The 54,866-nt window shown below is 41.1% G+C and overlaps 3 protein-coding genes across 5 annotated transcripts; 2 read left to right on the forward strand and 1 right to left on the reverse strand.

Moving 5' to 3' along the window:
- Window positions 1-1,390: 1,390 nt before the first annotated feature.
- aox6 (aldehyde oxidase 6) lies at window positions 1,391-29,676 on the forward strand. Its single transcript, XM_049570166.1, has 35 exons — window positions 1,391-1,540; window positions 4,245-4,302; window positions 4,424-4,520; window positions 6,120-6,228; window positions 7,741-7,867; window positions 8,135-8,196; window positions 9,734-9,811; window positions 10,010-10,090; window positions 10,318-10,462; window positions 11,674-11,766; window positions 11,980-12,131; window positions 12,265-12,358; window positions 12,506-12,615; window positions 13,126-13,310; window positions 14,944-15,106; window positions 15,205-15,288; window positions 15,409-15,578; window positions 15,660-15,786; window positions 16,252-16,374; window positions 17,262-17,358; window positions 17,511-17,635; window positions 19,100-19,233; window positions 19,385-19,472; window positions 20,587-20,673; window positions 20,756-20,947; window positions 21,071-21,298; window positions 22,602-22,697; window positions 23,111-23,239; window positions 24,917-24,991; window positions 25,080-25,132; window positions 25,206-25,320; window positions 25,413-25,478; window positions 26,764-26,952; window positions 27,027-27,194; window positions 28,139-29,676. The coding sequence occupies exons 1-35, from the start codon at window positions 1,487-1,489 to the stop codon at window positions 28,187-28,189; spliced, it is 4,005 nt and encodes a 1,334-aa protein (XP_049426123.1). The 5' UTR covers window positions 1,391-1,486; the 3' UTR covers window positions 28,190-29,676.
- A 2,816-nt stretch (window positions 29,677-32,492) lies between these two features.
- Window positions 32,493-42,166, forward strand: bzw1a (basic leucine zipper and W2 domains 1a). 2 transcript variants are annotated; one of them, XM_049569994.1, is made up of 12 exons: window positions 32,493-32,631; window positions 35,237-35,310; window positions 35,439-35,615; window positions 35,895-35,989; window positions 36,136-36,201; window positions 37,529-37,664; window positions 37,770-37,879; window positions 37,967-38,137; window positions 38,546-38,692; window positions 40,946-41,084; window positions 41,177-41,299; window positions 41,448-42,166. In XM_049569994.1, exons 2-12 carry the CDS (start codon window positions 35,247-35,249, stop codon window positions 41,477-41,479), a joined length of 1,260 nt encoding a protein of 419 aa, XP_049425951.1. In that variant the 5' UTR covers window positions 32,493-32,631; window positions 35,237-35,246; the 3' UTR covers window positions 41,480-42,166. The 2 variants fall into 2 exon arrangements, with proteins under 2 accessions (XP_049425951.1, XP_049425952.1); XM_049569995.1 differs by lacking the exons at window positions 32,493-32,631; window positions 35,237-35,310 and having other exon boundaries at window positions 35,538-35,615; window positions 35,895-35,900.
- Window positions 42,167-44,129: 1,963 nt separating this feature from the next.
- On the reverse strand, window positions 44,130-49,842 carry si:ch211-246m6.4 (transcription factor 15). Of its 2 annotated transcripts, XR_007448772.1 has the most exons (3): window positions 49,072-49,842; window positions 47,251-47,356; window positions 44,130-45,975 (listed from the first exon to the last, which is right to left on the reverse strand). XR_007448772.1 is itself a non-coding variant. In XM_049570158.1 (2 exons), the coding sequence occupies exons 1-2, from the start codon at window positions 49,723-49,725 to the stop codon at window positions 47,321-47,323; spliced, it is 690 nt and encodes a 229-aa protein (XP_049426115.1). In that variant the 5' UTR covers window positions 49,726-49,842; the 3' UTR covers window positions 44,130-47,320. The 2 variants fall into 2 exon arrangements, 1 of the variants encoding a protein (XP_049426115.1); XM_049570158.1 differs by having other exon boundaries at window positions 44,130-47,356.
- Window positions 49,843-54,866: the final 5,024 nt, after the last annotated feature.

Here is a 54,866-nt window from a genome sequence, read left to right on the forward strand (position 1 = left end):
AGACAGGTCTGAACCTGAGCAGAGTTCAGGTTAATGATTATAAAACACAACCTGCTGCAGACACACACACATTTCTGTAGAACTGCTTCCTGTTTTCATCTTTAGACATTAAGAACAAAGTTAATTACCACAAAGAGCAGTACTCAGGGCGGGACAGACAGAAGACAACCTCATGTCAAAGTAAGTTACAGGTCAGATAAGGTAAGAGGTGGGCGGTCTGTAGTCCACGCATCAAGCCAGAGAGCTGCAGCAGTGTGGGACAGGAAATGAACTCATATTACAGCTAAAATAAAAGCATGTTTCCATGAACGTATTAAGAGACACAGAGAAAGAAAGAAGACACCAGAGAAGTGACTGAAAAGCTCACACTGTAGCGGGAAATAAATGAAAAATTTCTTTCTGTTATTTTTTTTAAAAGAAAATACGTCACAGTTTGTGATTTGAAAAACCAATGATAATTTCTGTTTTTACATTTTCTGGCATCATTCATTTTTTTCCTCTACAGAATAAATGTTTGATGAAATATCACTATTTTATGTTCAGTTGTTTGGATTTTATTTTATTTTTTCCCCCAACTGATGCATCACGCATGACGTGTCCAGGGACCGTTGAAAATTAACGATAATTTCTGTTTTTACATTTATTGTATGTATAATGTATTTTTTATTTATTTATTTTTCTTTTTTTAAGAAAAAGAACGTTGATTTTGTCTTTTTTTCTTATGGAAGCGTACATGATGTGTTCAAGGACCATTGAAGATTTCAATATCCAACTTTTTTTTAAAGAAAACATTGCTTCCAACGCATGTTACAATTTTGATGAAATATAAATATTTTATGCTCAGATTTTATTATTATTATTATTATTATTATTATTACAGAAGCGCCTCACATGATGTGTCCAAAGACTGTGGGAAATTAGAAAAACTATGATTTTTTTTTTTTACATTTTCTGGCATAAGTTTGGCTGTTTATTCATTTATTTATTTAAAGAAAACATGGCTTAAATACCACTTTTTTATGCTCAGATATTATTATGTCTTTTTTATTTTTTTGCACTTAATGTGTCTAATTTAAAAATAAACAATAAAGTCTGATTTTAGTTTTTTTTTTAAAACAAAACATGCTAAAACTGGCATTAAAATAAATACAAAATACAGCCATATAAAGCTGTATGCGCCTCCCCTGAGCCAAAATTATTAAAAATTATCTTTACATGCCTCACTGTTATTGCACCACCCCCTTTCCTCTCAGAAATAACGAGCAGTCCCTAAAGTATCTACAGTGGTATATGAATACAAAAGCGAAAACTTTAACATTGCTCCTTTAAATGCTTGAGTCAATGACTGTAGTCTGAATCCGACATGTTTTTAAGCCTTCACTGGTTTTATTTTGAAAGTGCTGGCAGGCGGAAGTCCTCCCTGTGATCCAGGCTGACTCGGTCCTGTGTTGATGCCTGAACTGAAGTCGTCTCCTGCACTGGGAAGATGTCTGCAGAGAAAGGAGGAAATACTTTGTGCTTCTTTGTCAACGGGAAAAAGGTACGTCATGCATTTAGTTTATAAACAGTGTGTGGTGCTGGAGCTGCTTTCAGCTGTGAGACAGGAGTTTGTGTTTATTTGTTTATTTTCCTCGCTTTCCTCGAAATGTAATGCTGTTGTTTGTTTTGTTAAAATCTATAATCAAACTAAATCAAACTTAAAACCCTAGGAGGAACTGCAGTGTCATGTTTCATGGTTTTTATTGGTCCCAACACCCTCCTGCGTCACATATGAAAAATTCATGGATGTAGTGGAACATTATGAACTCAAGGTCAAAAGCAAAGTTTCAACATTTTAGTTATACAGTCTGGGTGAGCTGGTGTTAGTATTGGAGGGTCCACGTGCACCTACTCAACATATCTGCTGTTTCTTTACAACAAAACAAATTTAAGATGATACTGTGATGTGATGTGCACCTGTATCTGAGGTGCTGCTACCAAACAGCTTCTCCTATGGGTGCACCTAAACTGGGTATGAATTATTCTGTATGTATTCAGTATCTATGACGTCATCATTTGTTATACAAAAGGCCTTAAGTTAAGATTTTTCTTAAAGTCCTATTTAAGGTTTCCTCAGAATAAAATCTGTTGCACAAAACGCCCTTAGGTTTCCTTCAAATGCTCACTTAAGTATTTATGGATTTCTCCCTGTCTTGGTCTTATACTTAAGGAATCCCTTAGACCGTTGCACAAAAGGCCTTAAGTTAAGATTTTTCTTAAAGTCCTATATAAGGTTTCCTCAGAATAAAATCTGTTGCACAAAACACCCTTCAGTTTCCTTCAAATGCTCACTTAAGTATTTATGGATTTCTCCCTGTCTTGGTCTTATGCTTAAAGAATCCCTCAGACCGTTGCACAATACACTTCAAGTTAAGATTTTTCTTAAAGTCCTAGTTAAGGTTTCCTTAAGATGAAATAGGTTGCACAAAACACCTTCAGTCTTCACCTTGAGGTTTCCTTCAAATGCTCACTTAAGTATTTATGGTTTGCTCCCTGTCTTGGTCTAATATTTGAGGAATCCCTTAGACCATTGCGCAAAACACTTCAGCTTAAGATTTTTCCTGAAGTCCTATTAAAGGTTTCCTCAGAATAAACTCTGTTGCACAAAACACCCTTCAGTCTTCTCCTTCAGGTTTCCTCAAAATACTCACTTAAGTATTTATGGATTTCTCCCTGTCTTGGTCTTATACTTAAGGAATCCCTTAGACCGTTGCGCAAAACACTTCAAGTTAAGATTTTCCTTAAACTCCCATAGGTTTCCTCAGAATAAAATCTGTTGCACAAAACACCCTTTGATCTTCTCATTTAGGTTTCTTTCAAAGGCTCACTTAAGTATTTATGGTTTTCTCCCTGTCTTGGTCTTATACTTAAGGAATCCCTTAGACTGTTGCGCAAAACTCTTCAAGTTAAGATTTTTCTTAACATCCTATTTAAGGTTTCCTCAAAATAAAATCTGTTGCACAAAACACCCTTCAGTCTTCTCCTTAAGGTTTCTTTCAAAGGCTCACTTAAGTATTTATGGTTTTCTCCTTGTCTTGTTCTTACACTTAAGGAATTCCTTAGAGCATTGCACAAAAGGCCTCAAGTTAAGATTTTTTTTCTTAACGTCCTAGTTATGGTTTCGTTAAAATAAAATTGATTGCACAAAACAGCCTTCAGTCTTCTCCTTAAGGTTTCCTTCAAAGGCTCACTTAGGTATTTATGGTTTTCTCCTTGTCTTGGTCTTACACTTAAGGAATCCCATAGACTGTTGCACAAAAGACCTTAGCAACCAAAACAAGGTAAAAACAAAACTTAACTTAACTTAACTCATTAACTAAGGAAACTTTTTAAGGATTCTGTGCAACTGTGTAAGTCCCTCACCTGAGGAGAATTTAAGCCTTAGGTGTCATACTTAAGGTGTTTTGTGCAACCGGTCCCTGGATCTAGAATTATCAGAGAAAAAAACATTAGCACATGTTAGCAGGTCCCAGACGGTGTTGGAGAAACACTGATTTTTAACAGGAAGCTGTTTTATTCAGTGTTCCTACTGGTTTAAATTAAGCTGGTCTGTTTTGGCGAGGAAGAGACCTCTGTGGATAATTCAGCTCCTGGTAAAAACCTCCTGAACAATGAAAACTGAAGGAATTTTAACCAGGAGAAGTTTCAGCTGGTTGTAATATGCAATCCTCACCACTAGATGTCACTAAATCCCCCTAAATCGTGCACATGTCACCTTTTTAAGGAGTAGGTTCATCTTAAGGTTGGGACAGCAGGTCAGCAGTAAATGCCACATTATCTGAAAGCTGAGAACCTGAAGATTTATTGTGTATATATACTGTATATTGTCAGTGTACCAAGGAATGCCATCCCCGGAATACTCTCGGTCTGTAGTTTGTGTCTGTAACGTTTCACGAGGCTGTGATTATCCAAGAGGTCACGATAGGTCATTTTATACAGCGAGGTCATGTTTCAAAAAAATATCTCACTACAGTAAAAGGCTACTGTGGGGGCTAATATCATTACACATGAGTAGAACAACTGGGCTCATTGGATCCACGGGAGTCTAACTTCCTGCTTGTTCCCGAGCTGAGGTCATATTTGAATATTTTGGATCTGATGTGTTTGGAAAACGCCGGGCAAGTGGGGCAAGAAAGAAATGTTATCATGGGTCCTGGAAAAGTCTTTGAAAAGGTGGTGAAATGTTTCTCCTTCTGTTGGAACAGGTCACAGAGAACCATGCAGACCCTGAAACCATGCTGCTGCCCTTCCTCAGAGAGAAACATATCCTTAAGATCAACTTCAACAATCCACTGTCATAAATATGATTGAATTGTATGATGCTGTGAGCGCCACCTACAGGTTTAACAGCTCAGACTGGCTTCTTCCTTGACTTTGACTTCAGTGAGGTTAACTGGAACCAAGTATGGCTGCGGCGGTGGAGGCTGCGGGGCGTGCACGGTCATGTTGTCGCGCTACCAACCTGCCACCAAAACCATCATGTATCCTTTATGGTACAGGTGGTAATCACCTGGTTTGTTTGCCTTGGAGAGGAAGAGGTAAAAACCTCCTGAACAATGAAAGCTGAAATAATTCTAACCAGGAGGAGCTTCAGCTGGTTGCACTCTGCAGCCCTCACCACTAGACACCACTCAGTCTCCCTAATCTCAGACAGGAAATTCCTAAGGTTTCCTCCGTGACGGATGCACAGCTGATTGGCCACACAAATGTCCAAGTCTGCGAAACATTCACTACTATCAGTGTTTATTATTGTGTTTAGTGTTTAACTGGGTGCAACATAGACCGGAAAGTACATTTATTCAGCCGTGAACATGGTTGGTCTGAATGTGAGCTGGGTATCTGCCAGAGTGGTTTGGACATCGACAGATGAGAGTTGACAGGGGTTCTGTTGTGGCGGATTTCAAACCAGTATAACATCTATTTCACTCCTTCAGCACCTCCTGCAGCAGAGGAGGAATTATAAGGATTATAAATTCAAATATACAAGCAAAGTTAAAATAATATGAGTCCCATTGGTTGTTGTAGTAGTTACAGTACTAGTAGTAGGATGACAGGATCTACACTCAAAGCCAGGTAGTAGTAGTTGTTAGCCAAAATGACCTGGGCCAGCACCTGCCCAAACTTGGCATCCTGGAAGAAATACATTGGGCCATGCCCGGTGGCCCAAATCAGCTGAAACCCAGCACTAATGATGCCCCAGAACCGAGCCAGATAAACTTACCTGATTTCGACTGCTGACACTGCCATTGAAAATGACCTGGCCCACATATGGCCCAAATTTGGCATGCTTAAGAAAATGAGTCGGGCCGCATCTGGTTGCCCGACTCAGCTGAGACTCAGCATGAATTACGCCCCAGAATCAGACCAAATAGAATGGCTGGATTTTGCCTGCCGACACTGCCATCACTGGGTTGTCATTAAAATGACTTGGCCCAGCATTGGCCCAAACTTTGCATGCAGGAGAAATGAGTCTGGCTGCATCCGATTGCCAGACTCGGCGGAGAGTTTGCGAGGCATTGGCCCAAATCTGACACGCTGGAAGAAATGAGTCTGGCCACATCTGGTTTCCCGAGTTGGCATGAAGGACGCCTCAGAATCAGACCAAATAAACGGCACTGATTCCGGCTGCTGACACTGCCATCACTGGGCTGTTATCAAAAATAACCTGGTCCAGCATAGTCCCAAATTGGCTCTCCAGAAGACATAAGTCTAGCTGTGTCCAGTTGCTCAGCTCGTCCAAGACTTGGCATGAATGACGCTCCAGAATCAAGGAAGATAAACTGACCCAATTCCAGCTGCAGACGCTGCCATCACTGGGCCATTGCCAAAAATGACCTTGCACAGCATCGGTCCAAACTGCCGTGAATGCCAGAAGAAATATGTCAGGCCGTGTCTGGTTGCCTTACTCTGAACAAATGACCCGATTCCACCCGCCGACACTGCTGTCACTGGGTAGAGGTAATGTCAGTAGTGATGAAGTTTGTACCAATAGTTTGGAAGCTATCACAACATTGCCAGTTGCATCAACAGTAACAGTAAAAGAAATCCATCAGCACACCTTCCTTTCATCATACCATCAGACATCACTCAGCCAACGCCTGCCTCCTGCCAATCTGCCAGCTTCACGGAGCCGCCGTCACCACGGTGGAGGGCATCGGCAGCACCAAGACCAGGATCCACCCTGTGCAGGTCAGTGCTGGGTCACCTTAATACTCGTGAGCGCCTCATGGGCGTCTCAATTGTTTGAAACAAGAAGCTTTTTGCAGCCAGAAGCCTGTTTTCACGAAATCCAGATAATTGTTGGTTTACTATGCAATCACGGTAAGAAAATGTTAATGTTGTAATTTTATAAATTCATTCTCTTGGATTTCGACTTTATTCTCACAGATTTACAACTTTATTCTCGTAAATTTTAGACTTTATTTTCTTGCATTTACGAATTTTTTCTCATAGATTTAAAACTTTTAATATCTTGGATTTATGACTTCATTCTCTTGGATTTCAAATGTATTCTTGTAGATTTAAGACTTGTGTCTCTTGGATTTACGACTTACTTGTGGAATAACAGCTATATTCTCTTCGATTTTGACTTTATTCTCGTAGATTTCCGACTTTATTCTCGTAAATTTAAGATTTTTTTCTCATAAATGTGCGACTTTACCCTCTTGGATTAACAACTTTATTCCCGTTATTTTAAAAATGTGTTCTCTTGGATTTTGACTTAATTCTTGTAGATTTACGAATTCTCGTAAATTTAAGATTTTTTCTCGTAGATGTGTGACTTTATTCTCTTGGATTCATGACTTAGATTTAAGAATTTATTCTCGTAGATTTTAGACTTAATTTTCCTGGATTTACAACTTCATTCTCTTGGATTTCGTCTTTATTCTTGTAGATTTAAGACTTGTTTCTCTTGGATTTATGATTTACTTGTAGAATAACAGCTATATTCTCTTGGACTTTGACTTTATTCTCGTAGATTTATGACTTTACCCTCTTGGATTTACAACTTTCTTCTTGTTATTTTAAAAATGTGTTTTCTTGGATTTTGACTTTATTCTTGTAGATTTACAACTTTATTCTCGTAAATTTAAGACTTTATTCTCTTGGATTCATAACTTAGAATTAAGAATTTATTCTCGTAGATTTTAGACTATATTTTCTTGGATTTACGACTTCATTCTCTTGGATTTTAACTTTATTTTTGTACATTTATGACTTTATTCTCGAAGTCTTTTTTTCTTTTTTTTTTTGTCTTTAACATGGCCCAAACCTTCCTCCGTAGGATTCAAATTAATGCAAGGAAATTTGCTTTTCAGGAGTTCAAGTTTAGTTACCTTCTCTGATATATACAGGCCCTGTTTGCGTGAATCTATTGTTCCCTGTGACAGTAAGACATATGACTGGTCACAACATTGCCAACCTGAGGACGTCCCCTGAGACCTGAGTTTTCCAGGGTGTTGACTGATCAGTCAGTTGCCACCCATTTAGTCAGCCTCAAGTGGCCATTCAAGGAACTGCAGTTGTTTGGTGTCAGTTTGCACACTTGGTGCCTCCATTCCCCAAAGTTTAAGAACAATTTTGAATTCCCTCAGATGCACAGCTCCAACACAACTTCCTGTTTAATGCAAGAACGCAGCTTGCCAAAGAAGAAATTAAAGCCATAAATCAGGCCCTAAACTGTGGATGTTGTGTTCATAGGAGCGGATAGCGAAGGCTCATGGCTCCCAGTGTGGCTTCTGCACTCCAGGGATGGTGATGTCCATGTACTCTCTGCTGAGGAACAAGCCTCAGCCCACCATGGAGGACATCACACAAGCTCTAGCTGGTTTGTTTGCTTGTTTTTTATGAAATCTATTACGTCATCTACTATAAAGTCTAGAACTATGTAACAACGAGAAGTAATAAATGTTTATGGCATGAAACAAATTGCAGTCTTGCTTTTTTGTGTTTTAGTGTGCATATAACAAATTCTTTCTAGTCTTATTCTGGTTATAGTCCAGTTATTTAAATGCATGTGGACACACTGAGTGATTATTAACTAAGTCTTGCACATTGTCCTTACATGCCCTCGTTGTGTGTTGTGGCTTCTCAGGTAATCTGTGTCGCTGCACTGGATATCGTCCAATCGTCGATGGCTGCAGGACCTTCTGTCAGGTACAAAGCTCACCTCTACAACCAAGGAAAGTTACACAGTTAAAAACATAAAAATCAGTGATCTGATTTGCTTATGACCTACTGTACCTTAACCTGTTTGTAGAGCTGGGTATTGTCACGAGGCATGAGTCAAGTTCAAGTTTGTTGACAGTCAGTAAAAGGTACATTTTGTGCATGCACATGCAATGAAATGTATCTCCCCTGGTCCTCCCAGCCCTTAAATGTACAATGCGTAATTTTCTGCCATTAGGGGTCTTTAAATCAGAACAATAAATGGAGCAGTGACATCACTGCGGTCAGTTTTTCCCTGTTAGAATTCCTTTAGTGTTCATTATTCAGGTTTATAGCATGAGCCGAATTACCCGCAGAGGTCTCCTCCTCTTGAAAACAAACAGGCCTATTTAGTCAAACTGATAAAAACACTGAGTAATGCAGTTTCATGTTAAAAATCAGTGATTTTCTGATGCTGTTTGGCATGGCAGGGGCTGGAGCAAAGCTGCCACTAACGTTGCTCAGGTTATTTCTCTGCTAACTTAAGATCCAGACGTTCAGGAGGTTTTTGCCTGGAGCCGATTTACCCCCAGAGGTCTCCTCCTCGTCAAAACAAACAGATCTGTTGAGTCAAACTGGTAAAAACATTGAGTAATGCAGTTTCATGTTAAAAATCAGCGTTTTTCCAATGCTGTTCAGCTTGGCAGGGCCTGGAGCCAATTTGCCGTTAATGTTTGCTCAGCTCATTTCTCTGAAAACGAAAGATCCAGACATTTAGGAGGTGTTTGCCAGGAGCCAAATTACCCCCAGAGGTCTCCTCCTCTCCAAAACAAACAGACCTGTTGATTCAAACTGGTAAAAACACTGAGTAAAGCAGTTTCATGTTAAAAATCAGTGTTTTTCCGATGTTGTTTGGCATCACAGGCGCTAACGTTGCTCAGCTTATTTCTCTGATAACTTAAGATCCAGACATCTGATGACTAAAATCCTTGGGTGTAAAAGTTACATATTAAATCTTTACAATTAAATAAGAATAAATAAAAGACAACAATAAGAAATCCCACAACATTCCAACACTGTAATTTAAAGTGCTTATTGTTCAGTAATCTAACAGGAGTCACAACTGTCTTTGAGGCAGCTTGTTCAAGCTCTGGTCCTCTTTAGGTTTACCTGAGGGAAGGAGAACATATCATGTGCTGGGTGGCTGGTGTCCACAAACAAAAAGACATTCGAGGATAAATGTACTTATTTCATGTAGGCAAAATAAACAGACACAATGATTCAAACCGGTAAAAACACTGAATAAAGCAGTTAGCATTCGGGTTATTTTTAGGTGATAATGCACAAAAGAAAACATACTTATTATATGATATTTCATTTCTGCCAATATATCCCTCTATATCCTACACACTGGAGTTTTAAGGAGAGGTTGTTGTCTTGACACCACAGATCTCTCTCCTCCTCCCTGTTCCTCATTGAGTTTCAGATCTGATGGCAAAACAGAGAACACCATAACAAACATGTTAATGTTATTTAATCCCAACAGGAAGCCAACTGCTGCCAAGCCAATGGATCTGCAGACTGTTGCCTCAACACACAGGAAATCACTGAGGAACCAGAGCATGTGAGTTCAGTTCATTTTCTTTTTAGTCGTTCTTGTGTTACTTTTTTCTTCCGTGTTGTGTGTCAGACATTTTGAGGTTTAGCTGGGTGAGATTTCATCTTTTATTTCACTTCACACACCATTCCTAATGTCACGCCATGGTGTATTTCATTTCTGTGCTTGTTTTCCACCTCTTCATGCTCCCGTAATGTGCCCCAGGGAAAGCCACAGTTGTTTGACAAGGAAGATTTTCTGCCACTGGACCCGACACAGGAGCTCATCTTCCCCCCTGAACTCATTGTAAGTCCCAAGATGTTGTTACATGCAGCAAGACGTTCCTGCACACTGTGTTAACTCACATACGTTTTTCTTTTTACATTTTTCATTGCTTATAACATATTATGCAAAAAAAAAAACCTGTGCTATATTTTGATCATACTCCTCTCGAGGCTAAAACCGATGAATTCTTGATGCTACAAAGTACTTTTAATTGTAATTGCATTATTAAAATGGCACTTCCTCCACAGCTGATGGCAGAAACAGCGAACCCACAAACGCTCACCTTTCATGGGGAGAGGATGAACTGGGTGTCCCCGGCCTCACTGGAGGAGCTGGTCCAGCTCAAGACCAGGAACCCTAAAGCTCCGCTGGTCATGGGAAACACCAACATAGGTCAGCTGTAAAGTTCATTCGCCCAGTTTCTGCTGCTCTTTTCATAAAACTGAAACATTGATTAGAGGTGGGAATTGCCAGAGGACTCACGATACGATATTATCACAATGTTGCGATATTATAGTATTGCGACATAATATATTGCAATTTATTACCTTTTTTCCAACTGAAAATTATTTCCAAAAGACCAAAAGTTGTATTAAAATGTGTATTTGCAAAAATTAAGGATAATTAAAGGTTGATACTTTGCATCTGTGTGTCGATACAATATCGCCACGCAAAATATCGCAATACACTTGCACATGAACATGCACTTCCTTGTGTTGGACACTAGAGGCATCATCTGTATATTGATGGATCTACAGACATCAGCCACATACGTAAGTGGAAATGAGGCGTAAATCCCGTGTCCTCTGATGGTGTTTACCAGTGGCAGCATAAAAAGACTAAACAACAAAGGTCCAAGAATTGAACCCTGGGGAACCCCAGATTTTATAAATGCCCTGTAAATGTCTTTATATACTGGATCTTGTGTGGCATTGAGGTAGTAGCCCCTTTCACACTGCCAGATTTTCTGCGAATGTTGGGCCATTTTGCCAGCAAGCTGCGAGCGTTTAGACACACAGAGCCGGATTGGCGAGTTGATCCGAGGTGCCCAATTTTCCTCCTCGTAGGGTAGACATATTGGAGGAATCCTTTTAGTTTAAACAGACTGAGGCGACCTTCTGCAACAGGAGGAGCTGTTGAAGACTTGTGGGAGGAGCTGTTGATGACGCCCCATGTGTGAGCCACTGGCGGTGGATAAACAGGAAACTGCTGATAGCAGGAATTAGCGAGCAGCTAGTAGCAAGAGGGAAACACAAACCTGACAGACACTGTAAAGATGAGCAACTGGGGAGACAAGGAATTGCGCGCCCTCCTTGTCCTCGCAAACGAAGAGGCCATTAACCGTCAGATGACGGGGACGGTGAAGAACGGGCCGACTTATGAGAGAATCGCTGACTGACAATTCCTATCTAAAAAGGGCTATTGATTGATGAACTTGTCCAACGTAAGGAGCAGTAAAGGAGGCAAAGAAGGGCTATGCACAAGCTTTTACTGGCGTTGTACCCTATATGATGTCACCTGACAAATAAATTGATTGACTGATATACTATTGCTTTAATTATCCCATTTTAATGATACTCAGGTCTTTCTGCTTTTTATTGAAGGTCCAGATATAAAGTTCAAAGGCATCCTGTATCCACTGATCATATCTCCAACCAGAGTCACGGAGCTGTTTGAGGTCACTCAGACACCACAGGGTGGGTAAACCCCCTCAGTAGTTTCCATTTTGATGTGATTTAATCCCACAGACAATCATTCTGCCTGCAAGTGCGAAAGATTTCTGCATTTGTCATCGACAGCCAGGGATTTTTAAACTCCTGTGCAACTTTTTAATATCTGTGACACGTACGAAAAGAAAGTACAACACCAAACGTGTAGCTTTGTTGGTTAACATACTGGCTTGTCTGCAGGTGTTTGGGTAGGAGCGGGCTGCACTCTTACAGAGGTTCGGTCTCATTTGGAGAACCTGGTTCCTCAGGTTACGGAAGAGAAGACTGAACTGTTCAGAGCTCTGATCCAACAGCTGGGGAACGTGGGAAGCCAGCAGATCCGTAACGTTGCTGTAAGCAGACTCCTTTCCAACTCTCCTACAGATGTTTGACTTAAGTTGTTTGAAATATTAGTCCATGGATTTACAAGAATCCAGATGAAATCCTACAGGAAGATTATGTTTATTCTTGCTTTTGCATGTTCAGTCTCTTGGGGGCAACATCATGAGTGCATACCCAAACTCAGACCTGAACCCTGTTTTGGCTGCTGGGAACTGCAAAGTGAACGTTGTTTCGAATGGTAAGTTGATTAGGATATTTTAAAATGTGGATTACAAACTCTGACATCTTATGGGGGTATCTCCGCTGTTGAAAATGTAGATTTATGTCAGACGTGTTTAGTCTTCCTCAGTTCTGATTAACAAACCATTCTGCCTGAATCCACCAGGAGGAAGACGAGAGGTTCCCCTGAATCAAGACTTCTTCGTGAGCTTTGGAAAAACCATCCTGAAGCCAGAGGAGATTGTTCTTTCTGTCTTCATTCCCTTCTCCAGAAAGGTACAAAGATTCTTTCTCAGATTGCTCCCCTTTACAATTTATTGTTGAGGTTTCAAGCCTTAATGCTGCTCAACAAATGTAAGCCCAATTGGCAAGATGGGGGCGCTTTGATTAAGGTGTAAAAATGCAGTTTTGAAAAAGGCCACCCCCCTCACACCATGAGTCCCATTGACTTGAAATTCGACACACAGTGTTCTCTACAAAACAATTCAAGAACCATTGACGTCCGCCTGGCTAAAGCTCATAAAGCATAGGTCTGATTGTGACTAAATTTTCTGTGAATCATAATTGGACCAAGCTTATTAAAAGTTATCGAAAGCTTCTTGATATCTCATTGCATCTTAAAGATACTGCAAACAAGTGCATTGTCCTGGCTCCAATTTTGGCCATAAATCATCCGCAGTTTGTCCGAACGTCACCAAAGTAGGCATTCTGTCCTGTTTAGACCAGTTGATAAAATGGTGAAACATTTACTGTAATTACTTGATGACTACGCTGTCTGCTCTGCAGGGAGAGTTTGTTCGAGCTTTCCGCCAGGCTCCGAGGAAGGAGAGCTCCTTCTCCACAGTGACGACGGGGATGAGAGTGTTTTTCTCAGAGGGGTCCAGAGTGGTTCGGGACGTCAGTATTTACTATGGGGGAATGGGGCCGACCACCGTTAGTGCCACCAAAACCTGCGCAGCTATCACCACAAGGTCAGTTTAGTCTCATCAGTGTTTTAGTTTTGCTGTCCTTTAGATTAGAAGTGGATCAGCAGTATTTTCTTTCACGTAACTTTCTTTAGTTCCTTTATTCCATCTTTAATTTTTCATTCCTTGCTATTCATTTGCTCTCTGCTTCTTGTCTTTTATAATTTCCTAGCTACTGCCTTATTCCGTCTTTATGTTTTCTTTGTGTCCATGTCCGTCCTTTTGTCCTATAAACTTTCCTTTCCTCTCCACCTTCCTTCCTTCTCTCATTCCTTCCTGCCTTCCTTTTTATACTTCCACGCATTGACAGCTGAGGCCGGCAGCATAATGTTTCCGGGTTGTCCGTCTGTCCATCTCATTCTCGTCAACATGATAACTTAAGAATGCCTTGATGGAATTTCCTCACATTTGGTATAAATAGCCACTTGGACTCAACAATGAACTGATTACATTTTAGTGGTCAATGACACTGTGACCTTGCATCCTTCTTATTCTCGTGAACGCAGTAGCTCAAGAACACCTGTAGAAAATTTCTTCAAATTAGGCACAAACGTTCACGTGGAAACTGATTTTGGCGGTCAGTGGTCAAAGTCACTGTGACCCCATTCATCTTATTCTTGTGGATGCGATATCTTAAGAAGGCCGTGAAGGAATTTTCCTCAAATTAGCACAAAAGTTTACTTGGAGTCAAAAATGTACTAACTAGAAGTTGGTTGTCGAAGGTCAAGGTCAGTGATACCTCACAAAACATGTTTTGGCCTTAACTCAAGACATCATTCTCTGGAATATAACATGTCAAGAGCGGCTGAAGGGAATTTCCACCTGGACTCAACGATGAACTGATTACATTTTGGTTGTCAAAGGTCACTGTAACCATCTGTCTGTCTCATTCTCCAGAACCTAATATCTCATGAACACCTTGAGGGAAGTTCCTCAGATTTGGCACAAATGTCCACTTGGACTCAAGGATGAACTGGTGAGAATTTGGTGGTCAGTGGTGAAGGTCACGCTGACCTTGTGTTCATCTTATTATTAGGAACGCAATATCTCAGGGACGCCTTAAGGTAATTATCTCAAATCTGGCACAAAAGCCTGCTTTGACGCAACAATTAACTGATTAGATTTTGGTGGTCAAAGGTCAAGGTCACTGTGACCTCACAAAGCATGTTTTTGGCCATAACTTAGGAATTCTTGTGCTGATTTTGACAAAATATCACACAAATGTCTAACTGGATAGAATAACGAACTGTTGATGTTTTATTTCCAAAAGGTCAAAGGTCAGCTTGACTGTGACATCATAATGTTCTGCGTAAAACTTATTTCTGGCCATTACTCAATGTCAGCGTCGACATTTGGTCAGATACTATATTGGTGACACTCTCTTGAAACTGTGCTGATTTTATAGATCGTCTGTGACTGGTTTGTGGAGGCTTACAACCACAAGGCGGTAATTCTAGTTCCTTACCAACCTCTTCCATTCCTTCTTTTCCTCCTTCCTCTTTCTTTCTTTTCTGTTTCGTCCTTGTGTTTGTTCTGTGTTTCTTCTGTCCACTAGGTAAACTGAAACCAGAAAGCATCTTGATTTTCAGTATAGATAAAATAAAAGCAAACAGGCATTAGCAGCGAGTGTTTCCTTCAGGCCTTGGGATGATGAGACCCTCAGCCAGGCCTATGACGTCCTCCTGGATGAGTTGGTCCTCCCTCCCTCGGCTCCTGGAGGAAAGGTGGAGTTTCGCCGCTCTTTGACTCTCAGCTTCCTCTTCAAATTCTACCTGGAAGTCCTGCAGAAACTCAGGGAAATGGTAGGTGAAGGCACTGATTAAAAATAAAAAGACATTGCATTGTGTTATTTGCCTCAAACGTACATTTTTAGAGACTTACAAAGAGTTTCTGTGCATAGAACGTGATTACAGATGAGCTTCCTGAGAAGATGCCGGTCCATCCTTTACCCAGAGAGATTCAACCCAGCCTGCAGGAGTTCCAGGTCAGAAAATATCAAAGCATTTTCACAGTTTGATGAAACACCCGCTGCAAAAAAAAACTAGCAGTAAACAAGGTTTATTTGCAGGGAAATACCTGACTACCTCTTCTTCTTCTTCTCCAGCATGTGTCAAAGGACCAGAGTGACCAGGACCCAGTGGGGCGCCCCGTCATGCATCGCTCTGCCATCAGCCAGGCCACAGGTGAGGCCGTGTACTGTGATGACATCCCGAGAACGGATGGTGAGCTCTTCCTGGCTCTGGTCACCAGCTCTCGTGCACATGCTAAAATCACGTAAGGAGAAAGGAAGATGATCTCTGAGCCACTTTTTGTTTGACTACACAACCAGTGTTAAATATTTGTTTCATTTAACAGCGGGCTGGATGTGAGCGAGGCTCTGCAGGTTCCCGGTGTTGTCGATGTTATCAGGGCCAAAGATATTCCTGGGCAGAAAGTTCGGAAGATGTTTGGTTATGATGAGGAGCTATTTGCCGAAACCGAGGTAGAGTGTGAGTGCATGCACATCCCTTTTTTATGGTGTGTGTATGTATATGCAAAAGTTTGGGCACCCCTGGTCAGCCCAAAGCATCATCCATCCACCCTCGTGTTTAACAGTTGGACAGGTGTCCCTTCTTTCTCCGAGCATACCTTTGCTCATTGCATCCAAAAAGTTTTATTTTAACTTCATCAGTCTAGTTTCGATGTTCCTTTGCAAACTTCTGACGCTGAATTTTGTGGCACAGGAAAGGTTTTCTTCCGATGACTAGAACAGTGCACCACCACTCCAGAGACTGAGAAATCTTCCTGCAGGTCTTTTGCAGTCAAACGAGGGTTCTGATTTCCCTTTCTAACAGTATTATTTCTGTTGCTGTTCATTCCGACTTAGTTATGGTAAAGACCTTTGAATTTAAGGCTCTGGTGAAAGCTACGTCCCCGTCACCAGTGTCTATAACTGGTTCCTTTGTAGGTGTCCTGCGTCGGCCAGAGGATATGTGCGGTGGTCGCTGATACGAGGGTACACGCTAGACAGGGAGCAGCGGCTGTGAAGATCAGCTATGAGGACCTGCCTGACCCGGTTTTCACCCAAGAGGTCTGTGAAGTCCAGCTGTTACTGTCATTAAACTAATCCAGCACAAGATGCTGTTTTTCAGATACTTGCTCCAGATGTTAAAGGATAACTTCGGTATTTTTTAACTGGGACCCTATTTCCTTGTGTAAATTAGTCAAAGAGACTGATGTGAACAGGTCTGCATTCACAGTGTAGACAGGAGTGTTTGGATCCATTTGTAGCACAACGAGCCAAAACTTCAGTGTGTCCATGTCCGATGAAGATAGTTGATGAAGTGTAGGTCCTCATTTTGAAAGCACTGGTCGGAAATGCCACATTTTTCCACATACATACGGGCAGCAGTCAAATTCAAAAGCCTCATCCATAGTATTGAAATCCAGTGAATAATCTTCCTCACCTATGGTCATGTGCTCCAGGTAGTGACCGAAAGAATGAGATTGTGGATACAAGTGGCCGATATGAGTTTCCTTACAGGTAAGGTCAGAAGCTCGGACTAGAGCCGCTGCTTCTTCGTGACAAAAGGGGTCAGTTGAGGTGGTTCGGGCATCCTTCTGGGTGCCTCCTGTTGGAAGTGTTCCGGGCATGTCCCACTGGAGGGAGGCCTCGGGGCAGACTCAGAACACACTGGAGGGATTACATATCTCATCTGGCCTTTGAACGCCTCGGGCTCCCCCAGGAGGAGCTGGAAAGCGTTGCCGGGGAGAGGGATGTCTAGGGTGCTTTGCTTGGCCTGCTGCCCCCGTGACTTGTGTCTCTTTGACCAGTTTACACAGGGAAACAGGGTTCAGGTTGAAAAATGCCGAAGTTTTCCTTTAAGCGTGCTTGAAAGTTTGGAATTAACACTTTCTGCAAGTAAAATGTGCGCGACTTGACATTGCAGCTTCTTATTGTGTTTCTTTCTGTGACAGGAAGCCATTGAGAGGTCGTCTTTCTTTGAGCCTCAGAGGAGGATTGAGAGAGGAGATGTGACCAAAGCCTTTCAAACTGTTGATCAGGTTCATGAAGGTAAAGTCTGTTTAAGGAATGAGTGAAATTTGGTGACTTTTGTCTCAGACCTGAGACCTGAAAAAAATTGAGTACTATGACTGATCCCATGTATATAAAACAGAACCAGACTTTTTTCGTTCGTCCAATGGTTTTTGTAATCATTTCCTCAGGAGAGTTTCGGATGGGTGGCCAGGAGCATTTCTACATGGAGACCCAGAGCATGCTGGTTGTTCCTGTTGGTGAGGAGAAGGAGTTCAGAGCTTACGTCTCCACCCAGTGGCCGACGTTAACTCAGGTACACAGATACTTTCATAGTAAAGTTATTTCATACTTATTAGATTGATGTGGTCAAAGGTCACTGTGACCTTGCGTCCGTCTTATTCTTGTGAACGTGATATCTCAAGAACACCTCGAGGGATTTTTTTTTTCTTTTCAAATTTGGCACAAACGTCCACTTGGACTCAGTGACAAACTGATCAGATTTTGGCGGTTGAAGGTCACTGTGACCTTGCGTACGTGTCACTCTTATGAACATGATATCTCAAGAACACCTCAAGGGATTTTTTTTTTCTTTTCAAATTTGGCACAAACGTCCACTTGGACTCAGCACCAAACTTATTAGATTGATGTCGTCAAAGGTCACTGTGACCTTGCGTCCATCTTATTCTTGTGAATGTGATATCTCAAGAACACCTTGAGGGATTTTTTTTTCTTTTCAATTGTGCCACAAACGTCCACTTGGACTCAGCGACAAACTGATTATTTTTTGGTGGTCAGAAGTCACTGTGACCTTGTGTCCATCTCATTTTTGTGTACATGATATCTCAAGAACACTTTGAGGGAATTTCCTCAAATTTGGCACAAACGTCCACTTGGACTCAGCGCCAAACTTATTAGATTGATGTGGTCAAAGGTCACTGTGACCTTGTGTCCATCTCATTCTTGTGTACATGATATCTCAAAAACACTTTGGGGAATTTCCTCAAATTTGGCACAAATGTTCACTTGAACTTAACAATAAACTGATTAGATTTTGGTAGTCAAATGTCAAAGGTCCTGTGACCTTGCATCCATCTCATTCTTGTGAACGTGATATCTCAAGAACACCTTGAGGGATTTTTTTTCTTTTCAAATTTGGCACAAACGTCCACTTGGACTCAACGATGAACTGATCAGATTTTGGTGGTTAAAGGTCACTGTGACCTTGCATACGTCTCACTCTTGTGAAAGCGTTATCTCAAGAACACTTTGAGGGAATTTCCTCAAATATGGCACAAATGTCCACTTGGGCTCAGCAGTGAACTGTTTAGATTTTGGTGGTCAAAAGTCACTGTGACCTTGTGTCCATCTCATTCTTGTGTACGTGATATCTCAAGAACACTTTGAGGTAATTTCCTCAAATTTGACACAAATGCTCACTTGAATTTAATGATGAACTGATGAGAGTGTGGTGGTCAAATGTCAAAGGTCCTGTGACCTCACAGTTAAAAAAAAAGTCTTGATTGACTCTGATACTGACCTTTGAGAACAGATGGGGACATCCTTTGTAAATATGTTCTAAGATTTCTATTCATTTCTTCAATAAAGAGACAGAAGAGAGTTCATGATGCATCATCATCTCATGAACGTGTTATTTTTAGACTGACATTGATCATAAAATGTTGATAGCTTTTCATTAACATCACTACCATTGCTGAAAGAGAAATCAGAGGTGAGGTGGATTGTTGTCGTTTGCTTTGTCTCATTTTCCTGACTTCAGACCGCAATAGCGGAGACCCTGGGCATCCCGTCCAACAGGGTCACCTGTCACATCAAAAGGATAGGCGGAGCTTTTGGCGGAAAGATCATTACAACTGCGACACTGGCTTCCATTACCTCTGTGGCTGCATGGAAGTAAGTCACAGTGAATTAAACTACAACAAACAGGATCAGAAATTTCTTGTCAATTTCAAAAGTGATCAGTGAGTACAGAAAACATTCACAGTGACATGATGGGAATCAAAGCAAAGCAGGAGATGTTGTGAGTTCTTCTTTTTCTGTTTAGGACCAATCGTGCAGTGCGCTGTGTCCTGGAGCGAGGAGAGGACATGTTGATCACGGGAGGCCGTCACCCTGTCCTGGCAAAATACAAAGTACACACTTTGGCTTTCATTTCAGCAAGGTTCTCAAGAAAAATCTTTCAATCAGACCTCGGGGTTCGAGGCTCTGCAAAGGTTCCCAAGATAAACCCGAAAAATTATCCTAGATGAATAAATACTGGATACTTTGTCTTTTCCTTAAAACTGAACCATTTGAGAAGGGAATGCTGCATCACTCTGAAATGCTTAACGCGAAGGCCATAATTGTCATGGCGGCTAACATTCAAACAGTGCTTCAAATTTTGGCACAAACGTCCACTTTGAGTCAAGGATCAACTGATTACGTTTTGGTGGTTGAGGTCAAGGTCACTGTGACCTTGCATTCATCTCTTTCTTGAGAATGTGATACCTCAAGAACAACTTGAGGGAACTTTTTCAAATTTGGCACAAACGTCTACTTGGACTCAAAGATGAACTGAGCAGATTCTGGTGGTCAAAGGTCACTAAAACCTCACGTCTGTCTCATTCACATGACTGCAATATCTTAAGAGGACTTGAGGGTTTTTTTTTTTTTTCAAATGTCGCACAAACGTCTACTTATAGTCAAACTTGAAGGTCACTATTACTTTGCATACGTCTTATTCTTGAGAACATAATATCTCAAGAACACCTTTTGGGGGATTTCCTCAAATTTGGCACAAACGCAGGCATGAATTGATTAGCATTTGGTGGTCAAATGTCAAGGTCACTCTGATCTTGCATCCATCTTATTATCGGGAACACAATATCTCAGGAACACCTAGAGGGAATTTCCTTAAATTTGGCACAAACAACCTCTTGAAGTCAACAATGAACTAATTAGGTTTTGGCGATCATAGTTCAAAGATCAAGGTTACTGTGACCTCTTCTGGCTCATTCTCATGAACTTGATATCTCAAGAACAGCTTGAGGGAATTTCCTCAAATTTGGCACAAACGTCCACTTGGAATCAAGGATAAACTGATTAGTATTTGTTAGTCAAAGGTCAAGGTTAGTGTGACCTCACAAAAAAGGGTATTGGCTATAATTCAAGGATTCATATGCTAAATATGACAAAATTTCACATTTTATTGCTGATCCAAACTTTTGTTTTACTGCTCTAAGAAATCCTGTTTGCTGTTTGTTTCAGGTCGGTTTCATGAATGACGGAAGGATTGTTGCTGCAGATATCCAATACTACACCAACGCTGGCTACACTGTGGATGAATCTATTCTGGTTGGTTCAAGCGATTATGTTTATTATGAAGTTCTAAAGAGAAAAAGTGTCATGTAATCATGGATTTCTTTTCTTCTTGCAGGTGGTAGAAAAAATTCTGCTTCACTTCGACAATGCCTACAACATCCCCAACCTGAGAGGCCATGGTGCTGCCTGCAGGACCAACTTGCCTTCCAACACCGCCTTCAGGGGCTTTGGCGTGCCACAGAGCCTCATGGTCATGGAGATCATGATCAACGACGTGGCAATGGTGCTGGGACGCCCAGCAGACCAGGTTGTATTCCATCTCACCAAAGAGATTCCAAAAACTAGAAGTAGCAGACACTGGTCGATATCTTATTTTTAACAAGTACTAAATACGGTGTAACTTATTTCTGTTTTCAAATTCTTCATTCAGATTCGGGAGATCAACATGTACAAGGGGCCGTCAGTCACTCACTACAAGTTTGAGTTCGACCCGGAGAACATGCTGCGCTGCTGGGAGGAATGTAAAGGGAAGTCTGACTACAGCGCCCGCCGCAGAGCTGTGGACCAGTTTAACCAGCAGAACCGCTGGAAGAAGAGAGGGATGGCCATCATCCCCATTAAATATGGGATTGCATTTGGGGAGAGCTTCTTAAATCAGGTCTGTGGAATTCAGTTTTGTTTTGCTCAACCCTTTAGCCATGCCATGAAAATGTTTTCCCACCTATACTGGCTGAGTGTACGTTTTTGTAGGGATTTAAACACAAATGCAGCTCAGACGTATGTTTAGATTTTCAGACTTGGTTGCCTTAAAGCTGGGGTAGGCAGAATTCTGGAGAAAGCTGCTAGCCACCCGACTGTCTTTCCGCCTCACTCCCCGCCTTTGTGGACTTGTTAGTAGAGAAGGGATCAGACAGCAGCTCAGGAGACAATACAGAATAGCAACCCCCCCCCAGCACTGGATGTCACAGCAGGCTGGTGGTAGACAGCAGCGTCAGGTCTAACCTGTGGGAGCAACAGAATGTTTGCTGATCCAGTGGGGAGTTGGGGCTGTCCGGTCCCTTTGAGCTAGGGTTTGTGCTGACTGGATTCAGGTTGCTGTGGCTGCTGACTGGGGGTTTGTCTCTGGAGCTGGCGTCCGCTCTCCTCCCGGCAAAGTAGTCCACAATGGCAGGGAGCAAGGCGGAGAGACAGGAGGATGGCTCGCAAATTTTAGCTCTACAGTGAAAAAAGATTAAATAAATTGATGTATGGGAAACACTGGTTACTGTATGAAGCAGCTGCAATTGCTCGTGGTTGTCTATTGGTGATTGCACTTTGGTTTTCACAGGAAATGTACAGTTTCTGCTCGTTAGATGCATAAAGTCTTTTTCAAAATAAACTTACGAAGTCGGTAAAACACCTCGTACTTGCATTGATTTTCTTGTGCAACAGAAGCAGGTGGTCACGTTTAGAAACAAAAATCATGGTTTTGCTCAACATTCATACAGGAAGCAAACACCAGGCTCCTGGGTGAAAGTCCGGTGTTTCTTGGGCCCATCTACATCAAGTAGCGACTTTCCAGCCCCTTAAGTTACGTTGTTTTCTAGTGGCATTTCAAACTGACGACGTCCGGTGGTGTTATAAACTGGTGAATCATACTGCTGAGAAGGGATGGCTTTTCTTGTCAGTGTCTGATGTGGACGTCACCAACCAAGCGGCGGTATTTGACGACTTTGTAGTGAGAACAGTTGTTTTCTCAGCCCACTAGAATTACAATATACTTAAAGTTTATCATGGGATTTTTGCCCAGTGACCCCAAAATAAAACTGCCTATCCCAGCGTTAAGATAACGGAGATGTTAATGTTAGTCTATTCAACGAACTTGACAAGTCCACCTGGTGCCACATTGCTAGTTGTCTTTTTTAAAAAACATTTAAAATTAACTCTGATGGTGGTTGTGTGCTTGTTTTTGTGTGTTAAAGGCCGGAGCTCTGGTCCACATCTATAAAGACGGCTCTGTCCTGGTCACTCATGGTGGGACGGAGATGGGTCAGGGACTCCACACTAAAATCCAACAGGTACTGTAAAGAAGCAGGAAGTCAGTGTCCACTGGCCTCCACAGTACATCCCATTACAGGCTGCTCCACCTGTTGGTGAGGGATGTTCACAGACTGCTGATAAATGTGTGAATGTTCCATAAATGAACAAACATTACAAACATATATTTATACATTTGACCTTTGGCTTTCAGCATAGGCCCTAAGAAAAGCAGAGAGGCCCCAGAACAGAGCCATACCGGCAAATATAATACTGCAAATGGAAATAAAGTTTTCCTTGACTAGAGTGGTCCTGACTGAATGTAAATTTAGACATTTAGACAATAGTTTTCTGGATAAAATTCTAATAGTTTTCATGCGTTTTGTTAACAAACATAAAGAACATTGTTGGTACCATCCTTTCAGCTCCAGGTTTGTTTCCTGTTTGCTGTTAGGTGGCGAGTCGGGAGCTCCACATCCCACACTCTAAGATCTACATCAGCGAAACCAGCACCAACACTGTTCCTAACACCTGCCCCTCTGCTGCCTCCTTCGGAACTGACGCCAACGGCATGGCGGTCAAGGTGAAGTCCATTCCTGCATTTAATGTTGGTTCTTTTTAAGCATTAAGCTATTCTTTGTATCAGAATTATTATTATTAGTAGTAGTAGTTTTATTATTATTATTATTAGTTATTTATGTGTTTATTTATTATGTCATTTGTGAAAAGTAAAGTACACAAACAGAAAAATGTATGTGGTTTTCATTGGTCAAAGGTCAAGGTCACTGTGACCTTGTATGTCTCATTCTTGTGAATGCGGTAGCTCAAGAATGCCTTGAGGGAATTTCCTAAAATTTGGTACAAACGTGGACTTGAGGATGAACTGATTAGATTTTGGTGGTCAAGGGTGAAAGGTCAAGGTCACCATAACCTCGCATCTGTCTCATTCTTGTGAACGTGATTATTTCAAGAACAGACTGAGGGAATTTATTGAAGTGTGGTACAAATGTTCACTTGGACTTGAGGATGAACTGGATGAGGATGATTTTGGTGTCCAAAGGTAACTGTAACCTCACGTCTGTTTAATTTTCATGAATCTCAAGAAGACTTGTGGGATTTTTATTCAAATTTGGCTCGAACGTCCACTTAACAGTCAGCGATTAACTGATTATATTTTGGTGGTCAGACATGTCAATGTGACCTTGCATCTGTCTCATTCATGTGAACACAACATCTCAAGAATACCTAAAGGGAATTTCTTTAAATTTGGCACAAATGTCAACTTTGACTGAAGAATAAACTGAATTAAACTGAAAATCTTTTGGCCATAACTCAAGAATTCATACACTAATTATGACAAAACTTCCCACAAATGTCTAACAGAATAAAACGATGCAGTGATGACATTTTATATCCAAAAGGTCAAAGGTCAGCTTGACCGTGACATCATCGTGTTTTAACGTCATATCTCAGGAACAGAAGGGGAGACATTTGGTCAGATACTGAATTGGTGACTCTAATCTTGAAACTGTGCTGATTGTATAGATCTTCTGTGTGTGAAGCATCCATGTTTTCACTGACATGAATGGAGACTGTCAGAGAAACTTTAAACTTGGGCGGTAATTCTAGTTTTAATTGGACATTTGAAAAAATCTCACCTACGTACTGCAGTACTCCAAAGCACCCCTAGGGGTACCCATACTCCCATTTGAGAAACACTGACACAGGGCATGTGTGCATGAGTGTGTGTTTACTTGTTAATGATAAAGAAGAGACAAAAGAGAAAGGAAATATTCCAAAAAAAATGCATAACAATCATAGTAAATAACAGTAAATATACTTATATATATTTTACAAGAGGTATTGAAGTTATAATAGTTTGGTATGTGTCAGTAGACCATTGTAATGTTTTTGTTTTTTTAATTGGTGTTGTTGTGGTATATTCTTCCTTCTGGCAGACTTCTTTATTGGTTATTTATATTTTTGATTAATTTATTTTTCTGTCATTTTACTGTTTTTATAGCTGTTTATTTTTCCTCAGACATTGCTGATTTATTTTTTATGTGGACTTTTTCATCATTTTATTGTGGTCGTTTTATATTTTATATCCTTCTTGCCCATATTAACGTGAATTCAGGGCATTGCTGGAAAAGAAAAAAGAAAAGTAATGAAAAAATAGATTAATTAAAAACTAGAATAGTAGTAATAATAAATTAAGAATAAAACTTGCAGGTAATATTTTTATTTGTGTCTCCATCAGATTGCCTGCCAGACTCTGTACCAGCGCCTGGAGCCGATCAGGCAGAAGGACCCCAAAGGATCATGGGAGAGTTGGGTATGATTTGATAAGAAAGGAAAACCTAAAGTCTCTGGGATTGCATAATAAAATTGGAAACTGAATAATTTCTTTAATCTGCACTCAGATCACGGCAGCGTTTTTTGAGAAAATCAGTTTATCGGCGACTGGATTCTACAGGTACAGCAGAAATCTGTTAGATTTAATGTGTCGATGTACGAAGTGACGCTGACAGCTCCCCATGTGTCCTCAGAGGTCCAGACCTCTACATGGACTGGGACAAGATGGAGGGACAGCCGTACGCCTACTTCACATACGGAGCATGCTGCTGTGAAGTGGAGCTGGACTGCCTCACAGGAGACTACAGGGTGTGAACTGAACCTTTGTACCTCAACATCAGCCGTCTCACTGAGTGAGATCTTTACAATCTGACAGAACTGTGTTGGTTTTTGTCTCGCAGACAGTGAGGACGGACCTTGTGGTGGACATTGGTAGAAGTGTGAACCCCTCAGTGGACATCGGCCAGGTGAGTCTCGTCTGTTGTGACTTGTAAAAGCAGAAAAAGGAAAAAATCTGATACCTTGTGATCTCCGTAACACACTGATTTCACACTAATTACAGGGAAAATGGAGACGGGAATTTTACCTACGAATTGGGACGCCACTTCATGCAAATTAGCGCAACAGACGCGTATCGTCGACGTAGGCATAGAGAACTCTGTAGATATTCATGTTGGCTACATTGTGAATTATCAGTTTTCAAGCATTCATATTCACTCACTCACTAACTCAACGAAACGTAACACATTCCGACATATTTTGGAATTTTTGCATGCTTATTTGCGAAAATAGCACTTACAATTGTGCGTCTTTTTTCTCATGGAGGCTGCCATCTTCCTGGAAAACTCGCCTGGCTGGATAGTTTGGCACTACATCCTGGGAAATTCAATCTTCCCCTCAGTTGAGATGGGTTCGTAAGTGTGCATCGCACGGCCCTTCAAATTAAGCGGGGATTTAAAGGGCTGAAAAGCACTTCCCTTAAGTTTGGGACACCCTAGCCCTTCGCGAGAACACTCAAAAACAAGGGCTAGGGCCAATTGTGAGGGGAAGTGTGAGTGTTAGGACGGACCCTTATGTCTGCCGTTCAACGGTAAGTGAAACATCCTTACCAGCCTGTCGCTCATGCGGCATTTGAAGATAGCACAGTCGTTCTCGGCTTTCAATGTCCGATAGTCCACCACTAACATTTTTTCGTCTGGTCTGGTCTGGTCTCGTCTCGTCTCATCTCGTCTTGTCAACAAAAATGAAGCCTAGATTTCATCTCAGTCATTCTCGGCTTTCAATGTCCGATAGTCCACCACTAACATTTTTTCGTCTCGTCTCGTGTTGTCTCATCTTGTCAACAAAAATGAAGCCTACATTTCATCTCAGTTTTCATTATCAAGATCTATTTTTAGCTTGTCATCGTCTCATTTTCGCCATGGAAAAAAGGTCATTGACGAAGGATTTTCACCATAGTTTTCATCAATTAAAAATGAACGCTGCAACAATCAATTGTTGATATATTGTTTTCTGGTTCTTCCTTAAAAGCTCACATAAATGAGGGTGTTCTGTCTCAGAGCATTGAGCGTGATATGATTATCAAAGTAACTGCCAATTACTTTTCTGCCAAGAAGTCGTTGCAGCCATGGCCGGAGGCGCTATGTCTTCAGGTTGTCCATCCCTACGTATTTAAGTCACATCCTTGTGAACACGATATCTCCCTTACTTTCTCCCTCCCCTCCTTTCCTTTCTCCTCACTCCGTCCCTCAGATTGAAGGAGCGTTCATGCAGGGTTTGGGTCTCTACACTCTGGAGGAGTTGAAGTTTTCCCCCTCTGGGCTCCTGTACACTCGAGGTCCGTCTCAGTATAAGATCCCTGCACTCTGCGACCTGCCGCTTCGCTTCAACGTCTACCTGCTGTCAGACTCTTTCAACCCCCACGCCATCTACTCCTCAAAGGTCAGAGGTCACGATGTACACCTCAGTTTTCTAGAATCTCTGAAGGATTATAACTATAATATTTGTCCCTGCAGGGTATTGGAGAGCCCGTCCTCTTCCTGGGCAGTTCAGTGTTCTTTGCCATTAAAGACGCCGTGGCTGCAGCCCGCTCCGAGTCCGGTTTAGCCGGCCCCTTTCCCTTGGACAGCCCTGCGACACCAGAGAGGGCCTGTCTGGCTTGTTGCTCCCCATTCACTCAGAAGGTAAAAATGCTGAAATACTCGTGTTCTTTTTACAACTTGTTTGTTTTTTTTGAGGTTTTTTTTTAAGGCTCATCACAAGAATGCTTGAGCAGATTGGGACCTGGGAATTTTAGCAGAGCCCAGGTGATGTCCTCAAAGTGTATGTTTTATTCCACAAACGATCCAAAAATCCACAGACGTTAAGGTTTTTATCGTGTATCACGATGAAAAGCATCAAATTGTCACATTTAAGATGCATGAAACCAGCAAAATACCAAAACGATTATTCGGTTATCAAAGGAGTTGCCAAATGTTTGCCAGCTCAAATGATTTTTTGTAGATATTACTGATGCTAAAAGTCATAAAAGTTTATTTAATACAGTGTGAAAGTAATTGTTGCCTTAACCCTTTGAACGCTGGAGCAACATCACTTTTTTGTGCTGCTTTCAGAGGCCTTTTCAACTGTTTACACCTTTGAGCCTTCAGCAAATCGGTGCGATTTCTTTCAGAAACATAGGGGAAAAGGAAATAAGCAACTTGGGAAGAAATGTCCCACAAATTGCAAAAAAAAAATAATAGAATTTTTTTTTTTTTTTTTTTTTTTTTTAAAAAGCTCAGGAAGCTATTTTAAATAATGTTACAGAATTATTATGATTTTTAAGCATTTTTTTTCCAGGTCAGGATTAACTTTCTTTATTTCTTTCCATTTTTTAAAAATTATTTTCTTGTTTTTAAATTTAATTTTTTTATTTTTAAATGTAGTTTTTAATTTCTTTTTTTTCTTGCTATTTTTTTGGTTCGTTTCTTCTTTCATTGCTCATTGCCTTCTTATGTCTTTGAAAGAAACCAAGTCACTTTGCTGAGGTTTCAGTGGGTAAAGTATGTGTCGTCAGTGTCCGTTACAGAGCATATTAAAGTGATTACTAATTAATTAATAATTTTTTATTGTTTTATTTTGTCTCCAGATTCCAGCCAGCAAACCAGGATCTTTCAAACCGTGGGCCTTAAACATCTAAAACTCAATCTCAACTGTTTTTTGTTTGTTTGTTTTGCTTTTTTAATCAATCTAAATCTAAACTGACTGTGATCTAAATGTAACGACAATGAAGTCAAACTGAAATTTTACGAATACTCTTTAAACTTTCGTTACATGTATATTTTTAATAAACAAACAGACTTGAAGGGTAAGTGTGGTATTTTATTTTTAACCTGGACCCCATAACGACTGATGGAGGTAACAATGTTTGAGTGAAAGCTCTGCAGCTGGCAGCAGGAAACAGGCTGCAATGTAACCACATGGAGCATGTCCACACGGTCAAGTGTTTGTTTTTGCCACGGACAGGCTCAGATTGTTTATGATTGTTAAGTGTCTGACAACATTATGGAAAGGATCCCGACAGAGATAGACCTTTGTGATAAAGAGTAAGATCCTTTTTGTTTAACCAGAAACAGCCTCAAAGTCCTGGAGAAGTTATGTAATTAGTGAAAACCATCGAAAGTTTTGGGAAAGTCATGGAAATTTTGTTGTGTAAAGAAATTGTCACAGTAATCTTGTTTTGCTAGAGCTCTCTTCATGTATGGTAGCTACCTGAATTTATGTTTGACTAAAGTTTTAATCTGTTTATAATTATTTAAATGGAGTCTGGTGGGTTTGGTGATGGTGATTTCAGGGCTGTTTCTGGTTAAACAAAAAGGGTCTTACTCTTTAACAAAAGGTCTATCTCTGTAGGGATTCTTTCATAATGTTGTTGGACATTTTTACTAACAATCTGAGCCTGTCAGTGACAAAAACACTTTAAGAGGATGTACACTGATGATGCAAGCATGCTGTTACCCTGCAGCCTGTTTCAGCAGCGCTCTCACTCAATACTGGAACATTTTCAAAAATGAGTAGTAGCTTAGGTAGAAAAGAGGGTCCAGGTTTAAAGAATAATACCAAAGTTACCCTTTACTTCATATTTTCCTACGCTCTTGCTCTTATCCTACAGGATCACTGTTTCACCAATAGAAGAATAAATGATTGAGCAGTTATTGAATGCATTAAATAAACCCAGTGTTTCCTCTGTATTCATTCAGTCGCAGAACACAACCACAACAAACTCAACCATCACAGAGTAGATATACTTTATTAACCCTGGAAACCTGGAGCGACATTCCTTTTCTTGTGCTGCCTTTAGATGCCTTTCGCAAGTATTTAAACCTTTGAATCCTGAGCACACTGGTGCAATTTCTTTCAGAAACATGGGGAATAAAATGTAACGAGCGCTTAAAAAATAGATTGTGAAATTTTATTTTTTTTTAAAGCTAGGGAAAAACTATATTTATAATTGATATTATTATTACATGTAAAAGTTATGTTGCAGAATAATTGTATTTTTAAATTATTATTATTTTAGATATTTTTATTATATTTTTTATTATATATTTTTTCAGAATTATTGTATTTTTTTATTCTTTTATAATTATTCATTTATTTTATCTGTATGGGTCATTTCTTTGTATGTTTGTTTTTAACAAACATACAAAGTCTGTCTGTCTGTCTGTCTGTCTGTCTGTCTTTTTTTCCTTGTTTTTAATTTTCTTTTTTTACTAATTTTTTGGGGTAATTTTTTTCTTTTGTTGCTCATTGTCTTCTTCCCATGTTTGTAAAATAAATCAAGCCAATTTTCTCAGGTTACAAAGGGTTAATCCAACAACGAAAATGACACATGCAAAAACAGTACTTATGCAACTGTCGTCTGATCTGGCATGCCAAGGTTGAATCCAAATGTCCGGACTTCACCACACTTGCAGACTATCAGACTTTGCGGGTAAATTCCTGGGAGTCTAGGAGTGCTAAGGGCTGTCCAAATCCATACTACAGTTACACAACTAAATCTTTATCTGGCATTCTGAATAGTATGGTAGTATGGGTACTGGAACACGCAGAAGGTCTAGTGTACAACCAATAGAGGGCACTCAAGTAATAGTCTGGGCAAAGTGAACACCGCTCTCCCAGGTGAAAGTCAGTGGTTGTTGGATCCATCAACCACCATCCCTCCCGCCCTGCTTGGACTTTTGCTGCATTAAGTTTTGTTCTTGTCCTGCCGCGTTTCCCCCTGACACTGGCAAGCACTGTTAAACTGTCAACTGCTATTGTTAAAGGACGGCTTTCTTTGTCAACATCTGACACCCCAAGTCCCTGTTCAAGCGCCGGATTTCAACAACTTCAGAGTGAGAACGGGTTGGTTAATTCCACTACGGAAGAGACTTGATGATCACTGAAATCAGGAAAGGAAAAAAGTGGATATATCGGTATCGGTCAAATGAGTTGTTGTATTTCAGAAACTTTACTGGTGCAGCCTGTTATTGATATTATATGACTGGCGACAAACATCCTGAGAATGCTCTCAGAGAGCTCCTAAAATGAATTCTAGAGACAGAAACTGAAACCCTAATGAGGAGGTGTGGTTCACTGCGTTAGCAGAAGCGATGCATTCTTTTAAAAGGTGTGATTGGTTGTCCTATTGTGAGCAATAAATGGATTAAAAATTGGTTAATTAGCAGCTAATCCAGTACAGTTTGGAATTTGTAAATTGATTTGATGTGATGATTAGATTTGATCTGATAAGATAACAAATATACAGAATGAACACATATCTGCTGTTTTGGGATGCAAAGGTCATATTTTACACTACATTACATTAATCTTTCTCTTCTCTTCATCTTTGTTGTCCTCCCGGGTCAGGCTTTTTATCTGCCTTTGGGGAGAGGAGATTTGTTTTACTGCCAAAATTACATCATTTATCACAGTTAGAAAACATAAATTATCATTGGATTCTCTGTCACGCTTCTGTCAGAATAAAAACATAACCAGATCTGAGCTTAAAATAGTCATATCTCATCTTTATTCTACATCTCATTTGAAGTTACGCGAAAAATAAACCGCTTGCACAAACTAACCAGCATGCAAGACAAGAGTGACAAAAAAAACAGAGTAAATTAAAAAATAATAATAATGAAAAATTATCTGATAAATTTATGATGGTTGTGCATTCTCCTGCCAGTCAGTCAGAAAAATATCTGTAGCTTTTGGAAGGGTCAAAATAAAAATTAAATTAAATTAACTTTTAACTTTCAAACATGAAGGGGTAAGTCTAAATAATTAAATAAAAAAAATAAATAAATAAAAATAAAAAAGGAAAAAATATCTGTAATTCTAAGAAGGGTCACAATAAAAATTAATTATTAAAAGAATTAAATAAAAATAATAATAAAATAGAATAAATTAAATTAAATTATGGTTTTTTTTTTAAAAAAATGAAGTCGCTCTCCTCTGATAAGTAAGGAACAGTCCTTTAGTTGATGCAGTTGTGACCCAATACTTAAATCAATAAATCAAACTGCATTTTTTGAATTTTGAAATTTCCGATGTTCCTTGGATACGTCAAGCGTAAAGAAACATTTTGTCTTTGATTTTCATCTTTCAAACATGAAGGTGTAAGTTTAAGATAAATAATTAAATAAATGTATATATATATATATATATATATATATTTTTTTTTTTGAGAGTAAAAATATCTGTAGTTCTAAGGGTCAAAGTAAAGATTAATTATTTAAAAAAAAAAAATAGAATAAAAACAAAAAAATAGAATAAAATGAAATAAAATAAAAATAAAAATGAGATTAAATTAAATTATGTTTTTTGTTTTAAAAAAATGAAGTCACTCTCCAGCCACCCCTCTCCTCTATACGTGTATTTTGTATATAGTTTACTGCCAAAATTAACCATTTATCACAGCCAGCAACTGTAAAAACAGAAATTATTGTTGGATTTTGAAATTTCCAATGTTCCTTGGATACGTCAAGCGCAAAGAAACATTTTGTCTGTGATTTTTAACTTTCAAACATGAAGGGATAAGTTTAAGATGAATAATTAAATTTAAAAAAAAAATAAAAAAGGAAAAATATCTGTAGCTTTAGGAAGGGTTAAAATAAAATAAATTATTAAAAGAATGAAATAAAATTAAAATTAAATAATTAAATTAAGTAAAACTGTTCTGTCATTAGTGGCAAAAAGCCCAAAACAATAATTTAAATAAATAAATAAATAAATAAATAACGTCACACCCTCCTGCGATAAGTTGGGAACGGTCCCTTAGATGACGCAGTTGTGACGTAATACTTAAATCAATCTGCGTTTTAACAGTAACAAATTAACGGAATAAATATGTAGTAATATAGCTGTAAAATGCCGCGCTATAAATACTGTATTTGTCCTTAAAATAATCAAAGATAAAAAATAAATACTATTTTTATTTTTTTGTGAATCGGAAAGCCCCTTTAAATCGCGCATGCGCAGCGGGCGGAGCCTGCGGAAGTCCTGACGGGAAGGTCTTTTTGTTTGGGCCGCTGAAAGAGTCGACAGTCTTACTTTGATTCCCCTGGTTACAACCGTTTTTTATCTGCATTAATTTCGGTGAGTACCCGCATTTCCACCTCCTCGGCGTCGCCTCGCAGCTGAACTTCACCGTAAAGACGCTGAAGTGTCGTGTTAGACAGCGGAAAACAACGTTATTGCTCGGAAATGTTGCCTTCACGGGCGCTGCTCCGGGGCGATTTTCCTGAAGTTAGCTTTAGCCTCTGTTTAGCTCACATACCTCAAGACTGCCTCGATGTTTGCTCAAAGTTTAGGGTGACATTTCGGCAGGAAGTTGCGTGTTACGGCAGAGCAGCATCTCGTGGTTAGTTTCGGTGTGTAACTTTTGGGTTCAAACCGTAAATTAAACAAGTACGGTTAGCTAGCTAGCTAACGGGCCCGGCTAACAGCGCAGGATCAGCGCATGGTGAGGGCCGGAGTTAGCTAATGCTAACCTACAATTAGCCGGCTGTAATCTGGACAATCCCTCTTTATATCCGAGCTGTTGCTTCCCAAAAAACAACCAAAGTATTTCTGCTTCAGGTTCACACTTGTGGTGTAGCTTGTGATCATCCTGATTAATCACAGCCACCAACACGCGCCAGCTCCTTTGTACCACCTCGGACTGTCTTTTGTCTTCATTTGCGTTTGGAGGCTAATTGTTAAAACGCCCACGTGTAATTTGGCACTGGTGACAAAATCTGATTATACACGAAGCCAACACTATATTACTGTGTGTGTGTATTTAGACTATTTAAAATGACACTCAAGTAAATAAAAGCACCTGATGTCCCAGCCATGGCATGCTGAAAACTAACGTGTAAAGAGTAAACCTGGAGTTATTGTACATTTTATCACATGAAAAACAAACAATGTATGTCATCTTCACCCTGTCTGTGGCACTGTGACACAAGCCCATTGCTCTCTGTACTGGATGCCTCACACTTGCTCTTGTGAATTGATACCAAACCTTATTTTTAGGGGGTTTAATTTCTTCTACTTTTAATTTTCCTGGGAACATATGCTTTAAAAATTTTGACACGAGCCAACCTGCTTGTGATGTAAGTTCTCCTTGAATAGCAGAGGCAAGATATAGTGTAGTTGACGCCTCACAGGGACGACAAAAAACATCTATGTTTATAATTTTCACAGGAGTTGTTGTAGGCAGCCATTTTGTTTTTCAAAATAGTTCTCCATTTAAATAAAATACTAACTTGTAAACTATAATTCTTGCTTCATTTTGATTTAGAAGTGCTGCAGAGTTGGCATGCCATGGTTGCGACACATCCAATAGCAATATTATTTAATACATTTATTGATAATAAAATAGAAAGCTCACCAGTAGGTGAGCAGCATTCCTGCCTTTTTGGAAACCAGTAAGTGAAGCAGGAGACTCTGGGATATGGTAACCACTTTATGCCTGATTAAATAATAAGCGTGCACAGTTGCATCTGCCATACTTTGCACCATGAATAAATAATACATACATTAAAAGTATTTTATTTCATGTCTCGTATGCATTATATGATTTTAGTTCCACGACAGAAGAGGCTTGATGATCACTAAAAATAAGTGGGGGAAAAAGTGGATATATGGACATTGGTTTTCGGCCAAATATGTTACATATCTGCAAAAAATCCAATATCATGCATCCCTAATAATTTTGTAACAGTTGTCGTGAGCAGCCATTTTATTTTTCAAAGTTGCTTGGAGTTCCTTTAAGCAGAATTCTTGTCTAATTTTGATTTAGAAGGGCTGCCACATCCAATGGCAATATTATTTATGAATTTATTACCAAAATGAAAGTTTACCAGCACGTAAGCAGCATTCACACCTTTACAGAAACAAGGAAGTGAAGCATGAGTCCTTTTGATACAGTTAAATCACGTTATACCTGATTAAATTATGTTGTGGAAATCTGAGGAAGCAGACAAAAGTCGAGGACAAACTTTAAAGGGCCAGCTTTTTCACAAAGATTTTGAAAACGTTTTTTAAAAGTTAAAAATAGTGGAGCAAGTTCAGAAGTTTAAAAAAGTCAAAGATCGAGATATTATAAATTGTGTTTATTTTATGTTCACTGTAAAAGCAAACTATTTGTTTGGACTGCCTTGAATTTTTTAGTTGACTGAATTTGAAAAGACATGTTGAATAATTACAGAATTACATCAACTTCTTAAATTCAGTCAACTTAAAATTTTAAGGCCGTCCAGACACTACAGATCTATTTCACGTTTAGAAAATAATAAGTTGTTTTTTACTGTGTATATAAATCACCCCAGAAATGTTAAGTTATAATTTTAAGGCATTTTTTGGCAGGAAAATAAACTACAGATGTTCATGAAGAGAAAGGTCACCCAGTGTGACATGTGTAATCATTTTGGGACAACAATGGAGCTCTGCACAGACGATACTAATTACAGGCGTCAGTCATTTGGTTGGTGTTGGTCTTTTCACGTGATATTTTTCTGTCAATATCAGCGGCTCAGGTACATATTCAGCCACAAGCTTCAAGTGTTGTCGTCAGACTTGTTGCTCACCCAAGTCGACCCAAACCCTGGCAGCATAAAACATAATTACAGGGAGCGCTGTGTACTGCTGAGGCGCCTGAACGTGTCTGCACAGCTTGAATAAACATTAACTGTCTGTGTTTTGTCCTTTTTGTCAGGGTGTCTTTTATGAGTAATCAAAAGCAGCAAAAGCCAACGCTAACAGGCCAGCGTTTCAAAACGAGGAAAAGAGGTTTGTGTTTATCGCTGCCGCTGGTGCTGCTTTGTGGTTTCTGCTTTGCATGTCTAACAACAATATCCAAATCTTGATTTTTGGGAGCGTTTTTGTTCTGAGTCCAACTTTTGTGTGTTTCTCCACAGATGAAAAGGAGAGGTTTGACCCTACTCAGTTTCAAGAAAGTATCGTACAAGGCTTGAATCAAACTGGCACTGATTTGGAAGCGGTTGCAAAGTTCCTTGATGCCTCTGGCGCTAAGCTTGACTACCGCCGATATGCAGAGACACTCTTTGACATCCTGGTGGCCGGCGGAATGCTGGGTGAGTTGCGCCGGGAGATGCATTATTCACGTGTGCATGTTTTTCCCCTCAAGTCTCAACATTCATGCAGATCATAGCTTGTTTCTAGTCGAGCACAGACGTGATACGTTTGCTAGCAGGTGTACCTGAAGTGCTCTTGGCATGCATTTTGGATTATTGCGCAATATAAATGTCAGGGAAACATTTGTGTGTGAACAAACACTAGCAGGAAGTGGACGGTCCGAGTTTTAAAGCAGGAAGCTCCTGTGTTGACTTGTATTTGTATCCTCTCCCCTGCAGCCCCAGGCGGGACTCTATCTGACGACATGACCCGCACAGAGTTCTGCCTCTTCACGGCACAAGAAGACCTGGAGACAATGCAAGCATACGCTCAGGTACAAAGCATGTTTGTACCTGTTTAATAGCACTTATTAAATATCAGCAATCAGTGATCCACATCTGATGCAACCGTCTTTCTTCAGTACAGATATGACAAAAACAAATCCTAACTGAACGTGTTTTTTCTCCCCCTCAAAAACAGGTTTTTAACAAGCTGATCAGGCGTTACAAGTACCTGGAGAAGGGTTTCGAAGAGGAGATCAAGAAGGTGACTCTTTTTTTTTTTTTCCTACAGGCTCAGACTGGTATTTGAAAACAATTTTTAACTTCTTGTGCTGGTTGGGCATGTCTCTAAAATGGGGTGTGTGTCATATTTGGCCCTGATCAGACAGAGCGCGTTTTAGCAGCCTCAGGCAGCTTTTTTGCAGAGACAACCTGAACACCTCCAGCAGAAAAAATCTCCAACTCAAAGTGGAAAAAGATCCCAGTTACTGGTGTGCTTCCAAATGTACAATCAGACAAATTGTGAGGCAGGGCTGCAAGACACCGCCTCAGTTACTTTCTAATGTTTACCAACCATAATTAGGCCCAGATTGTTAAACTGTCCTCGACTCATAAAATACGCTAACAGTCATCCAAGATGTGACGTCTCATTCTGAGGGTCTCATGCACCCACATAGATCTTTGTTTCCCTCTCACCCTCAGTCAGAACCACAGCAGATACCCCCTGCTTGTCAATTCTTCGTGCAGATTGTAAGGTACAGATCTGTGATTTGGGCGGTCAAACTTTTGAGGACAGGTGAGTCGGTGGTTACCTTGCAAAGGTTGTGAAAAGATGCCCCAAAAAGCACTTTGTATGATTGTGTTAGGCTTCAACGAATAAAGGCAGTGCGGTTCGCCTCGCGTTCGCTCTGTCCAGGCCCTCCGGGATAATGCAATCGCAACAATAATGCAAATTCAGCCCAGTGGTTATTAACAGGTTTAATGGAGTCGAGCCAGTTTGGTGTCGGATGTTGACCACTCTCGCAGGAAAACCTGACAACTAGGGATGAGATCACCTTGTGCTGTGTTGGCTTGTGCTAACCAGGCAGGAGAGCGGCTCACGGAGACGATCCTTAAGCGCTGCGTCGAACGTCGGGAATCAACGTGGGGCAGCAATCAATTACAAAAAGGCACCTCCAGCTGCTGAAATACTTTGTATGATCAGGACCTTAATGCTCATATCTAGAAGTTCTGAACTAATTTTGCAGTTTTCACTTCTACCTCCAATTTCATAGCCAAAAAAGGGGCATTGCAACGTGCATTGAATTTTTTAGAAAAGCTGCTTTAAAATTAGGCGACCCAGCCCTCAAAATGCTGGAGTGACTGTTTGTCTGTTTAATGTGCAGTAAATTAAATTTTTCTGTGTAACATAATTTTTGTCATTATCAGCAGTTAAATGTTTTAATCTTCTGTTAATGTAACAAAGACGTGCTTTGTGAAATAGATAATTTGCCAGCTGTAAAACAGTGAAGTTGAAGCTAAAGCCCACAGGGTGGTAGACGCTATGAATTTGCCTCTAATCTGTATTTGTGTTTTCTTCTTGTCTTCTGCAGTTGCTGCTGTTTCTAAAGGGGTTCACTGAGTCTGAGCGCAACAAACTGGCCATGCTGACCGGCATCCTGCTGGCCAACGGCAACATATCAGCCTCCATCCTTAACAGCCTCTTCAACGAGAACCTCGTCAAAGAGGGTGAGCCAGAACGCTTGAGATCATGCTCCCAAAATGTCACTGCTGGGTTTGTATTCAGTGAGAGCGCAACAGGAACCCAACTTGTCTTGTCTTGTTTGTGTTTAGGAGTATCTGCAGCCTTCGCTGTCAAGCTGTTCAAGTCATGGATCAATGAGAAGGACATCAACTCTGTTGCTGCCAGTCTCCGCAAAGTCGGCATGGACAACAGGCTGATGGTACGTAAACCGTTTGTACATAGTTACTCCAGAGTTTCATCCAGCTCTTGTATTCACGTCCTCTAACCTGACATCTGCGCCCCACAGGAACTCTTTCCTGCCAACAAACGGAGCTGCGAGCATTTTTCTAAGTACTTTACTGACGCCGGGCTGAAGGAGCTGTCAGACTTCGCCCGCAACCAGCAATCCATCGGCGCCCGCAAGGAGCTGCAGAAGGAGCTCCAGGAGCAGATGTCCCGCGGTGACCCTCAGAAGGAGGTGAGGTTAATGTTCGGGTTGACCACTTCCTCTTTTCTCTGGGATTGGAAAAGAAAGACACAGCCGCACTGCTGCATTTTCAAATTGGTCTCAGCTGAAAATGAGCCTGTCAGATGTCAGTCGGTGCAGGTGAAGGTCTGAATGTCATTGTTCCTCTTTAATAACAGCTGTCTATGCTTTGCAAACGTCCTCAATATTGACCCCCCTGTTGTCATGTTGCATAATGTCAGTGTTTGTGACTGACGCAGTAGCTACAATACAGTCCAGTAACAACAACGGCGGCGACACAATGAATCACAAAGTTGAAAACAAATTAGCAGCTTGCCGGTGTTACTGGAGACTGTTACTGCCTCGACTACAACTGCAGTATTTTCTCACCCAGCTGTGTCTCTCTCCACGTTGGCTCAGATTATCGCCTTCACCAAAGAGGAGATGAAAAAGGCCAACCTCTCCGAGCAGGCCATGATCTGCATCATCTGGACCAGCGTGATGAGCTCCGTGGAGTGGAACAAGAAGGAAGAGCTGGTGACCGAACAAGCCATCAAACACTTGAAGGTATGCCGCACTGCTGAGCTGTTTATACGCACGTCCTGGAAGTGGTTTAAGTGTCCTGAATGCAGTTAAATAAAGCACTGAAATGGAGTAAACCGTCAGACACAGTTGATAAAACAAAAGTGAAAATATGCTCGTGTTGATTCACAAGGAGTGGGTAATAAATCGTGAACCTTGGCGCAGTGACTGCAGGTTCTGGCATGTCTGAGGGTGAAATACAGTTTGTCTTCAGTGATACATTAGCTCTGTTCCCTTTTTCAGTTATTTACTTTATTTTCCTGATACATTAAAGGTCCTGCAGATGTTTTGTTTAACTTTGGAATCGTTGAAAGCTGAAAGAAATACCTAAATAGTCCATGACCGAGTAGAGTGGTCTTTTCTTTCTTACTTGACAGTCAAGTCAAATTTATTTATAAAGCACATTTAAAAACAACCCAAGCTGACCAAAGTGCTGTACAGTTAAAAATGAATGAAAGAGATACAAGTGAAGTAAAATAATAAACAGAACAAAAACGCAACCAACATAGATCAAGGCACAAATAAACAACATCAGGAGGACTCAAAAGCTTTAGTAAAAAGGAACGTTTTAAACCTTGATTTAAGAGTCGATGGAGGGGGCAAGTCCGACGCGAGGTTTGATAAGAGTGGACAGGTTGCCAAGACTGTCGGATATCAGGTTGATGTTGTCAGAGGGGCCAAAGAGAATAATTTCGGATTTAGCTTCATTTAGTTGAAGGAAGTTTACCACTATCCAGGACTTTATTTCATTGATGCAGTTGAAGATATTTGGCCTGTTTCCACTGAAGTTCCTGTTACTATGTGGGGGGCAGGAACTTTACAGGAATGTCCCCTTGCTCGGCCCTCTCAACTGCCGTGTCTCCACTGAGAGGGCGGAGTGGGAAGAAGGTTCCTATAAAGTTACCTGGCTTTGGATGTGACAAAAATTCTGGCTATTTTGTCGCTTTCTGTTGAAGTCACATCCCACCTTGAGTATATCCAATCAGCACCAAGTAAACCCCAAACCCCACCCAGGAGTTTTTCGGGGCTTTTCTGAGTACCTACTCCGAGGCAGGGGCTGTCGTTAGGGGGTGTTTCCTGCGGTGGCGACACGCACCAACGGCCCCGGCCATGTAAAATTACCCCAAAGTTCCTGCAGTGGAAACGGGCCTCTTGGTGAGTTTGGATTGAGGGGAAGATAGAGCTGGGTGTCATCAGCATAGCAGTGGAAAGAGATGTCATATTTTTGAATGATTCGACCGAGGGGAAGCATGTAGCTGGAGAAAAGAATGGGACCTAGGATGGAACCTTGCGGGACCCCGCAGGAGAGAGTAGCTGGGCGAAGAGCAGAGTGTGCCTATGTTTATGGAGAAGGTTCTATTGTTGAAGTAGGATGTGAACCAGTCTGTATTTATGGGTACACCCACAAAACATCAGAGTCTTATGCCAAGGGGAAGAACAAGCTCTCTGCATGTCAAATGAACTTTAAAATAATGGGAAAGGCAGCAATTAGCATTCACTCCCGGGTCGAATATTTAGGCGGTCGTCATGGTTATGTATCGGCACTAAGATCACACAATGAGTCTGCATCGTTAAACGAGCACCTTGCAAGCTATGGAAAATGAGAAAATGGAGGTGAAAAGTTGAAAAGCGTAATGGAATAACACCAATTACTTGAGGTGATTAAAACCAGTGACTGGAAATGTTTAGGAAGCAAACTGCTCCGAATGTCGAAGGTGTTTCTAGCGTGGTAAAACGGGGATCAGGTCGGTGGAGCCACAAGCACAGACGGTATCGTCAGGGTCATTTTCACTGCTCATTGTGAACTGACATCAAATACGTTTACTTGGGAAGAGTATATTTTCACTTTTGGTTTGTATTTCCATCGCGAGTCTTAAATTTAATATAAAGTGGTATTAGAAGATCTTAACTTGAACTTGTTCGTACCTGTTTTACTATACAGGCCTGTTGGAGCCTGAGTGACTGGATTTAGGAGTACTCTTATCAAACTTATTTCATTCCAGTCTGTTTGACACTGAAGTAGCAGAGCTCAGTGTTGAGGGCTTGTGGGAAGTTTTCTTACATCACAAGTGTTTGTACTGTTGACGTGATTGTCACTGAAGGTGTGAAGCAGCAAGCAGAGACAGGAACAAGAACAACCAAACTCTCAAACAAAACTGTAGTCGTGTGAAGAGCTGCTTGATCCTCCTGTTAATCAGCACCAACAAGCTTTTACGACATGTCCCCCCATTTCCGCAGCAATACAGCCTTCTGCTGAAAGCCTTCACCTCCCAGGGTCTGTCCGAGCTCAGCCTGCTGCTGAAGATCCAGGAGTACTGCTACGACAACATCCACTTCATGAAGGCCTTTCAGAAGATCGTGGTGCTCCTCTACAAAGGTCGGTGTGGCGTCCGTGCCCAGTAATCTCACGCCAACCATCCACTGACAGTGTCTGGTTTTGTTTTGACACTCTGCTTCTCCCTGTAACAGCGGACGTATTGAGTGAAGAGGCCATACTGAAGTGGTACACCGATGCCCACGTTGCCAAGGGGAAGAGCGTTTTCCTCGAGCAGATGAAGAAATTCGTCGAGTGGCTGAAGAACGCCGAGGAAGGTAAAAAAAAACAAAAAACAAAAAAACACCCCACCCCCCCTTCACCCTGAGGCAGCGAACCTCTCACGGCAGATGTTTCTGACATGTCGTAGCAGGAAGGATGTTCATCATCATCATGACTGATCTTACCCGCGTTTTCTCTCTGCAGAGTCGGAGTCAGACGAAGAGGAGACGGACTAAATCCACCGCCAGATGAGCTTTTCTTACCCCTCCCTTTTTCTTTTTTCAATAAGTAGCAGCAGGAGCAGTAGAATGTCTTTTTCCCGTCTTTCTCTTCTACCTCCTGTTACTTCTTTTTCCCCAAACACACACACACACACAACCTTCCACCACTCCAAAACATAATTTAAACGATTAAAAAAAAGGGCTCAGTCCTTTCTCGTAACATGTTTGGGTGTCGCGAAAACGATGAATACTCCCCCTCTTCTTCTTTTTTTTTTGTTTTTTTTAATTATTATTATTGTTGTACTTCCTGCTGTAATTTGGATACAAAACATTCCGCGTGATCTTGATGGCCGCTGCTCGTTGAATCAGAAACAGGATTCGAGTTTTTGCCAGGCCGATGAAAATGCAGTTTTGCCAACATTTTTTTTTCTTCTTCTCCCCTTTTTGACCTTTTTTTTTTTTTTTTAAATTCTGCCCAGCTCATGTTTTGGCTCCTGTCGGGTCTTAAACTTCGCCTCCTTTCTTGACTTTCGGGTAAACATGTACCGCGTGTCGAGATCACTCTGGTCAGTCCGTCGGGAGACACGCCCCCCTGTAAGATGCCTCGCCAGCTAACTGATTATTATTGGTTTCTACTTTCTTTAATCTGATATAAACCGATTGACTTTTTTATGAAAATAAAGATTATTGAAATGGTACAAATGTCTTCTTCTGCTATTTTTTAAAGTGTTTGCTTCCTAACTTCACTCTTCATTATGATGCAAGACTTAAAGGCTATAATATTTCTTGTTGTGTGGGAATTAAGTGCATTAAACAAACTCTTTAATGTTCTAAAGCGGGATTTATACTTACACGGCAGACCCTACGCAATTGTGAGCATTTATAAGTTGATTTTAAACACACATTAAACACACATTAAACATGGCTTAATAGAGACAATTTCAAACACAAGAACATAAATCAGCTTCACTATAACTCGCAGCATTCACAGACAAACACTTGTCTTTATCTGGACACATTTTCCCCACAAATACAACATGCTAACGTTATTAGCACAAGTCTATGGCATTTTACATTGTATAAATTAGCTTAGCAGCTAGCAAACTTTTCCTCTACTCATATAAAACCAGGGACAACAGCGACATTTAACAAAGGTAAAGTTACATAATTCAGCTCCACTCCAGCTCACAAGGTTCACTGACAAAACAACTGTCTTATACTAAACACGTTTTCCAAACAAATACAACATGCTAACGTTATTAGCACAAGCCTGTGGCATTTTGCATTGTATAAATTAGCCTAGCAGCTAGCAGAGATTTCCTCTGCTCATATGAAGCCAGGATAAATCACACACAAGACTTAAATGATATTTTTGTGGAGGATTTATTGTCTTCACAATTTATTGTTTCTTATCTGTGAAATTAAAGTAAATCGAAGCTTTGTTTCCACTGAGGGAAATGGTTTCAGCTTACAGAGACAGACAGGAGGTCTGCGTCACTGATGTGTAGTTATGTCTGGGAGGTGCACGCTCGTAGCTACAGCGTCGATTCAACGCAGAAGTCTGCATAACTTTACTAAAAGAGGCACTTTTTTGAAAATATGTTGCTGCAAACTGAAGATAAAAGATCCAAACTTTATATTTTGGCACTTAAAACCCACTTGTGATATATCTGTGCCACACAAATGTGAGGAAAAACTGTTTTCTGGTGTGAAAGGATTGTAATTTTAATGGAGTAAAATGTCATGAAATCTGAAACACATTTCTGCCAGGAAAAAGGAGAAAATTGGCATTTAACCAAATAAAACTATGGCTTTATGTCCAACATATGATTCACAATTATTTAGTGAATTAAAGTGTGTATGTACGGTTAATAACTGTTATAGTTTTGACTTGAAGGAATACTTCAACCCCCCAAATGACATGCTGCGACTCCCCACTCTTCCCTCTCCCAAGGAATGCTCGTTACACAGTATTTTAACAGAAATATATAGATATATAATCCCTCCAGCGTGTTCTGGGTCTGCCCCGGGGCCTCCTACCAGTGCCTGGAACATCTCCAACAGGAGGATCCTGATCAGATGTTGAACCACATTAACTGACCCCTTTCGACGTGAAGGAGCAGCGGCTCGACTCCGAGCTTCCTCCAGATGCCTGAGCTCTTTGCCCTATCTCTAAGGCTGGGCCCAGACACTGAATGGAGGGAACTCATTTCGACCACTTGTATCCAGGATGGTCCAAGAATCAGCACCTTAACGTGGTCCCCGTGATCCTGGGAGCTGTGTTGTCCGGGGCTAACAGCCCCTGGTAGGGTCTCCCAAGGCAAAGTGGTCCCAGGGGAGGGACCAGACCAAGGGCGATTCAAGAAGACGTTGATGAAACAGCATATTCGGACTTTGAGGACCTCGGGAGGAAACTCGGCTGATACAGTTGTGGTGTTGTTGAATGTGGACCCCTGTGACTTCAATTCGTCAAGGCTTTCCTCAGTTCTTGGATTCTCCACAAATTCAAGGTAACATGGGCTGAGTACTTCAATTAGAAATGAACACTTGGGGGGTGAAGCTTCCTCAACAAGCTTGTGGTCCTTAAAACCTTTTAGTATCCTGAGTTTTATGCCGATCTCAACGTCCTGAATCTCAGCAACTTTTCCAACACAAGAAAAACCAGTTTGATTTTCTCTCACTTTTATTTGTATTGTACAAAAATACATTTCTCTTCAAGCAGCTTCTCAATATCTGCGATGTGCAAAGGACACAATAGTCAGGCATTCAAGTACATTTTCTACAGTCATGTTACACATTCGATTTAGAGGTAGGCCTTCATATTGAAAACAGGTCTGAGGTAGTGTGCAACGTTTTCATCCATATGTGCTGTATAGTCAATATCAAGGGATCCAGCTGATTGTAGAAAGATTATGTATGTTCTCCAGATTAGTGCAGAAGGTAGCCTAATGCACTGCGTGTGCCGTGTGCACACAATACGTCGCAGTTTTGTGCTTTTTTTAAAGTGATACAGAGATTGTGCAACAATGCAAAAGTAAACATTTCACCACACTGCAAGTAAATTCATCGAAACAGTTTGGATTCAGGCCCAAAGACAGACAAAGGGTTATAGTTACGTTGTATTCACATCAAGTGCGCTTGAACGCTAGAATATTTTGTGTTGACTCGCGTCATATGCATGTGAAATCGCTGAATCCATGAGTGAACTTCCGCTGATACGTCCTCAGAATCATGCGTCCCCGGATTCACGAATTGGTTTTCGAAGTTCAGATTTTTCAACTCTCGCGACGTGAAATCGCGCTACTTGCTTCACGACTCACGTCACGTCCATCACCACCCAACAGAAAGTCGCATCTAATTGCGTCTTCCCATTGACTTTACATGTGATTAACTCACGCAAATTGTTCTATTTGCCCCCAATGTGAACACATTAAAGATCTAGTGTGGCGGATTTAGTGACATCTAGTGTCGAAGTTTCAGATTGCAACCAACCGAAACTTCTCCAGTGTGCCAAGCGTTGCCAGTTGCCGATACAAAAACACGAATGGCCCTATCTAGAGTCAGTGTTTGATTTGTCCGTTCTGGGCTACTGTAGAAACAACACGGAAGGCCTGCTACGTTTGTAGCTATCAACAGCTCATGCAGTTAGTTTCAGTTGATCACAAACTAATGAAAGCATAGTTGTGAATGTTCCATTTCTGCCAATATACCCCTTGAATCCTCCACACTGGACCTTTTAAAGTAGTGTCCCATTCAGATTGATAATTTTCCAATTGCATCTTAAAATTTTGAGACAAGCCCCGACACACCAAGCCGATGGTCGGCCGTTGACCCGTCGGTGAGCGTCTGTCGGCCTACTTTTTGCGGTGTGTCCCGCACCATTGGCACTTTGGCATCTGCGGCTTTTCGGCCGATTGAGCATGTTGAATCGGTGGCGGAGCTTGTTGGTGAGAGAGATCACTCTGATTGGCTGTTCAGGTTTTATTTCCTCGCCCCTGTAGCGAGTGAATCTGCCTGTAGTGAAACCGGGGCTAACCGGGGCTAACCAGCTGCCCCACAGACCTGCTGCTTGAAGCAGCTGCTTGAAGCAGCAGGTCTGTGCGGCAGCTGAGTGAAGTGGAGCCTGAGGAGGAAACACCGGGACCGTCTGGATGTAATAGTCCGTGGAGGTGCTGCGGTGCTCGGCTGCACAGATAGGAAGCCCCTCGGCTGACAGGATGTACCACTCTCTCACTCCGCTCTCTCACGCAGGCGCAGAACGTACGTGCTACTTGGCTGTCGGACGTAGTCCGTGTAGTGTGTTCAAATGCAACTGACACAGGGCGACGTGAGGCGACGTGAGGCGACGTAGACGATGCAACAGTTGGCTTTCGTCGCCACTAGTTCTTTGATGTCGGTTTGGTGTGGCCGCACCTTAAAGGGTAGCGCTTCAGGTTAAAACTTTCCTCAGTCACCATTATAGAAATCCCAAATGCCTGATTTCCTCCAGTGCATCAAGGCAGCAATCTTTTCTAGAAAAGAAAATAGTCAAAAGAAGGAAATATCAGGCCTTGATTAATGTCGTCGAAATCCAGTCAAATGGCTCTGATTCCAAACATGCGTTTTGCCAACAAATAAAAACCAACCAGGGCAACATTTATGATCAAGCATTATTTCCCTGATTTCGTCAAAGCAAGCAAAACACTATGCTGTCTTTTTAGATTTACAACCACCTGAGATATGCTCATGTTTTTGGCTCGAGTTGAAAAATGCTGAACTACGTGTCAATTTGTGCATCTAGTGTGAGTCATTTTATGAACTCTACATGCAACCAGGTGTCTAAAATTCACCCTGATTTCAAGGTAACCCTTGAATGCCCCAAAAAAGACAACCAATTCAACATAACAGTGTGAGTTAGCTCAACAGAAACAAAAATTTGTTATTACATTACGAAAAATCCTGCGACCACTTGGGTAAAATCAAAGGTAGCCTAAGAATGCACCCAAACTGCAAACTTGCAAGGTACGGTACAAAGTCATAGGCGTATATTTTGGGGGATGCGGGGGACATTTCTCCCTCAAAATTTAGAACGTGCATTTGTCCCCCCACAATAAGAATATAGAAGTAGCAGAGAACTTTGATTTTGACTAAATAAATTGACGCAGAAAAGGCAAAAACTGATGCAAAAAAAAAAAATTCACCAGGAAATTCGGTGTCTGACGCTCAAAATTTCACAGTCGGAGGACCCCAAGCCCCAAAGTGTCATATGTCACCCCCTAGTGGTGAAACAAACCCTTGTTTAAAATGTTCTGATTCCTGAGACGTTGATTTGTAATGTTTCAAACATGCGTGAAGCAAACGCTACAGGACGTAGAGGAGCCCACTTCTGTCAGCGTAGTTGCAGTTCCTACATTCACCACTAGAGTCAACAGCTCAGTTAATGATCCTTTCAAGTGCCCCCGAATAATCGCAATGTGTCTGACGGCACCTGAAAGCAGCATTAACTCCACTGAACTGACAGCAACCGCTGCAGAAGCTGCTCTTCACTTTCCTTCATGTGACTGAAGGCGACAAGGCTTTTTTTTTAGGAGTGGGGCACGGGGGTGGAGGGGGAGTAGTTTGTACTATTGGCGGGACCAAAATAGCCCCCCGTCAGGTGCAGCTTTACACATCGGCTCAGGTTACAGTTCAACCAAAACACAGACGTCCAGAAGCACCAGTGTGAACAGAAAGTGCTTTTCAGTGTTACTATCTTTTTGTTTTTCCTAGTCTAATCCAAAAAATAAATATATGTATAGAGTATGTACAAAGTCCTGCAGGTGTACGTGTAAACAACATCATGGTGGACGCCCCCCGTCTGTCCGGAGCCGCTTCGCTTCACACTGCAGCTGAGTGCTTCCCTCCATCTCTGAGCTGTGGAGGCAGAGAAATCAGTTTTACCACAAACACAGTTCAGTAAACACACCGTGACATTTATACTATTGACACTTTTTTTTTTTTTTTAGGTCTACTGTTATTTACAATTCATTATTAGTACAAAATTTTCATCAATTTTATTTTTGTTTGTCTGTGTTTAAAGTCTGAATTTTTTGCAACAGTAATTAGTAATAATTATTTTAGGATTACTCTTATTTACAAATCACTATTAGTACAATAAACGTATTCCTTTATTTTATTTTATTTTATTTCTTATTTTATCCATTTAAAGTCTGATTTATTTTGCAATAATAATAATAGTTAATAGTTATTTAAGGTTTACAGTTATTTACAACTCACTATTAGTCAAAGATACGTTTCATTATTTATTTTTCCATCTGTATTTGAAGTCTAATATATTTTGCAATAATAATTCTTAATAATTATTTAAGGTTTACTGCTATTTTCAACTGCTACAACTATTTGTACAAAAAAAATCATAAATTTTATTTTTATTTTTACATCTGTATTTAAATTTATTTTATTTTTTTTTATTATTTTTTATCTTTAAATCTGTATTTAAAGTCTTTATTTTGCAATAATTATTATTAATTATTTAAGGTTTACTGTTACAACTTATTATTAGTACAAAAAAATCATAAATTTTATTACTTTTATTTTTTTTATTTTTACATGTGTATTTGAATTTATTTATTTATTATCTTTATATCTGTATTTAAAATCAAATTTACTTTTGCAATAATAATTATTAAAGGTTTACTGTTATTTACAACTCATTATTAGTACAAAAAAATCATAGTTTATTTTATTTTTATTATTTTTTATCTTTATATCTGTATTTAAAATCAAATTTATTTTGCAATAATAATAATAATTAATAATTATTTAAGATTTGCAGCTATTTACAACTCATTATTAGTAAAAAGAAAATCATAAATTTCAGGTTAATATGTGTCAAAAATGTGAAATTATGCCTATACATTTGTATCTGTTATTTAAGATTTTATGAGACAGATAAATAAATTGCAGAGCACCAGTAAAAATACAGTTTGACATGAAGATAATAGTGACATAATGTCACTGATCTGGTGCCAGTCTAATTAATAACTGCAACATGTGAGGCCAAACTACTGTAAAGACTTTAATCCACTAACACACGTGTTTATTTAGGATCGAAATGATTGTTTACTGCGTGGAAATCATCAGTATCACTTAATATTCTTCATATTAAATCATGTTTTGAGTATCTGCAGCAGTTTTCCATCACTAAGGTGATTTTTAGTTTCTTTCTGGAACCTTATTTTTTTGTTGTGGCACTCAGTTAGACCCACGTGTCGAACTCTTCCCATCATCATTAGTCAGAAGTCAAACAGCAGCATCTCGTTATATTTTGGATCCAGTCTACAGAGGAGGATCTGGTGTCAATCACTGATTTGAAACCTTTAAAGGCATCAGCTTGTTTTCACTTTGTGTTGTCAATCACTGCAGAAACAGCTGTTGGTCAACCCCAGTCACCTTTGAACCGCGCAAACTCAGCACCACTAAGTCTATTTCCAATGTACAGAGGATGCGTCCTGCACAGGTGCCATCACCCGCTCTGCCTTTGTCAGTGCCACATTAGATCTGGAGCTGATACTCACCTCTGTGCGTGTGCGTAAAAATTTGTTTTTACGCACAGGTGCGCCACTCACCAGTTTCCTCTGGTTGCTGAGGCAGAAGGTGCAGATGGGCCGCAGCGAGGGCGCGCTGAGCGCCGCGGTGCCGTGCAGGATGCTCTGGTACCCGAGGCAGGGCTGTCCGTCCCGGCAGTTGTCCCCCAGCAGCAGCACGTTGGCCAGGTGCGAGATGTAGCTGGAGGCCAGGCGCAGCGTCTCGATCTTGGAGAGCTTCCTGTCGGCGGGCTCGGTGGGGATGAGCGTGCGGAGCGCCGTGAAGGCCGTGTTCACGCTGTGCGTCCTGTCCCGCTCCCGCGCATTGGCCGCCTGCCTCTGTTTACTCACACCGGCGAGACACGCGCCTCCTCCACCTCCACATCCACCGTCTCCGCCGCTGCTGCTGCGTCTCCGCCGTCTCCTGCGTCTCGGCGCACCGGCACGGGAACCACCTCCACCCCCTCCTCCTCCACCTCCACCTCCACCCACCGCCTCCTCCCCCGGCTCTCTGCGGGGGCTGCAGTCCCCGGTGGACTTCCCGCCGCTGCTGTCGCTGCCGCTGTCCAGGTCGTCCAGGTCTGAGGTGAAGCCGTCGGGCTGCGCGCTGCGCTCGCTGCCAGTGGACTTCATCCTGGCTGTGCTGTGGTGAGACTGGAGCTGCTGGGGCCGTGCGGGCGGGCGGCGGCTGCACATCACTTTATCCTGAGGGTGAAAATAGCACCGGGGGGCCGAGCAGCTGCCGCCGATCCGGTGACCGAGGGGGTCTGCGCCGTCCGGCCCCCCGGCGGATCAGCATACCATTGCTAATGAATGACGGCTGCTTTCTGGGTCGCCAGCCCGCCGCGGAAAAGGGAAGACAGGTGGAGCCTAAAGGGAGGAGGGGGTGGGGGGGGCACCTGTTGTGGTCCAGAGGATACAGGTTTAATTTAGGCTCGACCTACCAGGGCTGCCCTCCAGACCGATACAGTGGTTTTAGATCAACAGTACCGATATGTTGGCCGATATTCAAAGTTTAATCACAAACAAATCCTGTTTATGTCATTGAGCCTCAGTGGTTCTGCACCATGTGCTGCAAGGCCGTATCCATGGAGACAAGAATGGGGGGGGCCGCTGCCCTCAACTAAATCATTCATACGCAAAAAAAACCCCTTACATTTTGGTTAAGTAAAATGGTCAAAGAAAAGAAAAAAATAATTAAATTTCAACTTAAAGAAATAAGGAAATATAAATAAATTTCAAATTATTTGCCTCCTATTTTTTATATATTTATTTTAAGTTTTTTTGATTTAGTATGAACGTCACAACCTATTCCCTCCAAAAGAAAACCCTTACATTTTACTTTGTAAAGTAAAATAGTAAAAGAAAATTAAAATTCAGTTTAATTTTAAAGAAAATAATAATTTGAAAAATAAATTTCACATTATTTTGCTTTCTGTTTTTTTAAAAAATATTTTATTTTACAAGTATTTTTGATTTATCATGAACATCACAACCTATTCCCTCCACACAGAACAAAAAAACAATATAAAGCAAGTTTTATTTCATTTTTTTAATAAGTCGTATTTTCATCTGAATGGAAAGCATTGGCATTTTGCGGGGACGCAAGGATAACATGAAAACATGAAAGTATTGGAGGACATTTAGTTTGACAAAATTAAAGACACTGACACCATGAACTGATGAAGAAAAGACAGACTGTGGAAAATACAGTGTTTGATGCTCAAAATTCTCTGACAGAGCTGAAATCCCCCATTTCATCGTGTGTCTCTTTGTAGCTGTTTGGGTCTGTTTATTTGTTTACTTGGATCCCCATTAGTCACTACGAGGGTTGCAACTACTCTTCCTGGGGTCCACACAAGGAAAACATGACTTCATAGAGTAAAATAAATATTTGATTAAAAAATCTGAGGCAAAAACAAACAAAATACAACCAGAGAACTACAAAACAAAAATGAAAAACAAACAAAACAAAACGACAACAAACTGACAAAACCAATAGATTAAACGCAAAACAGTCAGAAATTGTCAGGAAAAAAATTAAATAATTTGAAGTAACTTTGTAACTACTGTTGTTGTTTTGTTGCTTTGTAGCCATTTTGTGCATCTTTGTGGTTGTTTTCTGTCTCGTAGATGTTTGAGTCTCTCTGAGTAATTTTGCGTCATTCAGGAAACTTATTGGTTGTTTTATTGGTCTGTAGTCAATGTTTGTCTCTTTGTGGTTTTTTTTGTCTCTTTGTGGTTGTTTTGTCGTCACTGTTTTTCTCTCCCTGGTCATTTTATGTCTCTTTGTAGTCATCTTTTGTCTTTGTGGTCATTTTGTGTCTCTTTGTAGTCATCTTTTGTCTCCTTGTGGTCATTTTCTGTCTCTTTGTAGTCATCTTTTGTCTCCTTGTGGTTATTTTCTGTCTCTTTGTAGTCATCTTTTGTCTCCTTGTGGTCATTTTCTGTCTCTTTGTAGTCATCTTTTGTCTCCTTGTGGTCATTTTCTGTCTCATTGTAGTCATCTTTTGTCTCCTTGTGGTCATTTTGTGTCTCTTTGTAGTCATCTTTTGTCTCCTTATGGTCATTTTTCTGTCTCTTTGTAGTCATCTTTTGTCTCCTTGTGGTCATTTTGTGTCTCTTTGTGGTCATCTTTTGTCTTTGTGGTCATTTTATGTCTCTTTGTAGTCATCTTTTGTCTCCTTGTGGTCATTTTATGTCTCTGTGGTTATCTTTTGTCTCCTTGTGGTCATTTTATGTCTCTTTGTAGTCATCTTTTGTCTCCTTGTGGTCATTTTATGTCTCTTTGCAGTTTTTGCATCTCTTTTGTGGTCCTTTTGTATATCTTTGTAGCCACATAGTGTCTTGTTGTGTTTTGTGTTGGTTTGTAGTTCTGAGGGTCTTTGTTTATGTCTCGCTAAGATACGTTTGTTGGTTGTTTTTTGTTGCTTTGTGGTCATTGTATGTGTCTTTGTGGTTGTTTTGTGTCTCTTTGTAGTTTTTTTGGGTTCTTTGAGGTAATTGTGTGTGTAATCACGGTAACTTTTTCACTTTTTCAGTTGTTTTGTTGTCACTGTTTTTCTCTCCCTGGTCATTTTAAGTCTCTTTGTAGTCATCTTTTGTCTCCTTGTGGTCATTTTATGTCTCTTTGCAGTTTCTTTGTGTCTCTTTTGTGGTCTTTTTGTGTCTTCCTGGTTGGTAGATGTTAATTTGAGTGACACTTTCCAAGTGATGGCCAGGTGGCCCTCTCTGACACTTTGGGCAGCCAGGCCTGTGCCTGATCGGCCCGCTCAGTAATCCACACATGTCCACCACTGTGTGAAACCGTAAGAAAACACAGTAACTTCCACCAGTCCAGAGGAACAGGAAGTGAAGTCAGTGATCCCAACACACATATTTCAACATTTTATTCTCTCACACTCAGCTGATGAACTTTATGACCAGTTTAATGTCGCGAACCAGTCTGGTGATACACACTGCAGCTTACTCATGACTCATGTGTATGTTTGTGTGTGTGTGTGTGTGTGTGTGTGTGTGTGTGTGTGTGTGTGTCCTGCCTGTTGGCACCCAGGGTGGAGGATAACTTTGCTGCCTTGGCCGGCGGCTCTGAGCTTCCATTGAGTGAACAGTCCAGGTGGACCCGCCCGTCCCGTCGCGTCCCCGCTGTGCCCAACAGAATGGACACACACACACACACACACACCCTCCTCCTCCACCTTGCCCAGTGCCATCTTTGGGGGTGGATATAAATATCTGCGAGGGGATGAGGCATGTGTGTGTGCGTGTGTGTGTGTGGCAATAAATCTGACCTGCAGGTTGCTTCCAGTTTTATTGATTTTATCAGATCAGACAGGAAAGTGAAATTAATCTAAATCTGCTGATGCTGTGTTCAGCTTGATTTGCATTTCTGTGCAGTTTCACATTCTTGACATTATTATTTTCGCCACCAGAGGGCAGTAAACCCCTAAAAATCATTTCTAGAAGGTTTTATCTTCTTGCAAAACTTTGCAGATTTCCAGCCTGTAGTGTTTCTCCAGTGTGACGCATGCTAAACATAAGATATGCAGTCATTTCTGGAGGTCAAAGGTCACCCTCTGTGTGAGGGATTTATCAGATATACTCTCAGACAAACATCCAAAGAAAAGCAGCCTGAGAGAATCACACAGGGATCACAGCGATGTCAACAAACATCAACAGAGGAGCGCGCTTGCTGCTCCTGCTGCTGCGTCCTAATCAGTAGTAAGAAGTCAGCGCTGGGCCGTGCACAGGCAGGAGGAGTCAGCAAGAGGCTGGCAGAGAGGAATCCTAATTGGTCTGGAGCTCAGTAATCTTTTAATCCTCATTTCCTCCCGGCCCCCGCCGCCCTGACCCCGCTGGCCGTGAACTTGTCTGGCCCCTGTAGCAAAGTCAAATGCTCCTCAGGTGCTGCGAGGAAACCTGAGGGAGCATCAGCAAACTGAAACCATCTCACAGATGCATCATAACACGACACCGTAGAACACAAATGTCATAAAACGTTTTGAACGCTGTGTGACTGCGTCGTCTTTTATTGGATCTATTTCAGGTAACGTCCTCTGGTGGCCACGCTGGAGGTCCTCAGCTCTGTGAGCAGCTGTTAACAGGGGATTATGGGTACAAGGAGACGGACGCAGTGCTGCAGACTGAGTAGATACAAAAGGTGAGGACATTCATTTGAACAAACCAGGTACAAAAATGTAAAGAGTCAACGAATCCTGCAAAGCTTCCTAATCACAGAGCAGATTATTAACTGTCATATAATCCATCCTTTAGCCACTACGTTAATTTAAAGGGACACTTCACCCCCCACATGACCGTTTGTATATCAGTTACTCACCCTGTGTTCAGTTGAATTTGTGAAGAAAACTTTGTTTTTCTCCAATGTCTCCACGGCGAATGAAAAATCCAAAACCAGAGAAAAGTCTTGGTGAATTGAAGTCATTGGGGTCCAACAGCAAAACTGTATCAAACCATCTGCTTACAACTTCTCACACAACTCTCATTTATCCAGTTGTATGCTCAGTACTTCCCAAACAGACGTCTCTTTCCAACGAGGAACTGAACTGCAAGTGAAACTTACCTGTTCTCTCTTCAGAGCCAGTTTTACCTTGCCAAACATGTCACCTGCTGATCTACCGCCCGAATGTTGGGCCATTTTGCCGGCAAGCTGCGAGCGTTGGCGAGTTGATCCGAGGCGCCCAATCTTCCGCCTCGTAGGGTAGACATATTGGTGGAACCCTTTTAGTTTAAACAGACCGAGGCGGCCTTCCACAACAGGAGGGGCTGTTGAAGACTTGTGGGAGGAGCTGTTGATGACGCCGCACGGTGGTGGATAAACAGGAAGCAGCTGATAGCAGGAATTAGCGAGCAGCTAGTAGCAAGAGGGAAACACAAACCTGACAGACACTGTAAAGATGAGCAACTGGGGAGACAAGGAATTGCGCGCCCTCCTTGCCCTCGCAAACAAAGAGGCCATTAACCGTCAGATGACGGGGACGGTGAAGGACGGGCCGACTTACGAGAGAATCGCCGAAGGACTGACCAGCCGCGGCTTCCCTCCCACGTCACTGTTTACGTCACACGCTGAGCTACACGTTTTGTTACTTGCTCACGCCCCCCATTGCCCCGAAAAAGGCACATTCTGTATAAACAAAAGTAGGTAGGCGGCATTTTGCTGCACTCCCCGATTTTGTTTTTATACTGCCAATGCTGAAAAAACACTGATTGGGCTTTCCTGCAAATTTGCACAACTCCTGTTTAAAAAGGGCTACTGATTCCTGTCCTTGACGGGGCCCCATGCCCCAAGGCCCCGGCCACCAGACGCTTGCTGGCGAGGT

Source organism: Epinephelus fuscoguttatus, linkage group LG24 (assembly GCF_011397635.1).
Source record: "Epinephelus fuscoguttatus linkage group LG24, E.fuscoguttatus.final_Chr_v1".
NCBI classification, from domain to species: domain Eukaryota; kingdom Metazoa; phylum Chordata; class Actinopteri; order Perciformes; family Serranidae; genus Epinephelus; species Epinephelus fuscoguttatus.

Coding starts and splice junctions, on each gene's coding strand:
- si:ch211-246m6.4 (XM_049570158.1), bottom strand. CDS start 49,725: ATGTGCAGCCGCCGCCCGCCCGCACGGCCCCAGCAGCTCCAGTCTCAC. Junction 47,357..49,071: donor TCAGCAACCAGAGGAAACTG/GTGAGTGGCGCA, acceptor CTGCCTCCACAG/CTCAGAGATGGAGGGAAGCA.
- bzw1a (XM_049569994.1), top strand. CDS start 35,247: ATGAGTAATCAAAAGCAGCAAAAGCCAACGCTAACAGGCCAGCGTTTC. Junction 37,880..37,966: donor GCATGGACAACAGGCTGATG/GTACGTAAACCG, acceptor TGCGCCCCACAG/GAACTCTTTCCTGCCAACAA. Junction 38,138..38,545: donor GCGGTGACCCTCAGAAGGAG/GTGAGGTTAATG, acceptor ACGTTGGCTCAG/ATTATCGCCTTCACCAAAGA.
- aox6 (XM_049570166.1), top strand. CDS start 1,487: ATGTCTGCAGAGAAAGGAGGAAATACTTTGTGCTTCTTTGTCAACGGG. Junction 11,767..11,979: donor GGTCACTCAGACACCACAGG/GTGGGTAAACCC, acceptor GCTTGTCTGCAG/GTGTTTGGGTAGGAGCGGGC. Junction 20,948..21,070: donor TGGGACGCCCAGCAGACCAG/GTTGTATTCCAT, acceptor TTCTTCATTCAG/ATTCGGGAGATCAACATGTA.